This window comes from Talpa europaea, assembly GCF_964194135.1.
Source record: "Talpa europaea genome assembly, chromosome: 3".
NCBI lineage: Eukaryota > Metazoa > Chordata > Mammalia > Eulipotyphla > Talpidae > Talpa > Talpa europaea.
The window spans coordinates 26,238,781-26,310,869 of record NC_140069.1 but is presented as its reverse complement, the minus strand read 5'-3'; the positions used below and the strand labels follow the sequence as shown (position 1 = coordinate 26,310,869).

Genomic DNA, 72,089 nt, shown 5'->3' with positions numbered 1-72,089 from the left:
GTGAAGCTTTCCGCAGCCTCTGCAGCACAAGTTTGATCCTCAGCCGGCCAGGGAGCTACCCACATGGCGCAGCAGACCTCTCCTATCTTGCCTGCTGCTCCCCTCAGCAGTGTATTTCAGTCAGTCCACCTGTTCTCCCCACTCTGTCTCTGGTGAATTCTCTCACTCCCCGCACCTCTGGCCTGTACCCCAGTTCTTGTGTGCATAAATAAATAAATCTTTAAAAAAAAAAACAGGCATCATATTTTTTTTTAAAGACTCTTATTTCATTTTTACTGACCTGATAAAATAGGTGGAAACTCTTCACCTGTTCTCATCTGTGTCTTAAGCTGACCCCACCCAGACCCCTGAGCACAGAAAAACCAGATATCACATTGGTTTGACCTTAGGTTACTTAAGGTCAAGGTGTTGCTGGTTTAGCTTCTCTACTCATCACACCAGTACTTACTGAGTGTCTGGGCGAAGGGTTCAAAACTAAATAAGATAAAGGAGCATATGCACTAGAAGTTCAGGTTCTTATCAGTCCTTCCAACATGCCCATGAAATAGGTACTATTATTATCTCTATTGTACAGAGCAAGACACTGAGACTTTGAGTACAAGAGGACCTCACTTGTCTAGGCAAAGCTGGGATTCCATCCCGAATTTTTTTTGTCTCCAGCTGCAATTTCTAAACAATGAGGTATGGGGGCCCTCTGTGGAGCCGCAGGGCAGGCAGGGTCACAGCTTAAGGAGATTGGAGAAAAATGTCGAAAGGAAGTGATATTTGGGATGGGCCTAGCAGACTGTTTCATATTTTAATGGGAAATGATAGTGGGTAGAGTAGGAGATACACAAAGGAATGAGTGGGAAGAAACAGAATATGTTTGGGGGACGTGAATGCCAGAGTAGAAGCCACCGTGGGAATGGATTAGGACAGAAAGGAGGAAAACAAGGACAGGCAAGGGCATTTTAATCTAATTCAGGGGAGACCATGAGTCACTGGCAGCTTTTGAGCTGTGTAGTGATGTGATCGGAGATGGCAGCAATAAAGAAAAGGGGATTGTGAAAAAGAGCAGGGAAGCTGGGAAAATAGCTGGGAGGTGAGGGGGCACTGAAGTCTGGCTTATGCAACATCCATTCCAACCAAGGCTGTCCGGAAACTAACACACATGGTGCTGGGGTTTCTTGCTTCCTGCCTCAGGGAATTCTACCATGGCAGTGTGGCTTTCCAATTTTTGACAGAGGTAGGGTTGCAAGAGGGGTATTGTGGCTAGAAGCTCTGCTTCAAATGTCTTCCCCAGATCTTTCCACAGTGTGCTAACCACTAAGCAGAGTCCCGCTCCAACTAGCTTGAGTGGCTTTTATTTCTGAAAATGAACCCTCACTGGTGCAGCAATAGAAAGAGGAGAGACTCCAAACTTGGATGGTTTCATTTCGACTGAGCTGATGGGTAAGGGCTGGAAAGAAGGGGGAACGGGTGTGCACATTTCAGAAGTAGAAATGGGCAGGCTGAGGTAGATCTACAAGATGTGAGATGGAAAAAACTGTCAATATGGATACTGAGATCTTACACAGCTATGATGTGGGGAGGGATGGGGTCCTTCATGAACTAATAGCAGATTTGGAGAAGCTGACTTTAATCTATAATTTGGGGGAAGACCTAAATTTTGGGAGGCAGGAAGGAGTTTTTATGATGGAATGACCTATTTAGAAGCCTCTGTCCAAAGGAAGTTAGACCTCTAGGAGAGCAGGGGCCTTGAGAGCTCATTCACCGTCGCAATCTCTGGGCCTCGCTCAGTGACTAGCATTGATACTCAAGAAGGTATTTGTTGAGTAATGAAGTTAGGGGTCCAACGTGCAAGGCTTATGAAAGGAAAACATTTTTAGAGTAAGAGAGTAGGAAATAAAATAAGAGCAATAATACAGGTTGAGAAGTAATAAAAAGACCGGCAGATGTGACAACTGATGATGGATAAAATAAGTTTTTAAAATATTGAAGTACAGAATAAATGAAATATGTTATACATGCATAGCTTAATAAATTATCACAGATTATAACCACCTTCCAGATAAAAACCCAGAATATTTCCAGCATATTTTTTTTAATTTAAATTTTTTTCCCCAAAGCATTTCTTTATTTAGGTTATCTTTTTTTTTTTTTTTTACATTTTTACTTTTTTTTTTCATTTTATATATTTTTTACATCATTTTTCATTTTTGCACAATGTATGCATTTTCATCTTGGTTATAGTCCCTATACAATTCCCACCCCCCTTTTTTTGATCCTACTCCTTCCTCTCCCCACCCCTGTAGTGTGTCTTTGGTTTATAGTTGCTTGTTGATTTTGATTTTTACTTTATTATAATTAGTATTTTTCCTGGTCCCTTATTTAAGTTTTCTAGATTCCTGCTATGAGTGAGACCATCCGGTATTTTTCTTTTTCTTTCTGGCTTATTTCGCTGAGCATGATCCCTTCCAGTGCCATCCATGTTGCTGCAAATTGCATGTGTTTATCTTTTTTGAATGCTGAGTAATATTCCATGGTGTATATGTACCACATCTTCTTGATCCAGTCATCTATTTTTGGGCATTTGGGTTGTTTCCAAAGCTTAGCTATTGTAAACAGTGCTGCTATAAACATAGGGGTGCAGGTGCTCTTTAAAATTGATGTTTCTGTGTCCTTTGGGTAAATACCTAGGAGTGGAATTGCTGGATCATATGGAAGCTTATGTTTAGTAGGTCCAGAAATCTCCACACAGCTCTCCATAGTGGTTGGACCAGTTTGCACTCCCACCAACAGTGCAGGAGAGTTCCTTTTTCTCCACAACCTCGCCAACATTTGTTGTTGCTAGTTTTTTTAATATGTGCCATTCTCACTGGTGTAAGATGGTGTCTCATGGTAGTTTTGATTTGCATTTCCCTGATGACAAGTGATGTTGAACATTTTTCATATGCCTGTTGGCTATTTGCATTTCCTCTTTGGAGAAGTTTCTTTTTAGCTCTTCTGCCCATTTTTTGACTGGGTTATTTACTTTGTTTTTGTTGAGTCTAGTCAGCTCTTTGTAGATTTTTGTGATCAGTCCTTTATCATTAGTGTTGTGTGCAAAAATTTTCTCCTAGTCAGTGGGGTGTCTCTTTGTTTTGGTTACTGTCTCTTTGGCTGTACCGAAGCTCTTTAATTTGATGATTTCCAGCATATTTAAAGCCTGTTAATAAACCTCTGTCATTAACTGTCACATGGAAAGAAAACCACTATCCTGATTTCTAATATCATTAGTTTTTGCCCATTTTGAGGTTTATATATAATCATACACTGTATATTCAATCATGCCTGGCTTTGCTCAAAAGTATGTCTATGACGTTAATCAGTACTATTGCATGTAACAGCAATTCGTTCATTTTCACTACTGCATAGTATTCCATAGTATGAATGTACCAAATTTGTTTATTTGCTCTACCGTTGATGGACATGTAGCTTGCATTCTGTTTTTAACTATTAACAAAGCAGTCAAGAACCTTCTTATATAAGTCTTTTGGTATATCAACATACATTAATATTGGGTACATATTTAGAAGTGAAATGCTAGGATATAAGGTATGAATACATTCAACTTCTGTAAACCCTACCAGTTTTACAAAGAGGTTGACTTAATTTACACTCTAACCAAAAACTGTATTTTACAACTGTTCTGCATCTTCTCCAAGAAGATCAGTAATCCATGAAATCTTACCCAACTTCAAAGTCATAGACATAGTCTGCATTTTATCTGACTTGCCTATCAAATTTAGTTCTATAATGTGCTTGGGCTTGATGTTTATATATGCAGTGAGGCAGGTATATTACTTTTGGATATCCAGGTGGCTCAGCACCATCTATTTGAAAAGATTATCCTTTCCCCATTGTTCTGCAGAAGCTTCATCTATTATATATCCACATATGTATATGTCTCATTGTGGACTGTCTGTTCTAAAATTTTGACCCTGTAGTTTACCCATATCCTGTAACTTTTTCCTCCTAATATTTTTTTATTTTTTGTTCCAAGAAATAGATATTAGTGATCTGCTATTTATCCAATTTGAAAATACTGAGATTCATCATGAATGTTGTGCTGAATTGTTCTACTGGGAATTGTATTTCCTAGAATTCCTTTCTCTGTGTGATACTGGGTTGAATTAGCTAAAAGAGAGATTATGTGAAATTTCAGATACGGAAATGAAGCAGGCCTCATTATAGTCCAAAGTTTATCATTAGTGAGATGTGGCACGAGGTAGACTCAGAAGTGCCAGTAGGTTCCATTTTGCCCTCACTCTTCCCCACGCTGCGTCCGGCTGGCTCTCCTTCCTGTCTGCTTATTCTGCCAGTAGCAGCAACCCCAGGCCTGCCAGCAACGCTGCACTGTGAATAGCACACAGAACAGCCAACAGTTTCCCCTAGACTTTACTCTAGCCTCCCTCCCAATCCTACTCCAGCAATTGGACATGCCTGGGCTCCAGATTTCCCAGTTATCCAGTGCTGGTCAGCAATTTTCTCTGATTCTTCAACTCCTCTTTCCAGACTTTATCTTCCCCAGATCTTCCCAAAATTGTGTAGGTCCAGCTCCTTTAATAAGTCCTTATCCCATAAGCCACAGTGGCTCTGCTTCCCTGATCAAACCCAGACTGATAAACACATGTTGAAATAATCAACACAATATAGTGGTGGCCAGCCCGACAATTGCACTGTGGGAAAATCTGCAACAGATGAAAAATTGACTGGTATTTGGGCTGACAGTTCCCGCAACAGGATAGAATTTCTGCTTTTTAATTTAAAATCTTGGACCTGTCTAATTTACCTCTTTGTTCTTCCTTCCTAGCTCCTTCGGAGCATTCCCTCTCTATACACCCATGTCTAGCTTTACCTCCAGATTGTAAGCTCATTTAGGGTCTTGTTTTATTCATCTCTGCATTCCTCTTCGCCTGATGTTAAGTGCAAACCCAGTGCCACAAGAACTCCAGAGCAAAGATTGGAGGGAATGATTAGCTTTAGCTGGGAAAGCACAAAAGTCTCTATAGGGGTGCTGGCATCTAACTTGGGACAGAAAGTCTGAGCATGACCTCAGTGGACAGGAAGAAAGGGAACAAGGCAATATTTATCTGTGGATTATGTGCCAAGCACAGTGTTAAGTGCCTTACGCATTTACTTACACATAGGATCCAGGAAGCTAGTGCTTTCATATCCTCATTTTTTCGGATGGGAAAACTGAGATTCACAGTAACTGGAAAACTAATCCATCACCACAATCCTCTACAAATAGCCAGAAAAAAATTAGGGTTCATTTGTCTTAGAATTTAAGAACTTAAGAAGATACCTTCCTAGAGGGGTAATTTCAAAACTTTGGTGAGTCCCTTGAATATGTACGGGAGGCCTGAAAGATGGAAGGAATTTGTGTGTGTGTACGTGTTTGTGTGTGTGTATGTGTGTGTGTGTAGTGGTGGTGATGAGTTTTGTGTTTTGTTTTTTCCTAGGAGAAAGGAAAAGAAGCAAGAAAGAGGAATGAAGATGGAGAGCAGATTATATAACCTGGCAGAAGGCAGCAGAAATGGCTGAGGGATGTTTGTAATAACATAACCGAATAGGCAATAAAGGATGACTAATGTTTATTTGTTTAATTTTCTGTAATACAAGTCCTTCCGTCTTCCTGAATTTTTAGTAAAAATAAGTCTGCTATATACACAATGATGTGACAGAGTGGATTTACAGGAAATAAGGTAAGGGCTGAGTCTCACATTTGGGTTTAGCAGGATGAGTCCTAAGCTGAATTAATTCACAAATACAGGTCAGAAAAAGAACTCGGAACTTAAGTCCTCTGGGAATTTGCAGAAGTCTTAAAGAGGACACTGGGCTTTCCAAGGCCTGTGGAATGGGATACTGCAATAAGTTTCTCTAGATCTTACCCAGTAAACATGCTCCCCAGTAAACAGCTGACACCTCCAAGGAACTGGGCAAATGTACTAAGTCTGGAGGTAGGAGATATGAGCTGAATTTGGGGAAGGGTTAGCAGTGAGGTGTGGCAGGAGGGTCAGACCAAGCTGGACTGTTGCACCGGCTTGAGAAAGAAAATCTACAACTGCTCTCATGGAATTCAACACCTATGTGGGGACTCAAAATGTATAGAAAAGAGAAGGGGTTTAGAATACTATCTAATTCAGTGTCACAGGGAAGGATCCCTTTAAAAATACTAGCCTTGGGGCCTCCCTGGTGGCACAAGGGGTTGAGCACAGCTCCATGAAGCTATCAGCAGCCTCTGCAGCATGACTTTGATCCCCAGCCAGGAAGGTGGCCCACATGGCGCAGCAGACCTCTCCTGACTCACCCGCTGCTCCCCTCAGCAGTGTATTTCAGTCAGTCTGCTCACCTCGCTGTCTCTGGTGAATCCTCTCATCCTTCCTGCACCTCTGGCCTGTACCCCAGTTCTTTTTTTTTAAATTTATTTATTTATGCATACAAGAGCTGGGGTACAGGTCAGAGGTGTTGGGGATGAGAGGATTCACCAGAGACTGAGTGGGGAACAGAACAGGTAGATTGACCGGAAGTACACTGCTGAGGGGAGCAGCGGGTGAGACAGGAGAGGTCTGCTGTGTCATGTGAGTTGCTCCCTGGCCTGCTGGGGATCGAACTTGTGCTTCAGTGACTGCGGATATCTTCATAGGTTGTGTCTTAACCCCTTGCACCACCAGGGAGGCCCTTACCCCAGTTCTTGTGCGCATAAATAAATAAATGTTTTTAAAATATACTAGCCTTAATATGTGTATATGCATAAACAAAGTTATCACAAGACAAAGATTTTTTTCTAACTATATGGCAACAGATGTTAATTTGACTTATTGTGGTGATCATTTTGCAATGTATACAAATATTGACTCACTATGTATTATACTTGAAACTAATGTCATATGTGAACTATATCAAAATTTTAAAAAAATTTAAGAGGAGAAAGAAATCAAACAACACTACTTAAAACACAATCAAATTACAAAAGAAAACAGTGAGAGGAAAAAGGATTTATACAGCAAACTAGGAATAAAACATGAGCCTAAATGTGTGTACAGAGGTTGGAGAAATGCACCAGCCATCTGCCATCTTCCCCAAGTTTCCCCCAAATTCTATCCTGGGAACTGCCACCGCTCCCCTCTTGAACCCTGATCAAAATGAATAAGGTACCAGGAAATTCAAGACTTCCATATGTGTTCCTGCCTCACCATCCACCAAAACTCCAGGGTGCGTATACACTTCATTTCCTCCCTCTCGTCTTCTTTCTCTGGTGACCAGTATATTTTTCACAGTCTATACATTATTCTTATTCTTGTGCCTGTTTGTTTTCTTTATTTATATTCTGCAAATGTGTGAAACCACCTGGTAACTGTCTTTCATTTTCTGACTTATTTCACTTAGCATAATCACCTTAAGATGGGTTCATTTTATCCCAAAAGGCACAATCTCATCCTTTTAAAATAGCTGAGCAGGGCCTCCCCTGGTGGCACAGTGATTGAGCACTGGGCTGTGAAGCTGCCCACAGCCTCTACAGTGCCGGTTTGATCACCGGCCACTGGTGAGGGTCCCACATGGCGCCACAGACCTCTCCTGCCACGACCACTGCTCCCCTCAGCAGTGTATTTCATCAGTCTGCCTGTTCTGTTCCCCTCTCTGGCTCTGATGAATTCTCTCATCCTCCCGTGCTTCTGACTGTACCCAGTGCTTGTATAAATAAATAAATCTTTAAAAAAAGTAAATAAATAAAATATCATGGAAAGTCTTCCTTTGAAGAGATTTTTCTATAGGAAGCTATGTTTTTCAAAAGATGTACAAATCCAGTAGCACATGTAGCACAACAAAGCTGAGGGCAAGCCTGAAGTGGAGTGACATTAAATTTATTTTTTAGGCTTAATTAAGTCTGAAGTTCACAAATACTTCCATCCCCAAATTGCCATTTATTGTTGAAGAGGAAAGCAATGAAATACTGAAAATAACTGCAAAAAAATCTTGGGATTTTAATCAGAAAAACATCGAATTCTCCAAACACAGTTTAATAGCAAAATTAACCCCAAAATGCTAATACCTCTCCTCTATGTTGGCAGAGAAGATGATGAGGACTTCCTTTTTCCCGAAGGCTGCTTTTGGATATGAGGAGGGGCTCTGCCTCTCTAGGTGCAGCATCCTTACTCTCCTGTGCCTGGTGCATTAACAGCCCCATGGCTGGCACCCTGGCCTGGGCCACTCTGCTTTCTGAGATTGCACTCCTTTCCAGGCTCATCAAAATGACCCTTCCTTCCAAGATTTCTGAACTTTCTCTGGGGTCTCATGGCCCCCAGCATCTGAGTCTATAATTTAGGGTCAATTTGAGGATCAGCTTGCTGGCATCAAGTATAGTCTGCTAAGAAGCTATCACGTCAGACTTGAAATCCATCCCTTTCCACAATCACATGAAAAGCCTCTCACACAGGTGTGTGTGTGAGGAGAATACAGGGGGAGGGGTTGAGATTTGGTAAAATGGTGGTCTTATACTTGAGGCACACACAGCAAATATCATCCTAGTGAGACCTGTTCTCACTAGTAGAACGAGTACAAGCTGCCAGGCACATGCTCCCGCTCTCCCCTCCTCATGTCCCTTCTTTTGAGCTAAAATTCACATTCTTCCCAATTGTTTATGTGGAACAATTTAGCACTCCTGAGCCCCTTGCCCCCAAATCCCCCTTTATATAGCTAAAGACCTGACTTAATAGTCAGATTAAGTTCTTAGACAAAAGCCATCTGCCTCCCAGGGGGTAGTGTGGTAGTCTCTAAACAGGTCCTCAGGGTCTCTAATATATCATTTTCAAAAGGTGGTACCTAGTTTTCCTCCCCTTAGTGTGGCTAAAAGTAGCGACGCCTTCAATGAATCAAGTGTGGTGTAGGTGGAGGAAGTGGCATGGCTTCCCAGGTGCGCACATAAAAGGAATTATGACTTCCTCTCCTCAGGCCCTCCTGGGCAGCCAGCGGTCATGTCACAGGGACACTCAAGTAGGGGTGGAAACTCAGATTTGTCTCCTCTCTTTCTCCACTGCTAAATCTTCACACCAAACATAATTCTGGATCAAAGCACAAAGTGTGGTAGGGGTGAGGGGAGGTGCTGGGTCACAGCAGAGAAGAAAAAAAGAAACCCCATACTGAGGTAACCAAGTCCACTGGAAAATGGAAAGTCTCTGTAGGCACAAAAACCTGGGTTTGAGCCTCAACTCTGCTTCTACTACCAGTCCCTTTAAACTTCCAAAGCCTCTGTTTGTCTGTAAAACAGGGCATGACTGCCAACAGGGAGATTTCTACTGCTTGCTTCTACCAAGTTTGTGGGTGATGTGTTTCAGAGGCGCCAGAAACTAATAAATAATGCTTTTATCCCCACTTTACAGATGAGGAAATGACAGTGAACTAACTTGCTTAGGGTCTGCTTTTTATGCAGAGAACTGATTTGTACTAGATAAACATGATCTTCTAGGTGCCCCTAAGAGAAATGATCCAGAACTAAAACCAGAAAATTAGGACAAATGAGTAGCTTCCGGTCTCAACTGCAGAAAAAGAGAAAGTCCACATCATTTCACTAAATGTGCAACTTCACGCAAATACCAGAGTTCATTAAACTAGGTTAGGAGAAACGCTCTTGGAAGGAGAAAGCCAGCAAAAGAGGATTCAGGGTAACATGTAAAACAGCTCAGTGAAACACAGTGAAAGACACTAGAGCAGCCAGAACCAGCTAGAACCAGACCTGAAGACCAATGATTTACACTCTTGGGAGACTTTGCACAGATTAAATTAATAGAGCAATTAGGGGCAGGAAGTAGGCTAAACCTCTTAAAATCTAGGAATCAAAAGGGAAAATTTCAGAACCATTTGCTTTGTAGGAAAAATGGAGTCAGGCACTTTAATTTCTCTTGGTTTCTTTTCAAGATGCTGAAATGGCAAGTCTAAATAGCAATAAATAATCACAGATGAAATTCAAACAGCAGGGAATCATTAATTTTTAAGGTCCACCCATTTCCCAAGGAGCCCAGGTCTTGGGAGTTTAATCCACTCACCAAGCAGAGAAAAGCTTTTTTCCGAACCCATACCATTATTGTCCCACCAGGTTTAACTTGACTTTGGAAAAAAAAATGCATTTTTCCACAGTTGCAAAACTAACAAATGCTCAATATACAAAATTTGGAAAACTTGAAAATAACAGGAAAAATAAACACCATATCCCACCTCCAACACAGCGAAATATTTTCTTCTGGCATTTTAGACAGAACTACAAATAGGTAATTCAAAACCAAACTGACTTTTGCTGCTTCTACAAGTTATGGGAGGGCGGGTGAGGGCATAACTCCTGTTTGTGGAGAAAAATATGGGCCCAGCAGCTTCCTCTGTGCCACTCTGCTAAGTGGAGAAAAAAATGGCTAATGTTTAATGGCATTTATCATGTGCCAAATGTTATTCCCAGCACTTCATACATATTAACTCTAAGAAACTTGTGTCCACCACCAAGGCCGAAGATATTCTTCTGCATTTAACTCCTTTAAGCCTCAGCAACCCTATTAAATGTTAGTCCTATTAGGGAGATGAGGAAAGGGAGGCACGTGAAGAACCATGGCCCCCAACCACACAGCAGGTGAGTGCCGGGCACCTGGGCCAGCTAGGCAGGGCTATGCCAGCTTCCTCCGCTATTACATCCTCTCAGGGACTGGCTGGGGTGGGAGGGACTCACGGTTCAGTTTCCTCTGTGGGGAGTCCCTTCTGTCCCAGGCTGAAATCTGTCCAGAGTCATCAAAGAATCTCGATTTATATTCTCTGGGTGGAGCGCACACGATAAAAGAGTGAGCTCTGAAACTGAAGCGAGGAGAGCCTAGAAAAAGGGCGGAGCGCAGGGCCCACTCCAGTGCTTCCCACAGCCATGCAGTACCTCACAGGTGGATGCTCGGGGGCCTCACGCCCACACTTTCACCCTCGATAGTTAGAGCCAGAGACAGGAGGGTCGTGAGATGCTGACCACAAGCCACAGTCTTCTGGACCTTAAGGGGAAAGCCTGTGACATGCACATTTTCCTCATGCAAGTTATTTTGTAAAAATCCGGGAGTGTGGCTGAATCCCTGATTTGGGAGTGAAGGGGAAAAAGGCCTCCTACGCCCGCTAAAAGTGAGATTGCAAAGGCAACGGCGAGCCCCTGAGAATCTGGATAAATCCTGAGCAGGATATTGTATTCGCCACAAACGTGAACCAGAAGATACAACCGATTTTATTTGGACCCCAGGTAGCTAAATGATGCCTGGAAAAGGGAGATATATTCACAGACACATATGTTTGTTATCTGTAACGTATATATTATGTATTATATGTTTATATGACATATTCATGACATTAAACATGTTCAAGACTATTAGATTTTCTTCATTACTTGAAGAATTGAGGGATCTGGGAACATATCAATAGTCAGTTAAAGAAACAGCAGATTATTTCAGTGGTTTTCTTTAGCACTGATGAGTTGGTATTACTGGTACTGCTCACTTGTTTGAGAAGTCACTGCCAAGTTTGAAGAGGAGGGAGTATTAGCCTCTGTGGATGGTCTATGTGGAACAACAGCTGAGAATATTTTCAAAGAAGTTGGATGGTTATTAGGAACAAACCAAAGTGAAATGCGCTAAGATGTGTTGCAACCGATGGTGGTCAAAAACGTGTGTGGAGCAGAAAAAGAGTGTTAGTTGGAAAATTTTTTCAAGTTTGTAAAAATGTAGACTTAAAACCCATAATTATAAATTTTATTATTCATCAGCAGACACATCGCAGTAAACACTTGAATTTATCTCGTGTTATTGAACCAATGGTGTCGTTTGTTGCTGTGAACTTAACCAGTTCTGTGAATTTTGTCACAAATTGAAGTCAAATATCTTGACTTGCACTTCTACCCTGCAGTTGTGTGGCTTAACAGCAGTAAACTTTAATGCAGCTTTAAACTTAGGCCCGAGATTGAAAATTTCCTGAATGAGAAGAACTTTCCTTTTTTTTTTTAAATCTATTTATCAAGCAATCATTATTACTCAATACTGAATAGCTTTGAAAATTAACTTCTGCAGATTTGATAATGCTTCTTAATGATATCCTCAAGTTAAAATTAAAAGACAAAACTTTATATTCAAAACATATGCTACAATAAAGTCATGTTAATGATAACTAATGTTTGACTCACAAGTAAGCTGCTTTGTACACTTTCTGTGCTTTTAAAAATTAAAATGAGGAGTGAGACCTCCGTTCCCATGCAGATTTCTAGTTGATATATTTTCAGAGCTCAAACTATAATTCCAACAGCATTTTTTGAAGCTCCATGCAAGTAAAAGGGAATTTCCATATTTCAAAATCCATTTAACTGCAATTGAGGAACTTCTACATAATCATCAACTGGAAGTGATTAGCATGCGTTATAAGGACATGCCAAAAGGCAAATTAGAAGAGAATCTAGTAGAATTCTAAAAATGCCTTTCAAACAATGAATTTGCTCAATTAAAATTGTGTATTTGTGGACTTGTATCAGTACTTGCTAGCATCTAGCTGTGTGAAAAGACAAAGATGAAATACATAAAGTTTCATTATAGATGAATATTCACAGTTGAAATTTGCAATAGATTTTCATGAACACTAGTGTGAACCCATCTTTAAACCCCAATTAAGCAAAATGTTATTCTCTCCCCCAAAAAATTCCATTGTTTCCAAAAAATTGCACTCATTATTGTTATGTTGCATTAATATATTTTTAAATTTGTCAGTGAGAATTTTGTGATAATTCATATTCTTTCTTGTTGTATAAGTACCTACAGATAGCCTTAATTTTACTTCCTGGTTTACAAAGTCTATAATATGTACTGTCTAGCCCTTAACAGAAAAGGTTTGTTGACCTTGAATGTATACCAAAATGTTAACAGTGTTTTTTTTCCCTGGGTATTTAGAATATGAATATTTTTATTTACTTTTTATTCTTTCTATTTTCTCTATTTCTATTTTCTCATTTATCATCAATGAATATGTATCCACTGTGTAATAAAATATGCGACCTGTAAAATCAGTTCTACAAACAGAAGCTTTCTTCTATCAAGCTGACAAATGTGTCACTACCAAAAGTATTCTGCTCCCTTCTTCTGGGTAGGCAGACTTATTTCCATGGAATTCATTGCCTTCCTCATCATAGTGGCAAATGCATTAAAACGGGGGACTTCTGTGAAAACAAACCCTGTGTTTTGCTGAGAATTACATCAGAGGAGAGAATTTCCAGGACACTTTCATCTGCTACAAGGTTGAATGAGACTTTTCAGAAACCCAGCTCAGCCTCATGGAGAGAAGGAGAATGGGTGGTCTGTGGGGTGACCTCCAGTCACAGCCTCAGCATCCTGCCATTTGAAAGTGCTCCATAGCAGACTGCACCTTTAATTGGAGGTAACTAACCCAAGACACATCCATGATCCTGACTGAGGAGATGGAGCAGCTGACAGAGGATGAAAAATGAGCTCTGAACATTTTACCCAGTAATGGTCTGTGCCAATAGTCGTCTGGCATGGTGCTTGGCAAACCTTTTATCTGTTTTCAAATGAAACTTTACACTGAATTCCAGTATATGTAAATCCATTATTTTATCTGTGTACATTTATTTTATAATTTCTGATGGCAGTATTTACAACTTTATAATATCTAAATACAAGGGGAATGAAATTTCATTTATTAAGAAGTTAAAATTTTTAATTAGGCTTGCATTGGTCTCAGCAACTTTTTTCCTGCTGTATTTTGTTTCTGTTGCATGCCAAACATAAAATCCTAATCCCCACATGTATGTGATTGCAAATAGTAACATTTTTTAACCTCTTGCTTTGTAACCATTGGAAACCCTTCAATTAAACTGATCTAAAAGATTGAAAGAAGGGCCTCTCTGGTGGCCGCAGGGGTTAAGACACAACCTATGAAGCTGTCTGCAACCTCTATAGCACGAGTTCGATTCCTGGGCAGCCAGGGAGCAACCCACACGGTGCAGCAGACCTCTCCTGATTCGCCTGCTGCTCCCCTCAGCAGTGTATTTCAATCAATCTGCCTGTTCTGTTCCCTGCTCTGTCTCTAGTGAATCCTCTCATTCCCCCACTCCCCACACCTCTGGCCTGTACCCCAGATATATTTATGCATACAAGAGCTGAGGTACAGGCCAGAGGTGCAGGGGGTGAGAAGATGAGATGTTCTCTACAAAAGGATTAGTCTGAAAGACAAGCCTGTGCTGGGGTGATCTGATGTGGACTATAACTGTATGCACTTACATTTGTGTGTTTGTTATAGTTTTGGTAGACAATATAGGGACGTAGTTATAAAGGAAGTCTCTATGGTCACAACACATTTCCTGTGTTGGAATCCCAGCTCAACTATTTACTACCTACATGGTCTTAGAAGACTGTTAAACTTTCCTATGCCTTAGTTTTCTCTGTAAAATGTGAACACTAAAATCCCTACTTCATAGAGTAGTTATGAGGATTAAATGAGCTAGTTATGTTAAGAACTTGATAAAGGTTTGCTATTTAAAGTCAGTAAAATAATTAAAATGTCCATAAGAATTGTAAGCACATGTTACAGAATTCTCTGAGGAACCCTAGGTTTCAGGAAATGTAGTTTGAAAAACTGTGGTTCAAGAGAACATGAGTGTGTGTGTGTGTGTGTGTGTGTGTGTGTGTGTGTGTGTAAGGAAAACAACCTTCTCTTTTGCTTGGTCACTCTGTTTATCCCAGGGAACCTCTGGTGGATTTCCATATCTCTACTTTGACCTAATTCCCTGATCTTCATTTCCATCCTATTCATAACTAAGTTTCCTCTATAGAAAGGTCAACATAATAGTTGCAGAAGCCTGCCCTAAAAAATTAGCACAAACTGAATGACATCAAACAACCGAACTATGACTCTCCCACAGTTATAAAAAGCAGAAGTCCAAAATCAAGGTTTGAAAAGAGAACTCTCTCTCTGAAACGTGGAAGGGGATTCTTCTGTGACTCTTCTCAGCTTCTGGTGGTTTGCCAGCAAATCTCAGTCACTCTTTGGTTTGTAGATGCCTCGCTTCAGTCTTCTGTCTTCACATGGAGTTCCCCTGCATGTCTTCACATCATCTTTTGTGCCAAATTTCCTGCTATGAGTCCAGTCATACTCGACAAGGGCCCACCCTAATGACCTCATTTTAACTTGATTACTTCTGTAAAGACCCTCTAGCAATATAAAATCACAGTCTGAAGTACTGGGGTAGGATTTCAAGACATCTTTTCAGGGAGACATAATCTAAGCCATAATAGATATCAATGAAGGCTGTCCAAGCTGCTAGTCACCCCAGGTTGCTGGGCCTCTGGGTGATGGCAGGGTTTGAGCTGTTGAGTGCATGGAGCTCTTTTAAGCACAAGGCAAACACCCATTGTTTAACCCATGTTAACCTTTGTCATGCAGGTGTTATTTTGTCCATTTTACAGATGAGGAAGCTGAGGCGGGTAAGTTCAATGGACTAGAACTTGATTAATTTGGGATTCTATCTGGGGTCTGCTAGAGAACATGAACTTTGCTGTTTTTGTTGGTGTGTTTGTCACTTCCATTCCTGCTTTGTCTGTTCAATGATCTAGTCAATGATGAGGATGACGTTCAGTGTCCTCTCCTACATTCAGAAATGACTTGCTGAGTCACATCCTTTATCAGGATTTAACTATGAGCATCATATGAAAGCAGAAGTAAAATAGTTTGCCTTTCCTCCAAAGGTGGTCAAAAACTGTCAGTTATATGAGTAGGCATTGAATTAATGCACCAATTTCCAAGATTCCAAGATGTGCTGAAAAATGTTTTTAAGACTGCCCTAGAAACTCCATACCAGAGATGAATGTAAGAGATGGCACCAAGAATTATCCAGGGCTTACTCTGCGCCAAGTCCAGAGTTTAAGAGTGTATGTGCATTTTCTCATTGAACTACCAGAAAGTACCAATGAGATTGGTTATTTTAGCCCCATTTCCAAATGAAAAATCTAGGTCCATGGACTATTGGTTCTCTTGTAAGTGGGAGAGGTGAGATTTGTCTGATTTGAAAGTCTATGCTCTAAATCATGACTGTCTCCTGTTACACACACACACACACACACACACACACAGCAGCGACAAACACTCAGCAGAATTCAAATTTAGGAGAATGCAAAGAGTGTCTTCACCTTGAGAGTGTTCCCGCCTGCTCTCCAGATCTGAGAAGGGGCCTTACCCCCACCCACCTGGTGCTACAGAAATGGCTCATCACCCAGGGGCCTCTTCCCCTGCCAGACCAGGTGGCTATTTTGTATCGAATGTCAAAACACACAGACTGAGGTTTCTTGCTGCATTTCCTTTGTCTCCCCCACCCACACTCACCCTCTTGCCTGTACTTATTAACACCGCAGGCTTACCCAGCACCTTTTATTTTTAGGATCTTAAAATGTTCGAATAAGACATTTTTATTACTTTTGTGTGCTCAGAATTGGGGAAAGCAGAATCACAAAGACTCTTATGGTCATAATGACTGGGATGGTTTTGCAACAAAAAATTCAAGATAAAAGCCTTGGTGACGAAGGGGGACTGCATGGCGCCTGGGTGGGGTTGGGGGGTGAACTGGCTCAGAACCAGGAGCCAGGCAGCCGCAACTCTGCTGCTAAGCCCATTGACCTGTCCCGGGGACCCAGGGCTTGCTTGTCTGTGTGAAGACATTTCCCCCTTCCTGAGTCCTGAGGCCTCTGCTGCAAGGGGCGGTATTGACAGGCAGGGAGGCGGACAGCTGGGGCTCCCTCAAAGTGATGCTCACCAGCGTTAGCCATTTTAACAGTAATTTAAAATTCATTTCAAATACTAGGAATAGCAGTTTGTCACTTTCTCTGTTGTTGTTTTTTTCCACAGACATATTAATATGGATGTGGCTAGCAGGTTCCAAGCTTTGAATTGTGCTCATTAAGTCACAGCTGGCTGGGAATACGTGTCAATCTATGCTTTTATTTCTCAAGCCGGTTTTATAATGAAATTAAAATGGACTCCTCCAGACACCCCCTTCCCAGCACGCAAAGCAGCTTTACCCTCTGGGGAGTGGATGCTGTGTTCCAAAGATGATGCTCTTTTCTCAGAAGAGATGCATTTATAATTTCAGTAATTAAAATATTTAATTTGGTGATTACCCTCACAAAAAGAATCCACTTGAATTAACCCTGATGGGGGAACATGCCATCCAGATGTTTTAGAGGGGCTTTTTGTCCCCACCTCCCCTCCTTTGAGGGAACAGCTCACCTGCTGGGGGCTCCCTTGTCACTCACCATCTACCAGTTTTCTGAGTGGAAGTGCGGCTGCCCCCCCCAATTACTCACCTTCCTTTGCTGAAATGCATAGTCTGATTTTGAACCTCAGTATTTTTTTTTAAGAGCTAAAGAAACAGCTGATTCATTGTTACTCTAGAGGAATTCTTTAAGGGAAGAGAATATCCTCCAGACCAAACATTCATGAGCTTTTTAGTTTAAGTAAAATAAGCTACCCTAACTAAATTCCTAAATTCACCTGGGGACCCTGTCAAAAAGGATTCTTGAACCCACCCTGAACCTTCTGAAATAGGAAACTGGGCAGGGGCTCAGGAATAGGTTTTTTTTTAATGAGCGCCCGGATGATTCATTTGCATCCTAAAGTTTGGGAGCCACTGAAAGGGGGGACACCCACTCATCATCAGAGCAGGATTGGGGTGTAACCATGAGTCACTCCAGGAATGATGAGCCTGACCTTTGATTGGGCACAGCTGAGCTCACCTGGCTGCCTCTGTGCTTCATGTGAAGATGACAAATTAGAAAATGATGTGCAATTAAGCTTTTCATGAGGCACTTAATCAGTTCACCCCCTTTTGCACCTCAGAGACACTCTTTGTGTCCCTGGGTAATCAGGAAAGTCATCGAGACTCCCTGTGTCGTGTAGGCTGAAGGATGACAGAGTAGAGGGCCTCAGAGGTTGCCTGTCAACCTGGAAAACAGAACAGGCTGAGTGAGTCCTGCAGCTTCACCCGGCAGGCTGGCAACTCTCAGCAGCTGCTCAGGAGGGGCCCAGCATATATGCAGGTGTTTTTGTAGTGGTTTCCAAATGTCAGCCCAACCCAGGGGCTGGGCTTGTGCTGCTTATACTAGGGCCACCTGGGGAGCTTATTAAAAATAAAGATTCCTGGGCCCTGTCCAGAGGCACCGATGCAATGTCTTGGAGGCTGGGCCCTGAAACCTGTAATTGTTTGCCATCTTCTGAGGGGTTCTGGAACCACTGTGAACAGACAGTACTGCTTGTTGGATCAGGAGGTTATTAGAAATAAACCCACAGAGAAATCGATGTCAAGAAAAGAAAGGACACCTCAGATGGCAGGGGAACGAGGGATCCCGCCGCAGCCTTTCGATGCTACCAGCTGTCCTAATAAGGGGAAGAACTGGAAAGAAAGAAAGACATCCCTTCAAAAGAAATTGTGTAATTCACATTTGTTTTGCTCTCTAGCACTGGGAGCTTCCAGAAAATGGGAGGGTGGGATGGAAAAGATTCTAATTGCACAGGCTGCTGGCTCCTGCGAGGGATTTTTTTTTTTTTTTTTTTAAGGGCTATTTCCATTGGTGTGCTTCAGCTGGTGCTGGGAGAAGGAATGAAGGGCAGGGGGTGAGGGGGCAGGAGGGAGGGAGGGAGGGAGATACACTTTGATTTGTCATGCTTGCTGATTTCCCTGGAGTATTTATCCCTCTGTGGTGATTTCAAGCTACATGATAAGCGTGAATTTGGAAGAGATACAATCAGCTCTTTCCACTGGCTCCAATACTCCCCAAATTCAAAGGAGAGCTTTCTGGAAAAATCTAACAGGATCTGCAATAACATCACCAAAATGTGGCCATACTGGAACCCCAGGGGATGGGGACAGGCAGAATAGCTGTGCTGAGAGCGCACTGAGGTGTCAGTGGGGCTTCTTGCCAGGTTGGTGGAGACCAGAGGGCTGGTGCCAGGAGCTGATGCTCAGAGCCCAAGTGGACACTCCCAGAACAAAAAGCCAGCCGCCTGCCTAAGGCAGAGCCCAGTTTCCTAAGGAAGTGGAGACAGAGTAAGGAAATAAGAACAAAATTTCAGGTAGGGGATGAGGTGTTGTGATGATTGTTTTCAAAATTTTGCTAAAAATCAATGAAGACAGAGTTTACACTAAAGGAAATGGAGTGGTTACCTGTAGCCCTGGAGCTGGACAAGCAGATTCTTCCACATCAACTAGAGCCAAAGGCAGAGGGGGGAGGGCTTGGTGTAGCATTCTCTGCACAACCTGAATTGGAGTGGAATAGAAAATATGCAATTAATCATTCAAATTTCTGTCTAAGGAACCATGATGCTCAGTTATGAATTTCAAATGCTTTCAAAAACTGCTCTGGGGAGAGATATGAAGCCCATGATGGATATAAAATTAGCACATAGGGGCCTCTCTGGTGGTGCAGGGGGTTAAGCGCAGCGCTGCAAAGGCTCCTCAGCCTCTGCAGCGGGAGTTCGATACCCGACCATCCAGGAAGCAACCCAGATGGTGCAGCAGACCTCTCCTGTCTCACCCGCTGCTCCCCTCAGCAGTGTACTTCAGTCTATCTGGCTGTTCTGTTCCCCTCTCTTGTCTCTGGTGAATCCTCTCACCTCCTGCACCTCTGGCCATACCCCAGTTCTTGTATGAAAAAATAAATCTTTAAAAAAAAAAAAAGAAATGAAATTCTTCACCAAACTGTTAAAAAAAAAATCTGTTTAAAACAAAAATTAGCACATATTTTCCCAAGTAGTTTAAAAATGTGTTGAGTAAATAATGAGAAAGAAAGCAGAGGTTTGTGGGAATTAGTTCATTTGCAAGAGTGAAGAAACAATTAAGAAATGAAAATGCACACCTCAAGTTTGACAGGAAATACCTTTCCCCTCTTGTCTCATGGGGAGAGCTGGTTGGCTCTGAAACAAAAGCCAGCCAACTGTGTACAACTCTACTCTGTTCCTACATCCTGTGAATGCATAGAGTATCTTAGGCGCGAAAGGTAAAGAACAGAAGGACAGCAGAAGTCATCGACCACCTTATTTTCAAGTCATTTTCTGTTCTGAGAACCCAGAGTCTGTGGGTGCCCTTGTGTGTATGTGTGTATTTGGGATGGGAGCAAAGAAAAGCCAAGTAAAATACCATTTTATTAAAAAATGTGCAAGTGTGATCCTGCCATACAGTGAGCTACTATACATACACTAATACCTGGGAATGGCTGACAATGGTGTACTGGGACAAATTGGCTCTGGCTGGTGGAAACCAATGATGTACATCTCTTCTCAACTTGATATTCAGTAATATCACACTGCTAGTTTGAAATCAGCCGCTATAGGTGTCTTTACACCACAGTAATTGGCAAATCCTACAGATTGTTTGTCCTTGGAGAACTGGTTGTTACAGATCTACTATCATGCCACTGCTGGCTAGTCGTCCTATTGAGAGATTGGATCATAGCTTGTGTATTAGCCTGCTCTAGCTGTCATAACAAAATACCATAGATTACCATAGATTGGTGACTGAAACGGAAATGTATTTTCTTACATTTCTGGAAACTAGAAGTTCAATGTCAAGATGTTGGCAAGGTTGAATTCTCTATCCTTGACTTGCAGAAGGCTCTCTTCTGAGTCCTCATATGGCATTTTTTTCTGTGTGCACACATCTTTGGTTTCTCTTCCACTTCTTATAAGGACAACTGTCATTCTGAATTATGGCCCACTCATATAGCCTCGCTTTGCATTAATTACCTCTTTAAAGGTCCACTGTCTAAATACAGTCATGTCGGGGGCTAGGACTTCAATTTATGAGTTTTATGGGGATATAATTTAGTATATAACATGATGCGATAAGTACTTAAGGAGGACACATTTTATTTCCATGATAGTATAGGTGTAGATACTTCAACACACATGCTCCCTGCCCCCACCCCCCAAATCCAGCATGATGGAACATGGGAAGTTGTCATTATTCCATAGAACAAAGTGTTTTCTCTCAGAGAGCCCTGGAAAGCCTTGGTGCTAGATCCTGCATCATGCACAACTTTGTGAAAATAAGTGAGAATAAGAGAGACAGAAAACATCAACTTTGTTCTCAAAGATGGAACTATGGGGAAACACACTTTGAAATTTTCAATATATATATTTAGTCAGGACCTACTGAGCATAATAATAATAATAACCTTTCAGCAATTAGGAATTGGCATGTAATAACAGTTGATGTAATCAGAATGAAGCTGAAGACTCTTGCTGATAATTGCAGGTGCTACTCTTTCAGGTGTTACTCAAGAAACATATAACCTTGGTTATAACTTTTAGCCATCTGTGAGCATGAGGTTAAGCAAGCCTGAACATGAAGCCAATACTCCGAAAAGGACAGAAAGTGAATTGGTCAGGAATGGAGCTAGATCAAACCATGCCTGCAGCCTTAGGTGCACACATGCAGATTATGTATGTTAACTATGCATATTAATAAATTCATTTTAGGTAACAAGTAACAAAGATGGGCACTATATAAGGATCAAAGGGGACAATCCGTCAGGAAGATATAACTGTCATTAATATTTGCACACCCAACACAGATGCAGCTACATAGAAAGCAAGGCATTGACAGCAACACAATAACAGACATAGAGATGGCCCACAGGCACGTGAAAAAATGCTTGACATCAATTCTAAGTGAAATGCAAATCAAAGCCACATGAGATATCACCTCACAACTGTCAGAATGGCCCATGTCAAAAAGATGCAAACAAGTGTTGACAAGGGTGTGGAGAAAAGGCATTGGCGGGAATGCAATTTAGTACCAGCCTCTAAGATTCTTTAAAAAAAATAAAGTTGGAAATAACACGCGATCTAGGAATATCACTCCTAGGTATTTAAAAGAATATAGAAACACCAATATGAAAAGATTTATGAACCCCCTTGTCCATAGCAGCATTATTCACAAAAGCCAAGACATGGGATCAACTTAAATGCCCATCAGCACATAACTGGATAAAGAAATTATGGTCTGTGTGCTCACTGGAATACTATTTAGCTACTTTAAAAGATGAAATAGTGTCCTTTGGGACAATATGGGTGGACATTCATGTGAATGTGCTAAATGAAATAAGTCAGAAAATGAAAAGTAACTACTGGATGATTTAATCGTTTGTGGAATACAGATAACCAAAGCAAACCGACAAAATACAACAAAAGGAACTCTTAGATTGAAAACTACGGCATTACCTGAGGAGGGTGAGGAGGAGCTAGTGGGATAATGTGATGGGATAGTGGCACAGGAGCTTCAGTGGATGGTGAGTGGAGCATGTGCACGGGTTGAGGTATGAAGCTGTGCCCCTGAAATTAGTTTTGCAAACAAATGGTAAATCAATAAAATTTGATCAAAGTTAAAAAAAATTCCTTTTATTGTCTAATCCAGTTTTCACTTGGTTTTCTATTACTTAAAATAAAAATAGTCTTAGGGCTGATAAGAGTGTTCTGTGCGGGGTGGGATGGGGGGCTAGCCCATGTGACCTATACATGCATGAGATCAATGTTTCGCATCATTATCATACATTTTTCAAACAATTGACTGTCCCTATCTGGACCAAGTAGCAGCTGACATGTCAGCAGGAATAGAGAAGTGGAGTGGGTGGGGAGAGCAGGGAAGTCCTGCTGGGAGGGGCTGGGGCAACAGAATGGAGGAGGGTCTCCTGGAAGGCAGGGGCTTCACGAGAGCTCTTAGAAACTCCAAAGGGATATGTCTTCATATTGAGGCATGGGGGAGAAGCTGGTCTCATTCTGTGGCAGAGTTTTGACAGCTCTAGATTAGACACAGCAGCCAACAGCAAAAGGCCGAGGCGCTGGCCAGGAAGGGGCAGGAGCAGGTGCCTCTATCTCAGGCGACCCTTGCATTGCCTCTGGCCAGAGGGCTGGGAGAATGAGATACCTTTCTGAACGTGAAGGATCCCCCTACCTCCCCGGGCTCTGCCTCACCCTGTGGGGCTTCTTATCAGCTGCCTGTTATCCATCCACCCCATCATCTAATCCATCCTGGTGTCCATTTTGTGACATCCTGGTGTCCACTGTGTTAGGTGTTGTGGAAGTAGGCACGTGCGCAGCAGGTCCAGTCCCCGGCCGGAGGTAAGTCGTAAACAAACCATGGCAACCGTGAGCTCTAGGCAAAGCATGTCACAGGACAGAGTGGGCCAACCCCAGGGATGTGGTATTTGAGCTGAGATCTGGACATGATTAGGGTTCACTAAGATTAAGAGGGGGTGAGCTCAGGGGCTGCAAAGCAAGCAGCTTTGTAAAGGCACTGAGTTGGGGGGAGCCGGGTGTGTCCTACCACCTGCATTCAGTGGCAGGAACATGTCCTGCCAAACCCTGCTCCCAGTCTGGCTTGGGGGGTGGTGAGGAGAAGGAATCCCTCACAAGCTAGGAGAAGGAGGGGGAGCTGGGGAATGGTTGAGAGACTAACATCCTCCATAAATTTCTAAAAATTTTCAGTGTGTTATTAAGAGCATGAGGAAGCTGGAGAGTAGGAACCTGTGGTCAGAGAACAGTTTGCAAAGTGAAGATTTGAGAGGTGAAGCAGTTCCAGGAGATGGTGGATGTGGAAGGACCACCGGTGCGTGCAGAGGTGAAGGTCACTGAAGGTGAGTCATTAGACACTAAGAACCTAGAGAGAGGCCATCCTGGAAGTTGGCAGGAGAGGGGGGACGGATGGGGTGGTGGGGGTGGGAAGACATGTGACTGAAGAGCGGGTAGAAGGGCTGGATGAGAGACCATGTCTAACTGGAAAGGTGGCAGGGACAGGTAGCGGGGCTGGACTGGATGGTGGTGGACAGCAACTGGACCTTTGGGGGACAGGCATCTTGTGGTGTATACATTTATTGAACTGTCAAGCTGTGCTTCTGAAACAGAGTATTGGGAACCTATGGTACCTCAATTAAAAAAAAAAAAAAGAAAAGAAAAGACCTTGTCCAAGACCACAGGGGTCCTGCCATTGTACTTGAGGGTGTGGGAAGGTTCTATGGGAGACATTTAGGGTCTCTGGACCCCTTTCCTCAGCTTAGGCTCCCCATCCCCTACTTCCGTGTTCACTGGTGAGCTTTCCATGGACTAGGCTGGGGTTTGCAGATAGAACTCTGAGAAATGTCAGGAAAACACTACGGTTTTATTCATGTAAGATGTAAACATTTACTTGCAAAACTAGGAGTAAATGATATTAAAAGAGAAACACAAACTCAGTCATTAGTAATATTCTGACTGTACCCTAGTTTCCTAGTGGCCCAGAGGCACCCCAGGGGAGCCATAACAAACAGTAACAAACCGTATTGATTTGGGTGGCATCCACCCATGGCTGAGTATCCCCAACCTTCCACTGGGTCTTCCCCAGTTATTTCTGGAAGCTCAGAGAGAGTGACCCTAGAAGCTCACAGCAGCTCCCTCCAGTACCACTCTGCCTGTCTCCTGCCCCAGCCCACCCTGAAGGTCCCCTCCAGTCTAGAAGTCTCCTATGGCTTTCTGGTCTTTTTCTGTCTGGAGGACGCTGACATCCTTGCCAAGGCTGCCATCTTCTGGGGCTTCCAGCTCTGATGCTGCCTGTAGCAGCTTGTGGGGAACAGCACTGCACCAGGATGCCTCCGGCTGAACACAGGGGCCTCCTGCAGGTCAGCTCCAGGCACGACAGAAGCCACTAATGTGCTGAAGGGCAGGAGGTGACAGAGATTTGTTCTGTTGTCTGGAGGCTTCCATGTCCCAAAGCCATCCCCTGCTTTATGCAAAATGAGGAGACTGTTCCCCCCTTTTATTGTGGTATTCAAAAGTCAGCTGGGGTCCTTCTGGGCCTGGAGACTTAGAACTGTTGCCCTCTGTGCTGCCCAAAGCACTATGGCACTCTCCAAAGAGGCCTGGCTTTCCAGTCACCTCAGGGCCTGAGCTGGGGGCCTGAGGTTAGTTCAGCTTCGGGTTCCCTTGCTGTCTCCCAAGTGGTATTTTCTGTTCCACGCCCACTTGATCTTGCCATGAACTGCAGCTCATTCTTTGATTTTTGTCAAAGAAAACTCCTGTCATCTAAGTGATCTGAGAGATATGCCAGACATTATTGAAGATTTAGGAAGACATGGAAGATTGTATCCTAGCAGTACAGATTCAAAAAGAGATTGGACATTCCTTAGTCTTAAAAATAGCCCACTGCTGATTTTATATGGGTATACACACTTTGGGAAACTTTACAGGAGTCCCCCACTACCCAAAAGTAGAATGTTCCTATTTGGTATGACTTGGTAGATTAATTTTTAGGGAATAGGAATGCTATTGTTACAGGGCAGGGAGAGGGGCACCACAGACTCCCCCCAAACCTGTCTGCTCTAAATAGGTTCTGCCATCCGCCACATCAACACAAAAAATATGAGACTTTAATGGGAAGGAACTTTAATACAATTAGGAAACAATACAGGAAAGACAAAGAATATAGTTTTTAAATCAGGCACCCAAAGTTACCCGTCCCCTCGTGGGTTAAAAGTCCACCCAAGCAGGATTGGCCCAGAGCAAGGCCCCAAAGCCTGCCACAAGTCTAAAGCCTCTTCCAGTGGGGACCCACAGAAAAGGGTCAGAAACAACCAGACAAGTCTGGAAGGAAAAGAGCGAAATCAAAATCAAGACAAAAACCACCATGGTCACTTCCCCACGGGTCTCTCACCCACACCTGTGTCACCCAGTCCATGACCAAAAGGCAAGCGCAGTTTCTTCACGTGTCTCTCTGCTCCATGCGCCTCCTCCAGGTCTCCTTCTGGCTCCATCCTGCTTCCTTCCTTCCTCAGTCTCCTCTGCAGCAGCTTCTCTCCCTGCTCAGCTCTACCCTCCCTTGGGTGTGGCAGTGAACCTGGAAACTGCCCCTTTCCTGGGGACCACCCTGTTACACTATCACCATTAATTTATACGGAAATTTTTTTAGCATTCCCAAACCCCAAAAATAACCTATCAAATCATACCAAATAGGAACTTTCAACTTTCAAACAGTGGGGGAAACCTGTATCCATGTCTAGTAGAGTTGAATACATGCCCCCCTATGACCCAGCAATTCCATTCCAAGACATGGATGAGAATGATCACACAGCTCCAGTCCTAACAGCATCCAAATGGAAAATGCCAAAATGTCCATTCACAAAAGTTCATCCACACAGAGCGCATAGTGTGGAATATTTACATAATGGGATGCCATTCTGTGACAAAAAGGGACGAAATACAACTACAGGCAACCTCACAGATGGGACTCGAAACGATGTTGACCGAGAGAAATGGGACACGAGAGAGTAGATGTTTGTATATTTCCACATACATAAAGTTCAAAACCAGGCACAGCAAGATTTTGGCTCTAGAAGTAGGAGGGGAGGCTCCTGCCAGGAGGCAGGCATGATCCGGTGCTCCGAATATTGTTTTCCTTGACGTAGGTGCTGGTGACATGGGAATGATCACTATGTGAAAACTCACAAAGCTGTTTGCTTATGATCTGTCGCTTTCCTGTGGGTATGTTAGTTTTCCACTCAATGTACGTGAAATAAGAGAGCCTTCCCGCCACTGAGGAATTTTCCACAGGCTGGGTTTGCCTTTCTTCTCCTCCCCCTTCCCACTCACCTCCTGGAGCCTGAGGCTCCTTTGTTGGGTGTGGAGGCACAGGAAGTAGCTGTTTGATATCCCTGGCTCCTGTTCTTCCCCTCTCCTCCGTTTTTTGAAAAAAGAGAGTTCTCTTCCTAAGGGAAATTCTTGGGTCAGCTGCCGAGGATACAATTTCTCCCCTATAAGATGTGTTAGGAGGGCTCAGGCAGGGCACAGCCCTGGGCACACTATGGGGTTGCAGGGACCTTGCTCCTCTGCCTCTGGGCAGCCATGGAGAAGTGACTTTGCTGCTCTGGGCTGCAAATTCCTCTTGTGTAAACAGCGCCAGCACCATCGAGCAGCACCCACTCCCGGGCCTGGCTGTGAGGTTCAGGCGCAAACTCGTGACCACACCTGGAATGTTGGCGGGGATGTGTGACCAGCACAGCTGCTTTGAATCCCTCAGCACACAGCATACCTAACCAAAAGAACTCTGAGTTTGTTCCATGTTTGCTGACATACACCTGGCCATTTTGTTTTGTCCTTAAGACTGTAAAATGAATCTGTACAGAGGCGGATGGGCAGAGTAGAAGGCTGAGGATAAAATCAGGCATCATACCACACACTGCCCGCAGAGCCCAGCTCTCCAATCTGTGCTTTATACTCCCTCTTCCTTTAGGGGAGCACATTCTTGAGAAGCAAATGGACCCTAAGATAGGAGCTAGACCCAAATAAATCCCTAAAGGGGTCAAAACTTGGCTCAAGTCATGACCTTGTCGTATACATTTTAAAAATTTCACTTATCATGAATAAACTCCTTTCTTTCTTTTACATACTCACACACACACACACACACACACACATACAGTGTTCACAACGGCATTTTGAACTCTTCCTCTTCCTATTCTTTTGAGAGCCACAGTTGCCAGTGACATTTGGATGTCAGCTTACAGAACAAACGACTGGGATAATAAACTAGCAATGTGTTGGAAGACATCTTGTTTGAGAGACTCGAATCAGGTCCTAAAAAGTCATGAAGAACCAAGGCCTTGGCGCGCAGACTTCTCCTGCTGCCCGCTGCTCCCCTCAGCAGTGTACTTCGTCAGTCTGCCTGTTCTGCTCCCCGCTCTGACTCTGGTGAATTCTCTCACCCTCCTGTGCTTCTGACTGTACCCAGTGCTTGTATAAATAAAAATAAATAAATCTTAAAAAAAAAAAAAAAAGAACCAAGGCCTCCACAGCTAAGGGGTTGCCTCACACCAGCAGCTTCTATTTTTGAATTCAAATTCTCAGGTGACTCATGTCTTAGAAGGATTTCTGCCAGAGCCCCCCAAGTCTTCTCCCTGTTGGGTGGGAGTAGGGCTCATTTCTTAGTGCAGGGGAGCAGTGGGTAGGCAGATTCCCTAAAAGTTCTACAACAAAGATCTGTGGTGTGAGAGCTTTGTGGTGAATTTAGTGTTTTAGGACAATTTAGTTTTTAGTTATCGAGGTTTTGAGGTGTTCTCATACCATGTAACTGCCAGAACCAGGAGTTAAAGCGGTGATTCTCAACAAGAGATCCCCATCACCCTCAGGGGCGTAAGCCTCACATGTCTGTGAGGCTAGATTTCCTTTTATACTTAAAGCAAACATCACAAAAGAAGGTAGCATTGCACTGGAAGATAACATGAAAAACCAGCTGAAGGCAGAGAGTTCAGCTTTCCAGTCTGAGGTAACACATTAGAAAGATTTGCAAAAACGTAAAACATTGCCACTGTTTTCTTTTTTTGAAAGACATAACTCCCATAAAAAAGTTACTTAAGTTTGCATATAATGGGTTTGCTACTATTATTTTAAATAACATTTTGTAAATTTCTTAGCTTTAATTTCTAGTATAAATATTGAGAGATAAACCCATGTAACCAAGAGATCTTTGGGGTCCCCAACAATTAAGAGTGCACAATGGTCTTGAGACCAGAAGTTTGAGAGTAAGAAGACGATACCGCCTTCTTCCCCTTCTTCTTTCTGTTCTCTCTCTACCCCACAGTTCACAGGGACCCTTGGCCTGGGCTTCTCTCCAGCTCCTGGCATTGAGGGTCCTGCCTGACTCACCCTCTCTGCTGGACCTGCAGGGAGTTGAGAAGGAGTCAAGGATATAGATCTGTCTCAGCTCCTGGGGCTTTCCCTGGGAAGTTGAATCAGACAGAATTGGATTAGGTAAAAAGGTTTTCATATTTCACATTCTCTGACTAAATGCAAACCCAGCTGCAGCTAGAGAATCCTCTCTGTGCAGAGGACCTGGCAGAAGTGCTTGGCATCGCCCCTGTGGGAATGATTTGTTCTGAAGGCATCTTCTTTGGTGTGAATTAACAAAGACAGTTCTTGCTTCTCTAAGAAATAAACCAACCACGCTATATGAGGAAAATAATTCTTGGTAAGAAGTGTTCCTCTGGGAGAGAGGAAAACGTCCACTGCTGAGAGGAGAGATGGGGCTTCAACCACTGCAGAAGCTCTAGGCAGCCCCCCACCCATCATGAGTTGACTGCAGTGGGGGCCCTGGGGTTCTGCCCAGCAGAAAAGCCCGCTGCTCCTCCATTTGAACAGCAAATCATGCTCCAGTTGTGAGTATAATGAAAGAAGCAGGAAATCCCAAAGTCCTAATGTTCAAATCTAATTTTTCTTTCATCTTTAAGGTGAGTGTAAAGAGATTTTCTTTCAAGGGTCACTGATCTTATCTTTGAAGACAAGGATGCTGGAGGCTGACTAGTGGGGGATGAGGAGGGACCCCCAGCTCTGCCACCTGCTGGTGAACACTCCGTGCCTCAGTTTCCTTATTTTTAAATTGGGGCAGTTGTGAGGATTATCCTGGCACAGCACTCATTACACATGCAACTTTATAGAGGATGAACACAGAGGATGCATCACTGAAGTCAGCTCCATCATTTAAACCTGGCCGAGTCTGGATGGACCCCCTGCACTCTGTATGCCCACCTTCCTATCCAGCCCACATCTCCTGCCCCAGTTTCTGCGCTAAGTCCCATGTCCCGGGACAGCCTTCAGTTCCAGGCATACCAGACCTGAATGAGGAAATTTAACTCTCGTGTTTACTTGGATGTAACAGTCCCATAATTCCCTCCCAGTAACCCCTGAATGATTACATTTGCTGAAAGAAAGAGGAAAATACCTCCTGAGATTCTTTTTCAGACCTAGTCATCCAAGAGCAAATGCCCTAACTGCAGTGATGTGGACCCCAAGTTCACTCCTGTTGAATGAAGCTGCGAGAGCAATTTACCCTCCTCCTGCTGCTCCTTATCCCTCATATTATTTAGCAGGAAGATATTTGTTAAAGATTTTGTGGGACTGGGCAGAGGGGAGAGGGAGGGAGATAAAATTATATGAACCAATATCGTGGGTTGTAGGAGTGCCGGTCACCCTAAATGAATAAGGGGGCGCCCTGTCCCATGTACAAGCTCCTGGTGCTTCCAGTCTCATCTGCCCAAGGGTGCTTGAACAGAGATTCCATACTGAGTATTAAGCTGGTCGGGGTGCCCTGGTTTTCCAAAGCTGAACTTCTGAGATTCTGACCCCAGTGAAGCCTCTCTTTCTCCAGGTTCAGAGCTGCTTCCTCTGTATTTCCAGATACTTTCTCTAGCTGGAATCACTATGGTTGTTCAGTAGCCACAGGGCCTTCAGGAATGTGCCCTGATCAGCAAGTTCTGCAGTAAGAGGGAGGACTGGACTAGAGCAGGCCAATGTCTGCTGGAGCAACAGCTGACCCACAAACTCTGGAGGGCTTGGCCAGTGGCACAAACTGTCATATCAGTTGTGTTTTTTACTTACAAATAACTGAAACTGATTGGATAACTGAAAAGAAGCAAGAATGTATTGGAAATATATAGAGTGTTCAGACATGGAGGAAAGTTGAAAAACCAACTGGAAATGATTGAATAGGGCAGTAACGAAGGTATAGTCTCTTCAGGGTCCACTGTCAGCATAAGCCAGCTCCAACCATCCTCAGTCACTGTTGGAAGAGCGGATTCCCAGAAGAGAGTCTCATCAGGCAGCTTTGGTTATGTACCTGTCCCTTGACTGAGCAGCTAATTTTTGGTAACAATGGCAGAAGGAGGGTAGGACCCAATCGTTTTACCAAAAGAGGTGGGTAGGACCATGCGAAATGTGTATTACAGGAAGACTTCCCCGATGGCAAACTTGATCAGAGCGGGATGGTCCTTGAGCCCACCTGGATTTTTCAGGCAGAGGCTAAGGGTCGGCTTAGCCAATCCTGTAGAAAACTGATATTGTGACAGGTAGCACATACTCAAAAAGTTTTTTATTATAAAATTGGTGATAATCTCATTAAAGAAAGTTAGAAATCACAAGAAAATCTAGAGAAGGAATTTTAAACTTTAGAAAAGAGGGTTTTAAAAGTCATCTATAACACCATTATTTAGATAACTACCATTAATTTCTGAGTGTTGGATTCTTATTAACACAGTTGAGGACATGTTATATGTGCAATTTTGGATTTAATGCTGAAGGACCACTTAACAATCCAACAACTGCTGGGACAGTACCTTCATTAGCTAGTGCAGTGAATGGACTTGCCTTATAGCTGTCCTCTCTGATGGAAGAGGTAGAGGGGACCCTCTTCTGCCCACGGTTCCACCAACAGTGGGGACCAAACAAGCACTTTCCCCAGCCTGGAGAGTCACAAACACCTGCCCTTCCTCCCAGAGGAGGTTCTATCTGGACACCAGCCAAGGTGGATGGGAGACTCCACAGACAGAGTCCTGTGAAAGAGGGAGCCCCAGCTCATGGGAGAACCCACAGAAATGCCTTCTGTTTATATTTCAGTGAACAGTGACTGAGTATCATTCCTGTGGGTTTCCACAGATTCTGATGAATTTCTATATTGTCCTTCTAACAGAAATAGATCATGTGCCCACCTCATCTTTAAAGGAGACAGCACCTTTGTTAAGTCACTTGAAATGTCAAGAAGAGTGATATCACCAGGAGAGTGGAGAGTGGGAGAATCATATTTGAAATAAAGCTGTAAACATCTTAATAATGTGCCCTGTATAGACAGATGTGTGTGCTTCCATTTTAGAACCTGTATATTTAAGAATCTAAAACTGAGAGCTTGTTGTTTTAACCTTTGCTGACATTTGCTAAGGGATAGAATTCATGGTGATGAGTTCAGAAGTCTATCACTTGGACTAGAGAGACCTGTAAACTCCTGCAGTGAACTGTCAGGAAAGAGTAGGCTATGTTCCTATTAACAGACTCCTCTCCTCAGAACTGGGCAGAATCATTCTGTTAAGACTTCAGCATTTGTCCACAGAGGAGGGTGATTCATTTCTGTTTTTCCACACATTTCATGTGACTCAAGGGGCCGGTCTCCCACTTGAGTACCTCCAAGGAAATTTCTTTTCTTTACTAAGACACTTCATTTGCACAGGAAGGGGGCTGTAGTCAGTTGGGGTGCTAGTTTTGGCCAAGGGATCTACAAGGGACTTTAACATAGGGGGCTCATACTGCTTTCCTTGCTTACTATCAGGAATCATAAGTTTCTTTATTTCCCCACATTTCTTATTATTGTTCTTCAGGAGTCTGCCCCAGCCCTCCTTTTTTCTCAATCTATTGCTTCTCTGAAGGATCTTATCATTCCTAAGGTTCCAACTCCTTTATTTGGAGGGTGGTTGAAGGATGACAGAAATCTCCATCTATCATCTACCTACCTACCTACCTACTTACCTACCTATGGAAATAGCTCTGGCTATAATTAGAGAATGGATTAGATAGGCCCAGAGTAGATATAGGGAGAAGATGATCCCACTGGCTTCCCTCTTGCTATCCCATTAGCCATCACCCCCAGCCCAGACTTGGGTTGTCCCGCTTTCCTGCAGAAGACACCTCTACTGTTGTTCCCTTAAAATGTACCCTCAGGGTGGCTGTCAATCTTACCTTTGAACTTCTCTCAACAGAGAAGAAAATCAACGATTCTTCATTGTGCTCAAAATAAAGTTCAGACTCCTTAGCTGGCCTATGAGTCCCTTCAAACCTTGTCTCCTCCTGTATTACATCCAATCACTTGTCCTCAAGTGCCCTATGGTGGCTTAGTTCATAGGTTTGAGAGTTGGATAGCAGTTTGAGGGGAAGGGCTTAGAGGCGTAGGAAGCCCAGCCAAGGTTGAAGTGGAGCCAGAGACCCAGGATGTTGATCCAGCCGAGAGCGCAGGAGGCTGACATAAATGGGTATCTCAGGCAGCTGGTGTCCAGCGACTTTAAGATGCTGGCAATGAGAGTATCAAGGACCAACATTTTGGAAGCTCTTGGAAACAAAAGATAAATGACCAGACTTAGCTATAAGACCAGAGGTATAGTTTACTGTGAGGTGGTGCCTGAGGACAGGATCCTGAGCTTTGAGAGATGGGAGTTTAAGGATCCTGCCCCTAAAGAACTGAGGCTCCAAAATAGCCAGGACACCAACTAGTACAGAAATGGGTATAATTCAGATATTTGGGGGCTCAGAAGGTCAAGGACTAAGGCTGACTTGAGACTGACTTATTAAGAGGAACCATGGAAAAGTCCTTTATATTCTACCTATAAATAGGAGACAGAATGCATCCTAGATTATTAAAGGGCAAGGCTAAATGTCAAGCCAGAGCTAACAGTTGGAAAGGCATAGAGAAAGGAGCTGGATCGTTCCTTCCATCAGCCACATTAAGATCAACAAACATACACTCATGGGTGTGGTCAGACATCAGGGCATACACAAGTAAAAATCACTCAAAGTTAGCCTCATGAACTCCAAAAAACTGTGATTACTTGGGGGACACATCCACGTTTAAGGTGAATGAAAACTAAACAGCTGTGTGGTTTTCAGAGCAGCTCTGTAACCCTAAAGGAGGGTCTCCCGGAGACCATGACTGTGTACTGTTCGCATGGCAACTGAAAGACTATGACATACTTAAAGGGTGGTGAGGTCACAGAACTCAAGCTTTAAAGTAGGTGAAGCATGTGTGCCTCATTTATTTTTAAAAGAAACTTCTGAGAAGAGCTTAGAACAATTTTTTTCCCCTGAGTGCCATTTCCCAAGGGTACTCACAGAAACAATAAGGTGTGACTGTAATGGCTGCACTGAGTTGTCTTTTGGATAGTGTTAGACGGGACATTAAGAAGGTGGACAGAGAATTGAGGCAATTGAGATGCATCGACGAATTTAGCACACGATGCCTGTGCGACCTATACATGCACCCCTACTGCTGCTGTGACTTGCACCCCTACCCGTACTGCCTGTGCTATTCGAAGCGCTGTTCCCGCTCTTGTGGCCTGTGCGATCTCTACCCGTGTTGCCTGTGTGATGTCAAGCTTTACTGTCTTCGACCATCTCTCAGAAGTTTGGAGAGGAAAGCCATTAGAGCCATAGAGGATGAAAAGAGAGAGCTTGCCAAGTAAAAGAACTTTTTAAGATGTTTATAGTTGGTATATTAGCCTTCTAAGTTGGAGTAAGAGAGGGAGAGGTGACACTCGATATTTGAACAAAGATGAAAAGGGGCTGAGATAATGACTCTGGTGACTTAACAAAGATTTAAGAAAAGAAGAGCGAATGGGGCCATGATGGGAATTGTAAGATTCTCAAAAGACAATATAATGATGTCGATTGGCAAGGTTGTTGTTGGTTTATAGCAGGAATGCCAACATGATAAATAATGTGGCTTTAATGAGGGAAGGAAACAGGGGGTGTCATTAAAAAGCTATTGGAAGCGGCAAACTAAACATTTTTTCTGGTTATGAGTAAAGTGATTTGAGTATATTTGGGCTTACAGTAATGACTACAGGAGAAGTAATAATAATTGATCAAATCCTTAATGTTTGCCAGAGGCTTTAAGAGCAGGGGAGAAAATAACAGTAGAGCCATTTCCTTGGTTTTGTCGGGAAACCTTTCTCCCGTTCCCCAACTCCAGATAAAGACTTAAGATTCATCTGGAGTTTGGTCTCTTATGTGAGCTTTCCTGTTCAGCTCTAGTAAGAATTGTGCAAATAAACAGATCGGAGAATAACAGCTTCCAGAAGAGTTAAAAAGGTTTTAACCTGAACATTATTTTGTTTATATAGCTATTGATTTATAATGTTGTACACCTAAAGCTAATGTTACTTCAACATTTCAATGTTACTTCAATATTTCAAGTAATAAAAGCCAAAAAATAGGTTTTAATTGAATTTTGGGTAATTTTAAATGTTACTTAAGAACTTTAAATTTGATTACATTTTCTCTTTTGGAGAAAGCTTCTCTAACTTTTTACATATGCCATAGAGCCTGTTGCTACTGATGAAAAAAATGTTTGAAAGCATGGGTTATAACATAAAGAATATTGTTACAATATTATTACATTTATAAATATTATATGTAATCATTCAATTGTTTATGGTATATCCATACATTGGAATGATACGTTAAACATAAGAAAGATTATGAGTCATTTATATATTGACGTGTTAAGCACAAAAAGGAAGGTACAGAAAAACTAATATGCTGTTTCTTAAAAGATGGATACGTAGATGTTATAGCACAATAGATGATAGATTTTTTTAATTGAAATGTATTTGACATGTAACCCTGTAAGTCTAAGGTATATCACATGTTAATCTGATATATTTACAAGTTATAATATTACCATTGTGGTGATAATTAGCACATTTATCATTTACATAATTCTCATTTCCTTTTAGCAGTTAGAATAATTAAATTCTAGTCACTCAGCAAGTTTGATGATTATAATACAATACTTTGTGTTCACTATACTTAGATCTCTAGGACTTATTACTTGTATGTTTGAACCCTTAAACAACATCTGTCTAGCCCTAATGAGATTAATAGATAATATAGGTAGATATATGATAGATGGGTGGGTGGATAGATGGATGGATGGATGGATAGTGGGGAGGTGAGAGAATGAGAGAGACACTTGACAACTGTGACAGTGACGTTTCCCTGGAAAAGGCAATAGGTCATAAGCCACCAAAGGTCAGGGGAGGGACCTCCCTCAATGACCTGGGATAGGGCTATCTCCTATATACTTATCTACACTCTCTTTGAACAAATTTTAATTTTTACTCCCTAGGTTATTAAGTTACAAAAATTGAACACATTGTGAATCAATGATTTTTTTCCTAAAGATTGGACCTGAATCAAGAGTCACTTCTATGCAGGTCTGTGACCACTCTTGATCCAAGTCCTTTCAACTTCTGTCTCCTGGCTGTCCCTGCAGTCAGGAGAGAATGCGGCTGCTTTTTATCCCCTGAACACCCTCCACCTCCTCTGGGAGGCCCTATTTCTTCATGTACAGAACACACAACTTCAAGCTTAATTTTTGACAGTGTGGTTTACAAGAAGTAATACTTTCTTTGGTGTGTGATACTTTTGCTGTTGGTGTCCGGGCTTTGGCTGATTTTTTTTTGTGCTGGCAACACAGTCCATTTTAGAAAGGCCTCTGGTTTACCCTGTTGTTTCTCCTCCCACACCCGTCTTCCCTTCACACCAACTTGTGAAACCCTCTTATGCTATATTTCTGACAGTTTGACATTTTACAACCCAGAAAGGCCTAGTGTCATTTACAAACTAAAATATTCGATTTTGCAGAATGTGGATGAAATGTTAAGCCCTGATCAAGCCCCGATCCCAGAGGACTCCTACTGTCAACATTTTTCTTCCTGTGAAATGCCTTTTGTTCAACTGACTCCCAATCTATGACTAAATAGATGCAAAGAAATGTTGATTCAATTTTAAAAACAATCTTTGGTGTGGAACCCTACCCATGGCTTTTTGAGTTTAGAAATCACATTTGCATGATTCTTTTTACCTTGTAAAGAATGCGAGCTGCTTGGTAAGGTGGGACATGGCCTTTCAGATGCCAGACTGTGTTGTCCAAGAGTTTTTCTGCTCTGTGTCTTTAATTACTGGTAGGAAATCTTGGCTGACTATTTAATTCTGGGCACAGAATTATGGTCAGAACTTCCATTGCTTGGCATGGTAGTCCCACTTTGTTTCTGTGTTTTTTTTTCTCCTTAATAAACTTTTCCTTATATCTATTTCTCTTAAAAAAAAAAAAAAAAAAAAGAACTCCCATTCCCATTGTTCACTGAGTAGCTGCTTCAAAATATACCTGCTGTCTTCTTTAGTGGAGACCCAAGAAAACACTTGTGTTCTTTGCTACTTTGATATCCTCTTTTCCTTCCCAAATTACTTTGTGCACCCCAAGCATTAGCAGTTCCCCTGAGTCTTCCTCTTTGGAATTAGGGAGACCACATATTTGAATTTGTAAGAAGTCATACCACTAGTCTGTTAGGCTTGTAGCTGATTCACACACACTTCATGGGAAGTATGTCCTCTGTACTAAAGCGACAGACAGAAGCAAAAGCCAGCCCCTCCTCAGTCCCGCCCTCAGGAGTTTATTGCCTAACTAATGGTTCCCTGTTGTGCTCTGGTGCCTGGCACTGCTCCTGGATCTGCAGGGTATTCTGGGCTCGAGTTCTGCACCCTTAACTGGTACCTGGGAGTGAATCCTGACACTGGGCTTCTGTGCACTCACCTAAGTGTCTATGGTGGATGAAGCTCGACAAGAAATTCCCCACACCAGGGGCACCATCTCCTTAAAACTTAAGAAACCCGCTTTCTCTTTCTTTTTACCCCTTCATGTTCTGAGTACGAGGTCTTCATTGAATTATTCTTCCTCAGTGAGGCTGATGATGGTCAGCCCTCATGGTGAGTTCTTTTCTTTTTTTTTTTTTTTAAAGATTTGTTTATTTATGCATAGAAGAGCTGGGGTGCAGGCCAGAGATGGGGGTGTGTGTGAGAGGTTCACCAGAGACAGAGTGGGGAGCAGAACAGGCAGCTCTACTGAAATACACTGCAGAGGGGAGCAGTGGGTGAGACAGGAGAAGTCTGCTGCGCCATGTGGGTTGCTCCCTGGCTGGGGATTGAACTCGTCCTGCAGGTAGCTTTATGGTGCTGCATCTTAACCTCTTGTGCCAGCAGGGAGGCCTCCTCATGGTGAGTTCTTTGTGGGTTTAGCAGTGCCTGTTCAGATCTAAGGGTTATCTTGCCATTCCCCCATTCTCTGACCAAGAGTCAGGACATCCTTAATCCATGTGGAGCCCACAGAGAGGAAACTGGGTGCTTGATGACTGGTGAAAGTTTGGCTTTCCCACAGATAGGAGAGATATCCCTTACAGGGATATAGTTTCCTTACAGGGGTGGAAGTGAGCTGGGTCCCTTGGTGCCCTGTCATCATCATCTCTTAATATCCATAGGTCTGGGAGCCCAGTCACCGTGGGCCTGCTGGGTAGGAGTCACTGTCCATCTAGAGCAAATCCAAGTCTATATTTGGCTTGACCTTAATGTTAGTGATACAGAACTTGGCCTTTGGAGGTTTGAAGTCTCAAATTTAGGGGCCATCCGAGTAAGGTGGAGCCTGGAACAGCCTGATAAAGAGATTTACACTTTATTGAACAAAAACTATGTGCATTTAATGCTTGTAGCATCTTGGCCATTTTAGAGATGATGAAATGGATTCTCCCAACAATGCTTTTCATTGCTAGCTGGCAAGAGCGCAGGGCTTGAAGTCAGGATTACCTGAGTCTGCAGTCCATATGCTTAACTACCTGGTCAGTGGTTCTCAGGGTGGCCTCAGGGCCCCAGGGGTAGCATCACCTGGCACTTGTTAGAAATGCAGGTTCTGGACTCCTCCTCAGACTTGGTGAATCCCAGAAGCTCTGGGAGGTGACCCAGCTACCTATGTGTTACCAAGCTCCCTGTATTGTGTCACTCTGCTCCTGCTGAGTCACATTGTTCTCCAGTATCATTCAAAACCCTGGAGGAGAGAGACAAAGCAGGAAAAGAAGGAAAGAGGGAGAAGAAAGAAGAGAAAGGGAAAGATGGGCTGGGAAGCAAGATTCCATTTAATGGATCCTTGGAAGGGATCTAAATTAGGAAAAGAAATAAGGGGCTCCAGCGACCATTGGAGGAATGTCTGCCTCCCTTTGCTCCTGGGAAGAGATGAGCTTCGTAACATCTCCATTACTTGTTCATCACATGGTGAACTTGATTTATATCTCTGTGAAGACGGTTGAATAGTCCTCATCATCATAGCTATGGGCAATATGTTGCACACTCAGGAGTGTGGTTGTGTATTCAGGTGAAATTCAGCTTCAATAGCAAGAAAAGGTGGCAGCCCAAAGGGAAAGATACAGGCTCCACTGTCACTCACTCCCCCAGATATCCTAAGAGGCTCTTGTAACAAACCAAAGAAGCTGATCTCCCTGTGTTTACTGTGGCTGTTTTCCCCTCATGACAACAAGTAGAGGGCACAACCTCCCTTTGCCCAGAACCCCAGGGACGTTGGAAAATCCCATGTGGTGTGATGGGTACCTTGCCAGGCAGGAGTCAAGTTGCAATTTGATGTGTAAAATGTGGCTCCTGCAACTTCTAAACCCACACATCCCCACAGATAGCCTCTGACATAGAAGCAAAAGGAAGAAAAGTCAAGACTTTTAGGCAATTTGTTGAAGACCCACATGATGAGAGCCTTGAGCAGCTGCTGCAGGGGCAGAGTGACAGGCATAGAGGAAAAGAACCCATGCAATACAGTCCATAAAACTGTATGTGGGACTCGGGTTGCTTAGAGGAGGAGGTGGTCCTGGGACCCAGCTTTGGCCTACAGATCCAGCTCCCATACCCAACTCCTGTAGGGGGCAGGAGGGCTTTGGTGGAGTCAGCTGTGCAAATAGCCAGGCCCCTGGAAATCCTACTTGGAGTCCCTTCTTGGGGAGGCCCTCCCCTAACTTCAAGGCAGGATTTGATGTCTCTCATCTCTTGCTAGAAGGAAAAGCTTTGATTCTCAGCCCCCCACACACCCTGGGAGGTCCTTGAGAGTTCCACAGGGCACCCATTCTGCTCTGTGCTTCACTCTTGGCCTTGACTGTTCAAGCTTCAAGTCTTTGGCCCCTGCAGAGAGGCCGTGATGCATTTTTGTTCTCTACCTGTTCGGGGAGGCAGAGTGTTCCCCCCACCCCCAGAGATAAAGAATTTAAATAAATCCAGTTTTCTTCCTTTGGCCTGTGGACACTCTGGCACATGCAGGCATGAAAGACATCTATGCCCTATGCCACCCACACATCTCCATGGGCTGAGGTGGAGTTGAGTAATTGTCACAGTCCTCTGGGTGCCTTACTAGTTGTGTCTGTCAACCTTTGTGTCTTCAAGGTCTGCATTCCATTTGATTATTTGTAACTAATTACTATCAGTCTTGGTTTGCACCCTTTATTACAAGAGCTCATACTGTTGATTAATCAGCCATGCTAGGACTTATGAAGTGAAGAACAGAGATCCAAAGTGGTATGTATAGCATGACTTCATAAGAATACACACAAAACTCCACATAGGCATGTAAAAACACACACATGGAAGAAGATCTAACACCAACTGTTAAATGTTACATAGGATTATGGGTATTTCAAAAATATTCTGTCTTTTCACTTGTTTGCATTTTGAGTTTCCTACAAAACTTTTTTTTCTCCAAAAAGTAAATGCATAAGAAATTCAACATTAAAAAGAATAACATATCTCAAACTAATCTTCAGTCATGAAGGCCATACTCCTCAAACTGAAAAATGTTCTAGAACTCCCACATTCCCAGGCCTTCCTTTGGAGGCTAAGAGACTGAAGATGTACCAAGGGTGTGGTTTTGTTATTTTTTTTTAATGTCAAGGAATTTTTAAAAGACTATTTCAGAGCATTAGGTTATCTTTGGAATATCTGCCAACTAGAAAGAAAATGAAACTTGAGGAGGGCCAGTGCAAGTAGGGTTATTGTAAAGATTAAATGTGAAGTACCATAATAAATACTTTTCATTCATGAATTTAAGTCTCATATTAACCTTTGAGGTAGGTCCCTATAATGGTCCCTGTTTTACAGATGAGGAAACTGAGGCACAGAGGGGGTAAATAACTTGTTCACATGGCAGAACCACAATTTGAACCTAAATGTTCTGGCGTCAGAGTCTGTGCTCTTAGCATTTTGCTTACTACCTTTCAATATTAGAGGTGATCAATTGTTAATATTACTATTATTATCAACTGCTGTTACTAAATATTCACACAGCAGGACTGCTGAGCAGCACCAAGAGAGCGCTATAGGAACCAAGGAGACACTTATTTGCTTCTTTAGAAGCCATAGCCAGCCAGCTGGGGGTGCGTGTGTGTGTGTGTGTGTGTGTGCATGTGCTGATTTGTAGTACTTACCAACATTGATTGAAATATCCCTACTGTGATTGATTTCATGTTATCCAAATGAAGTCACTGGATGAAACGAAGGGAAGAAATGCACACAATCAGCCCTTGCAAGCTGGTAGGATTTGACCAGGACCCCACCAGGAGGGCCAGGCTGGGGCATCTACCCTGTCATTTGTTGATGCAGCTTTCAGACGAGTCTGGTGATGGCCTAGTGGCAGCACAGTCCTGTGCAAGGGCAGGGCTGGGTTCAGAGGCTGACAGCCAGCTTTAAAATGCAGATTTTAAATGGAATCTTACTAGTCTGATTCCTTTTTTAAAGAGAGTTCTGAGTAGACATCTAATAGTAGTAATAGTCATGGTAATAACCAGGGATTATAATGTACCCAGCACAGAGCAAAGTAAAATATATAATCTCATCTAATCCTCAATCGCCCTAGTCCAATTTTACAGATGAGGAAACTGAACCAGAGATTAAGGAACCTGCCTAGTTTCCACAGCTAATAAGAGGATCAGTTGAGACCTAAATACAAAGAGAGAGATCTGAAAGCCCATGTATCCATGTGCTGTAAATTGAGGTTTACCTGTGGGAAACGCATTTTTTACTTCATATACTTGTAATATTTGACTTTTCCCAGTGACTAGTATTTACTTTTGCTATTTGAAAAAAGAGAGGCCTCCCTGGTGGCGCAGCGGGTTGAGAGCAGTGCTGTGAAGCTGTCCGCAGTCTCTGCAGTGCAGGTTTGATCCCGGCTGGCCAGGGAGATACCCACATGGCGCGGCAGACCTCTCCTGCCTCTCCCGCTGCTCCCCTCAGCAGTGTATTTCAGTCAGTCTGCCTGTTCTGATTCCCACTCTGTCTCTGGTGACTCCTCTCACCTCTCACGCATCTGGTCTGTACCCCGGTTCTTATATGTATAAATAAATAAATCTTTAGGGAAAAAAAATAAAATAAAAAACCAGAGACCAGAATTTTGCCTCTTAAGTTGTGTCTGAGCTCTGATGTCCAAGCTTTCTCCCCTCATCCTTTCCTTTTTCTAAATTCCAGACTGAGAAGAACAACAAATAGAATCCTGGCCTCTTCTTGCTGTAGCAGTAACATTTTAGGATCAGTGAACGTGTGTGGCTTTGAACCTGATCAAGTCAAAGTTCGAGTGAAGGACGGAAAGGTGTGCGTGTCAGCTGAGCGGGAGAACAGGTACGATTGCCTGGGATCGAAAAAATACAGCTACATGAACATCTGTAAAGAGTTCAGCCTGCCTCCATGTGTGGACGAGAAAGACGTGACATACTCCTATGGGCTCGGCAGCTGTGTCAAGATAGAGTCTCCTTGCTACCCTTGCTCTTCTCCCTGCAACCCTTGCAACCCCTGCAACCCCTGCAACCCCTGCAGCCCCTGTAGCCCCTGCAGCCCCTGCAGCCCATTGTGTGACCCTTGCAACCCCTGCTACCCATGTGGGAGCCGATTCTCCTGTAGGAAGATGATTTTGTAAAGCATAGGAAACCATGATTTAGGATTGGCCAACTCCTCCAGCCAGGCAGCTCTTCCAGTGTTTCTTGTCCCCTGTCCACGTCCCGTGTAATTCAAGTACATAGCAGACTAAATACATAAGTGCAATCCACTGCAGGTGTGTGTCTCTTGGTTTGATGCGCTGCAGAACACTAGCCCAGTCAGGGGATGTCAGGGAATTACCGGATGGGAAGGAAAGAGGAGATGGTGAGAGCTGCTCTCATGTGGCTTCCTCTACCACCAAATTCCAGGAAAGATCCTTTTTCGGTGGGCGTCCATAGACCACCAAATGATGACCCAGGGAATGACCTAGGAAACCACATGGTCAAAGCAGAAATGGGGACTAGCGAGGGTTTGAAGATAAGTGCTTTTTCAAAGCTACTGCAGCAGGGAGCACTGAGTGACTCCCCAAGTGAAATGTGGTTGGGGTTTTTACTGAGGTGTGATCAGAATACAAAGACATGGGGTGGGGGGCGTGCATACAGCTTGTCCACCTGCAACATTCCTGTGGGTAGGAAGGGAAGAGGAGGCGGGACAGCTACTCTCCTGGCTTCCTCTACCACCAAATTCCAGGAAAGACCTTTTTTTGGTGGGCATCCCTAGACACAGGATATTTGGGGGGGAATGAACAGCTCTGGTTCAAGGTGGTTTGCAGCTTTCTCAGATTTACTTCAACTACCTGGTTTCTGAATTCCCAAAACTTCTTTTAGGCACAGCAGCTCAGTTCTGAGTTCATGTGCAGAGAAGTACAACTTTCACAAAATGATAGGTGAGTTCACCCGCACTGGTGTCCTCATGGACATGCCCATGAGCCATTCTTGACTGTGAAGACAGGAGAGAGTGGTAGGGAAGCAGATGATGGGGAGGGATCGGAATGAGGACATGGCTGTTTCAGACCTGACTTTTAGAGGAAGATAAAACCTTTAGGTTTACACAGTCAAGTCTTTTCATTCATCTCAGCTGTGGGTTAAAGCAGTTCTCTGTCTTGGCTTCACATGGGAATCACTTGGGGAACTTTATATGGATGACAAATTAAAAAAAATGAAATTTTAGGGCCTCCCCTGGTGGTGCAGTGGTTGAGAGCCGGGCTGAGAAGCTGCCTGCAGCCTCTGCAGCACCGGTTCGATCCCCGGCCCCTGGCAAGGGTCCCACATGGCACGCAGACCTCTCCTGCCGCCCGCTGCTCCCCTCAGCAGTGTATTTTGTCGGTCTGCCTGTTCTTTTCCCCCTCTGGCTCTGGTGAATTCTCTCACCCTCCCACGCTTCTGACTGTACCCAGTGCTTATATAAATAAACAATGCTTAAAAAAAAAAAAAAGATGAAATTTTAAAAAGAAAAAACCAAAAATTTTTCTTAAAAAAGAAAACAAAAAAATATTGATGCCTAGGTCCCATCTCCAGAGAGTCCAATATAACAGATTGAGGTAAAGCCTGGGCATCAAAACTTTAAAAGCTTTCCCAGATAATTCACACATTTAGCTAACTCTGTCCGGAGTCTTAAGACTCCCCCAGTCTTTTTTTTTCTTTAAAATCTTCAAGTTCAAGGTTAAAGAATATTGCTGATAGCAGACATTTTATTAACCACCAAGGGAAGCAATGCCCCCTCATGCAGGTGGTGAATAAAAAACATTGAATATTTCAAAAAAGGTATTACCTAGCAACAAGGTATAAATGATGTTTGTATGTACCAAATTGTAATTACTCTTATAAATATCTTGCCTGTGTTTTGGACACACGTCATAAATATCGTTTCTAAGTTACAAATTTTTTTAAATGATTTTTTTGAATAACAAGTTCTCCTGGAGCATTAATGGAATACTACGCGGGTATTGAAATGAGTAGGAATTTTGTCCTTTTTAGATTGCCATTCAGGCACTCCTGGCCAAATACTTCATTCTTTTATTCACCCACCTACCTACCTTCCTATCAGACTAGTAAGTCATTATCCAAACTGCCAGCCAGACTTTATCATTCTACATGCAAGTGCTATGCTCTGACACAGGTATGGAGAGAAAAAAAATGCCTCTTTTTCAAATGGCTTAGATTAAATTTAAGGGGGGGTGTCTTGTGGAGGGACTGGGGGAGCAAAGAGTGCCAAAGAAACTGAATTTACATGGGAAGGAGAAGCCAGAAAAGAGTTCTAGACAGGCCACAGACATTTCCATGGGATGCATTTATGACATCACTGCCTCACTGGAGGGCAGAGGCTGACCCTTGGGCTCAGATGCTAGCCTTAGGTGGGCTGCCAGGTCTGCTCACAATCCTCACAGGGAAAGACTTGATAGAAGGCAAGTGTTTATTGAGCATCTGATATGAGCAAAACCAGGTGCCAGGAGCTGTTATCAATGAGAAGTCACTTTCCAGGAGCTTCTCACAGAAGAAGCTAGACTGACACTGTATTATAATTGTTGAGACGCTAGTCAGTACAGTAGCAATCAAACTAAATAGTATGGTGGGGATGCTGAGAGCCCTCCAACATCAGAGAACACGTGTGGGAAGTGAAGCAAGCCAAAGAAGGAAGCAGAACCTGGGTGTGGGCCTCCTCCGAGGTCTTGAGGAAAGGCTCAGAGCAAGTCTTTTTCCATGAACCAGCTGGGTTTCCAAGAATGAGAAAGTTGATATAAAAGAAACATTCTTTCGGGCCTCCCCGGTGGCGCAGCGGTTGAGTGCTGGGTTGCGAAGCTGCCCGCAGCCTCTGCAGCGCTGGTTCGATCCCCGGCTGCTCCCCGGCCATCAGAGGAGGGTCCCACATGGCACGCAGACCTCTCCTGCCGCCCGCTGCTCCCCTCAGCAGTGTACTTCGGTCCTTCTGCCTGCTCTGCTCCCCGCTCTGGCTCTGGTGAATTCTCTCACCCTCCCACACTTCTGACTATACCCAGTGCTTGTATAAGTAAATAAAAATAAATCTTTAAAAAAAAAAAAGAAACATTCTTTCAACTAGTTGGATGGATCCCTGGGCTCGGACAGCTTCATGGTGGCCTTCAATACACTTGCAGATCAGTATTCAAGCAAAACAGTCTACTCCATCTACCTGGGTAGAGACAAAATGGGGCGGGGGGTTGGGGGGTAGGGTGGCCGGGGAGGGCTGGTGGGGGGTGGTGACTCCTGAATGGGCAGAGGCAAGAAACTGGCCCTGAGGGTAACTGAAAGATGAGAGGGGCTCTGAGCTACTTCACTGCCCAGTATATTTATAAAGAATATACCACCTTCGGGCCTCCCCGGTGGCGCAGCGGTTGAGCGCTGGGTTGCGAAGCTGCCCGCGGCCTCTGCGGCGCCGGTTCGATCCCCGGCTGCTCCCCGGCCACCAGAGGAGGGTCCCACATGGTGCGCAGACCTCTCCTGCCGCCCGCTTCTCTCCTCAGCAGTGTACTTCGGTCCTTCTGCCTGCTCTGCTCCCGGCTCTGGTTCTGGTGAATTCTCTCACCCTCCCGCGCTTCTGACTGTACCCAGTGCTTGTATAAACAAAACAAACAAATAAAATAAATAAATAAATAGAAACATGCCTCTATTTAAAAAAAAAAAGTTTAAAAAAAAAAAGAATATACCACCTTCTCATAAATGTGCTTGGTAAATATAGATTTAAGCCTGGAGATGAAGATAATTACAGTGCTTAGTGAACATGAAATGCATACTAGAGCTGTTAAATAGCATCATAAATAAGGTTTCTCAGGTACAGGAAAAAGGGGAACCCACCCAATGGTTATCATGTACTGTCTGAGTGATATCTTTCAAACCTCAGGGAGTGAATTATTTTATAAAATGATATTAAAGATCCTCAGTTAACTGTTCTTCAGTCATTGCAAGCTAGTTTTATTTAGTGAATTGTTCATGTCCCCAGAACTAGTGGAATACATTAAATTTTAAATGATTTCAAATTTTCTCCCCTACACGGAAATTCTTTGTTTCTATGTCTGCCTCATTGCCTCTCTCTGTTCCTCACACCCTCTGCCTTCCTCTCCCATACAAACTCTATGAGTGTCACAGACTGAAAAATTATGGGATTATTTGATTTAGCCTTTTGACTGGAGACATTATGTTGAAAGTTAAAGTAAAATTGATATTGAAACCTATAAGATAGGTTTATAAAAAAAAACAAAAAAAAAACAAAAAAAAGCAGTAAGGGGAGAAGGTTTTTCTACAAACAAAGTTTGTAGGGTTTTTGGCATTTATCATAAAGTTTCCAATAGACTCCAAGATGCACCACATGACTTGCAATCATGGATGGAAGATGGATTCAAAAGCTACCCTTGGGGAGCAACTACTTTTGATGCTGACTCAGAAGCATTTCTTTCCAGTCTGGAAATCCAGTAAGTTTTGTTTTCTATTTCTAAAGTTATAAAACAAGACCATAACTTAGGCCCTTGTATCCTGATGACTGTCTCCAATTTGACAATCGTACTCAAGCAGTCATTTCCCTAACTAGCCCGAAGCCTTGTACCAATATGGGTCACACAAAGGTCAGCAGACCTGGTGAATGTAGCACTGTGCCTTGAAAGTTCACAAACCTGACCTCTGACAGGTGATGACGCTCATGATTCCAGGTCCCAGAGTGCGCTTCAGAGAATGTCAGTAACAAGAAAAGTCCTGGAGCTAGGATGCCAGAAAGGGTGGTAGAAATCGAGCATTCGCTTTTCCTAAGGCAACTGGTCTGCCACTTAGAATCTCTTCTAGCAGCTCATCTTTCTCTGCACTATACGGAGCTCCCCCATGGCCTCTGCACAACCCCATGAAGTTGGAATAACTACTGCTCTTTGTAGGATAGAGGCTACTAACCGTCAGAATATCAGGAATTTCCAGCCTAGAAGGTTCTGGGAGATGATGTCCGCTCTTGTCAACTCAAACCTATAATAACTGCATTTTCACACACAATTAAGGAAAATGGTCTGAGAAATTTAGCCTGGCTCTCCTTTTCTTTACCCCGCCGAACCTTTCAAGTTTTACCGCAGTTTGAGATTTTTTTGGTAAAAAAACCATTTCTTTTTACACAGATGAATCTGAAGTTCAGAAATTCAGGCAGGACATGGTGGCTATGCTTGTCTTTTCACCATTTGGGGAGACACAAATGGATAGACTCATCTGGAGGCTTCTTCACTCACGATCTGGCACCTGGGCTGGGATGACTCCAGGGCTGGGCTGAGCTAACTTGGCCATCTGGTCTGATTTTAGATGAGAAGTTTGTGAGTGGTGTAGAAAAACGTCACAGTTTATTATTCATACAAAGAACTGCTATTACTGAACATAATAAAACATAAAAGAATCCCAGTATTCAGCATTAAAAATGTGTCCACGAATGGAACAAATGAAATTAATACTGCACTAGAAAATTACAGGAAATATGGTCACCAGGCCTGCAAAAACAACAGAGTCAGTCACACTTGGATAAGTTTGGCTCACTTTTTCCCCCACCCCCATATGTTTGAGTTATTGAAACCATTTTAATTGAAAATGGATCAAAGTTTAGTGTTGCTTCTGTAAATATGAGTATATTTCACAAATTTTTCTGGGACAGCCCAGGTTTCAAGCGACTATATCCTACTTTGGAAACAAGAGAATGGGGTCCCTGCATGTTGCCTGTGTGTAATCAGGGCCCCTTGGGGGAGGTGTTAAGGAACCAGTACAGATCATTCAGATAACACCTGAGACAGCAATAGAACAAAAAGGTACAAGAACAGACAAGGTGTTTGAGCCAAACTGGCAGCTCTTGAAGATTCGTGCAAAGGCAGCAGGAAAGCAGGAGGCAGGGATTTGTCTGGGCAAAACAACCTGATAATAGATTAAGCAACTATGTTGGAAGAGGAAGCTGGTCTCCTTGAGTCAGCAGCTTAGTCACTCTCTGTACATCAGTGTCAGATATTTTCAGCCTCAGGGCCTGACAGGGGCTGCTGAGGTGGGCTTCTGCCACCTCCTAGGAAGGGGGTGGACTTTTGAAGGGGGGAGGCCTGGTCAATAAGTTCATTTGCTGAACTCTGCCTCTTGTTCATGTGAACCTGCTTGAGGACCTACACAATGGTTAGCCACTTGCAAGAAGTGTGATGGGATGCAGAAATGTCCAAAACCAAAATCATTGAGTTGTCATCCCAGTGAAGGAGACAGACATCTAAAGTGATAAGGTGTAATTCCACCTTTCAACGATTCCTATCAAGACAGAACCAAGTGCTGGGAGGCACACAGGACAGAACCACAAGGCAAGGACGTGGTTAGTGGGGTGACTTGGTGGCATGGAGTCAGTCTCACACAAGTCTTCTAGTCCTTTTTCCCCTCAGTGGGTGAATGACAGGAATAATAAGAAAATCTTCCTCTGAGTGTGTGCAAGGTCTTCTGAGAGGCACCCTTATCCTTCAAGCTTCCTTTTGCTTCTTCCCCTATTTTCTATTCAGGGACCTTCAGTCTAGGCAGGAAACAGAGTACACTCAGCTGGGATTTTTTGCAAAGATTTTTAACAGAGGTGTGGGTGGATTTCCACTGGTAAGGGATGCTGATGCTCAGCTACAACTGACAGAGGGAAGTTACTCTTGCATTTGACCTGCAGAAGCAGGGGAAGAAATGGTGTTACTGGTGCCCAGCTGAAAGTTGGAACCCTGGAACTGGTGCTGCTTAACAGGACTGTGGTGGTAGAAGTTTGCAGCTGCTTCCAGAGGGATTGCCCAGCAAGTGAGAATGACAGGAATACTGCCATGCCTGGCTTGACAATTAACATACATTCTGAGAAATGTGTCATTGAGTAACTTAGTCGTTGTGTAAAGCACAGAGTGGACTTGCACAAACCTATGTGGCACCAGCTGCTACACAGCCAGGCCGTCTACACAGACCACTGCGTGTCTGTTGAACTGTTACAGGGCAGCCCCGATACAAAACGGGGTGCCTGACTGTGGGTCCTCACCCGCCCGCTTAAAAGGACTTATCAATACTCAACTGCAGGCACACACAAAAGGTTAATAAAGGGTTTTATTTACAAGGGAAGAGCAAATGAGGAAATGTACAGCTCAGGGAGAAAAGTGGGAGGCAAAGTTTTAAATGAGTCCTACCTGATCCGCCGATCTGGAATCCCAAATGGCACTCTGAGAGCTGGCCGCGAGCCAGGAGCCGTGAAGCCAGGAGGCAAGTGAGAGAGCGAGACCCCCAAGGCCCACGTGTTTGGTTTTTATACCCAACCTGGCTGCTTAACTCCACCCTCAGTTTCCAGCCACTTTCCCTTTGGTGGTGACGGGATTTGTCTTTCCCAATGTCTTGCTGGCTTTGGTCTGGAGTGGGGGTGGAGTCCACAAAGCCTGCATGGGATTAGTTTAGGACATCCTCTCCCCCTAACAGTCCCTCTTGACTGCAAGGTCACTTTGCAATGCACGACTGTCATAAATACTCCTTCTTCTCTCTCCTCCCTGCCTCCAATTCTTCAACAGCGCACCCTGTTGCTCCCCACAGGGCGACCATAGCAGGAGACTGGAAGGCAAGGGAATCCCACATCCCTGGTTCAATGAGGTTAGCCAAGGAGGCCCAGCAGCAGAGATGAGAACTTAATATGGAAATTTTGAGCCAATGAAAAGTAATCACTTCCCCTCTCTCTTGAAACTTGACAAAGTGTATATCCTGAATAAACTTTTTGAAAAGCAAAGAGCAATTATAAAATGGGCAAAAAGAATGTTAATAGCAGCTTTATTCAAAATCTCCAAAACCTGGGGCCTCCCTGGTGGTGCAAGGGATTAAGCACCACACTATGAAGCAATCCGCAGCCTCTGCAGCATGAGTTCAATCCCCGGCTGGCTAGGGAGCAACCCACATGGTGAAGCAGACCTCTCCTGTCTTGCCTGCTGCTCCCCTCAGCAGCGTATTTCAGACAATCTGCCTGTTGTACTCCCCACTCTGTCTCTGGTGAATCCTCTCATCCTCCCGCATCTCTGGCTTGTACTCAGCTCTTGTATGAATAAATAAATAAAATTAAAAAAAAAAAACCCACAAAATCTCTGAAACCTGGAAGCAGCCAAGATGTCGAATTGGGCACTGAATAAACTATACTATAGACAACTGAATGTTATTCAGTGATTAAAGAAAACACCATTGAGTCACAAAAAGAAATGGGTGAAGCTTAAATGCATATTGCTATGCACCCATATTGCTAAATGAATAGCCAATCCGAAAGGCTACACACTACAAGATTATGATGACAAATGAGAGTCTGGAAAAGATAAAACTATAGAGACAGCAAGAAGGTAAGTGACTGGGGGAGTTGGAAGGAAGGGAGTGGAGGGTTGAATCACTGAACCATGGGATTTTTTTTTAGGGTGGTAAAACTTTTGTATAATATTGTGATCCTATAGCCATAGGACACTGAACATTTGTCCAAACTCATAGATCTTTACAGCACAAATAGTAAAGCACACAAATTAAAAAAAATAATTTAGAACACTGAGAATAGAATGCAGACTGTCACAAAAAAGTCTACATTACAAATGTATTAAAGCATCTCACTGAACAGAGTGAGGGGAAAAGGTGCTGACTCAAGCAGCTTTAGAAATGAGTAGAGCTAATCTTTGCAGGTCAAATAGTGCTTCAGGGACATGCTCAGAAATGGGTGCTGGTACAGACAAAAGATTACATTTTGAAGGTTGGTTTGAAGAAATGGAAATCTGAAAACCACCCAAATATTTTTCAGTGGGGAATAGCTGAACCCATTAGTTACCCATCCTGTGGAACACTTGGCTAGCTAATAATAATGATGGGTGGAACTCACCAGGAACTCACCAGGAACTCCCTTGAGCTGGGGGGAGCCCACAGTACATTAAGAGAAAAAAATTGCCGATGAATGTGTACTATCCTGATCCTGTAAATCAACACAATAACAGATTTCCATGTGTGAGGATGGGCATGATGAAAATTCCAAGTTAAATTTTAATATTGTTTATAGACAGGCATTAGTAGGGCAGGGTGGGCTGACTCATCATCTTTTCCCTTATACTCTGTATTGTTGGTAACACACAAAAAAGGGTGTGTTGCTTTTTTAATTTTTAGAAACTCAGTAAAGTTTAAATGCGAAAGCTCCATGATCCTGCGATAGGCAGAATAATTCCTCACCCAAAATAATCCCCAGAGCCCATGGGTAGGTTATTTTACATGGCAAAATGTAGCAAGCCTTGATAGCAAGAGTGACTAAGTGAAGGATTTTAAAATGAGGAGATTATCCTGGATTATCCAAGTGAACTCAATGTAATCACAAAGGTCCTTAGGCCTGTCCCATCCCGAGAAGACTTCTGGCTTCTGACAGAAACAGAGGTCAGGTGGTGTGAGTCACCCGGTAATGAGCCAAGGAATGCAGGCAGCCTCTTGGAGCTGGAAAAGGCAAGAAAATGGATTCTCCCCTAGCAACCACAACAGGAACCAGGCCTGCTGACACCTTCATTGTAGGGTTTCTGATCTCCACCATTGTAAGAAAATTAATCTGTGTTGTGTTAAGCCACTGAGATTGTGAGACCTTGTTACAGCAAAATTAGGGTATGAATACAGGGTCCGGGAATCACTTCTACTTCAGTATTTCTGAGTTCCTGCAGGGAGAATTTTATGGGATAAAAGTAGCCTGAGTATCTAATAGTTAAGCGGAGGCATCTGTCCCAAGGGATAAAAGTGCGCCAGTTATACTATAACATTAAAGATCACAAAACCTTTTGAGGGAGAGCTATGGTCCTCAGCACTGGCTGTGCATCAGAATCAGCTAAGGATGTTAGGAAGAATCAGGAAAAACTTAATAGCTCATGGAAATGGCTTAAGTCACCTTCTTAAATAACTCCTTCAGCTAAAAACAAATGACACTGGCATATTTGGGGGGGGGGGTGGAGATGGGGGTTATCAGTTATGGGAGGTTACCAGGGAATGCACAGAAAATAAGGGCAGAGCTGTTATATAGATTTAAGTTGCTGTCTTCTCCACTGATAAGAGTTACAAAGAGTTGGTTTTCTGGTGCAAGAAGACACTCTTACAAATGGAGACTTTCCTTTGCAAATGTGACTCCATCTTATGAAAGGACAACATCTATCCATATTTCAGAGCCCCTCCTCTGAAATCATCCATACAACAAAGAGATATATTTCGAGGTGGCAAATTTTGCTCCCCTGGGCTATCATCTTGTTACAGAATGACCCTAGTGTGAAATGGGTTGGCCTGACTGTGGGTCCTCACCCACATGCTTAAAAGGGACTTATGAGATTCAACTGCAGGCACACACAAACAGGTTAATAAAGGGGTGCTGGAGACCAGCTCCAGCTAGAAGTCATGTCAGGGATCTCAGAAAGGAGAGGATGGAGTCGGTGAAGTTTTTTCGGAGGGCTGAGGGGAAGTGGAGCGAGGTAGAAGTGAGGTAGACCCAGACACTCTCTCTGGTGCAAGTATCTCCTGCTGAGGGTCTCAGCGGGTCTTTATTTATACCTTAAGGCAAGCGTGAGATTACATCAGCATAAGCATCACAGCAGAACAGAGACAATCATTACATATTTTCTCATGAATATATAAAGACCCTCTTGATCTCATACTACAACAGGACACTTCTTTAATCTGATTAAGAAAATCAACAGGGACAATTACTCTCCTAGGTACAACTCATTTTCTAGCTATAATCAATTGTCTAAGACAGTACAATGTTCAGTAACAATCAATCATCCTGTCAAACCTTCCTAATTTCGGAGTGGACATGAAAGTCCATTGTTATGCTATATATATATATATTTTTTAGATTTATTTATTTATTTATACAAGCACTGGGTGCAGTCAGAAGTGCAGGAGGGTGAGAGAATTCACCAGAGCCAGAGCAGGGAGCAGAACAGGCAGAAGTACACTGCTGAGGGGAGCAGCAGGTGGCAGGAGAGGTCTGCGCGCCATGTGGGACCCTCGCAGGCAGCCGGGGATCGAACCGGCGCTGCAGAGGCTGTGGGCAGCTTTGCAACCCAGCGCTCAACCACTGCGCCACCGGGAAGGCCCTGTTATGCTATATTACTAAAATCAACCCATTCCCTAGCACTAGATTAATCTAGCCTATTATCAATTACTTCAAAGTGATCTAAAGTAACTCATCAATATCGTTTAGTTCTACAGGAATCTAACTTTCAACTAAAAATATCTAACCTCCACACAACCTGCGAACTGTTAACTTTTCTCATACACCAGGAGATGTACTGTTGCCGCAAACAGGTACCCCCCAGGTTAGACTATGGTTTCCAAGCACAGCTGGTTCAGGGCAGCTTGTTCTCCATAGTTCTCAGGGCCGAAACATTTCTTTCCTAACTATACCTTTCACAATTTTTACTTCTTTTGTGATAGTTCATGCGTAAGAACAATGAGCCAATTGTCACCTGGGTCCGAATTAGGTTTTCACATGCCAATTTATAACTAACTTACTTCAGCATTAACCAAGAACAAAGAGGAGAGCATTAGCAGGCATTGCCATGGAGACTCCCTAGTTCAGATCTTCTTTGGGAAGTACACGAACTCCCCTCTTCTGGGAAGTACAACTTTCCCTCTTCGGGGAGCACAGGAACTCCCCTCTTCTCGGGAGTCTCCCCCAATGCCGGGACCATGTCAAGAGACAGCATGGGAGGAACAGCCTGCCACAAAGGGGTTATTAACAAAAAGGGGAAATGAAGAAAGGAATAACTCAGGGAGAAGATAAATTGGTGAACGAGAAAAGAGAGAAGATAAATTGGAGAAAAGAGAGAGATAAATTGGTGAATGTGTCCTACCAGTTCTGCTGAGCTGGAACCCCAATAGCATGCTGAAAGTCAGCGAAAAACCAAGGACCCCCAAAGCTCACATGTCTGGTTATATACCAAACCTGGCTGCTTAACTCCACCCTCAGCTCCCAGCAATCCCCCCTTGGGTGGTAATGATGTTATAGGATTTGTGGTCCTTTGTGTATTAGATCCCTGGTCTGGGGTGGGGGTGGGGTCCATACAACTTATTTGTGGGGTTTGTTCAAGACATCCTTTCCCTCAAACAATCTTTCTACATGACTGCCCACTCATCAAACTGAGTGTAAAAGTAGGCAGGTCTTCATTTCCTTATGAAGCCTCCTGTGCAACATAGACATTTGTACGCCCTTCCTCCTGTTTTGTCAGTTTAATTTTCAGACCCAGCTAGGGATCCTCAGGGGGCTGAGAAAAACTTTTTCTCCCTTCCAGAAGCTTCAAGAGAACACTTGAAAAATCTGAAATGTGTCCCCTGGAGTTTGAAGGAACAGTGGCTGGTCCCTGATTCCACCCGGGGAACTAAGGAGACCAGTGTGACTTGAAAGTGACTCCATCAGGCAGCTGAACTGAAAGAGGGCGAGGGCAAGCACTGAAGAGCAGTGGGGACCCCACCCCAAATATGCCACTTTGGCATAAGAACTATTTTGAGCTGACAGCAATTGAAAAGGAACAAATACAAGCAACAGAGCCGTTATTTGCTAAAAGGCAGGGCATTCTTTTGTAAAGGTGCCCTCTCACTCTCCTGCAAGAGGAGCAGAATTTAATCACTGGAGGAAACATATCCGGGACACCCTCACGGGCACCAGAGGACTCCACAAACAAACCTTGCTAAAACTAGCCCTTATCTACTATTAGCTCCCCCATATATTTGCCTCCCACAGTTTGCCATGCCTAGAAGGACAAGATTATTATCCTTTGTCACGCCTCTAAAAATATATAGTTAAGATGTTCTATAGGCCCACGTTGTAACCACCACTTTGAATGACTCAAGACAGAACTCCTGTGCATATGCTTGTGTTTATAAATGTGTTTGTTTCTCCTGTTAATTTGTCTGTTATCAGTTTAATTTTCAGGGCCAGGAGAACCTGATGGGGAGAGGAAAAAGATCTTTTTCCCTCTCCTACACAGGTTTCCCAGGGACCAGGTGTAGATGGGTAGAAGAGGGGCTGGTTTTGGAGATACTGGCAAAGGAGCAGTCTGGAGGGACACTGCTGGAAATCAGGGAACTGGAGAAGCTGTAAGTAAGAGCTCCTTAAACTTGACCTCACCTGGGACTCTTATTAACAGTTTGTCGATTTTAATGGAAGAGGCATGGGTGAGCCTAGCGCTCCATTTCTTCAGATGCCAGAGAGGCTGGCCCATGGCCCACACTGACACGCCAGATGATAAACAGAAAGCTGGAGGAGGCATCCCCTGAGTGGGTCAAACACCCCCAACCTTGGTTAGAGAGAGCACAAGCAGGCCCCTTGTAAAAACCCGAATAACCAGGCACCAGGGAACCCGAGCTAAGCAGAATGAGCGATAAAGCTAACAACAATTCCAGCAGACCTGCCCCTGGCGTAAACAACTCCAGCAGACCGCCTCCAGCAGAAAAGATCCCAACACGAACAGCAAAAATTCCAGCTGCAGCCTGAGCCTATAAAGACCCATGATCCCATTGGGGGGCACAACACTCAGCTTGTATGTAGGAAGTCGGTCCTCATGACTTTAGATAAAGCCCGCTTTTGTCTGATACTCTTGGCCTCCTCTCTTTTCTAACGTGCTGGCGACAGAACCCGGGACTGGCTTCCTCTCTTTTCTATCAACGGTGGGCTCTGAAGCACAGGCCTAAGTTCCTCTCCAAGGAAGGCTCCGTGGTGTGTACCTGCACAGTCGTGGTCAGGGTCACATGAGGGCCACAGCACTCACAGAAAACCTTTCCTGCCCATTAGTCATCTCGCCATCCCCAGGACCCCCAAGCAGCAGTTGGTGGCGGCCAGGGAAAGAAAGGAACAGCAACACATTTCCTCTCTCACCCTGTGTAGCAAGCAGGCCAAAGTGGAGGAGGAAAGAACTTTTCGGCTGGACCTGGGTTCAGTTTCCATCTTGGTCAGGCCTGAGCCAATAAGCTGTGGGTCTGTTTGAGACCTTACTCTGGGGCTGGAAGGCATGGTCCACAGATGGGGGATGGGGAAAGGCAGTTGGGAGAATAAATAAGTGGCTTCCTGCCTGCAGCCTACTGAGCTTTTCTGGTGCCATAAACTAGGTGCACATTGGAGGACGTGGTCCTGCTGCCAGTAAACCCTTCCTGGTAGGCTCCTGGGCTGATGCCCCTACTGAGCTCCTTTCATAAGTCCAGGTTCCTCTCTCTTGGTCAGATCCTCCCAGCACACAAGCTCACTGGCTCTCCCCTCTGGAGTGAGGCCCCACCCACACACACACAGCCTCCCTCTGCCCCCTGCCTCAGTCACAGCTCCTAATGGAACTTCTCGATGAAACCTCCACGTTCCCCCCACTTGCTTGCCTCTCATTCCCTTTTTTCTTTTTACACATTTATTTTTTTTAAGGATTTATTTATTTATGCATACAAGAACTGGGGTACAGGCCAGAGAAGTGGATGGTGAGAGGATTCACCAGGGATAGAGCGGGGAACAGAAGAGGAAGACTGACTGAAAATACACTGCTGAGGGGAGCAGCAGGCGAGACAGGAGGGGTCTGCTGTGCCATGTGGGTAGCTCCCTGGCCAGGGATCGAACTCGTGCTGCAGTGGCTGTGGATTGCTTCACAGGTTGTGTCTTAACCCTTTGCCACCAGGGAGGCCCTCTTTTAACACATTTAAGTTGGGAAGGATGGGTACAAAAGTGAGTTAAAAAGGTTTCCTTGGGCCTCCCAGGTGGCGCAGTGGTTGAGCGCTGGGTTGCGAAGCTGCCCGCAGCCTCTGCAGCGCCGGTTCGATCCCCAGCTGCTCCCCGGCCACCGGAGGAGGGTCCCACATGGCGCGCAGACCTCTCCTGCCGCCCGCTGCTCCCCTCAGCAATGTACTTCAGTCCTTCTGCCTGTTCTGCTCCCTGCTCTGGTGAATTCTCTCACCCTCCCCCGCTTCTGACTGTACCCAATGCTTGTATAAATAAATAAATAAATAAATCTTTAAAAAAAAAAAAAAAAAAAAAAGGTTTCCTTGCTCCTCACACAATCTAGCTTCTCTGAGGCTTCCTTTTCTTGCTGTAACAGGGATGCAGTCTCAGTGTGTTTTAAGAACAATAAATAAAGTAACTCTGTGATCATCATAGACACCGAATGGGCCCTCAATGAAGGTTGGTTCTAGATGAGGAGAACCCCAGTTTCATCAGGGCTGGCACTGACTGGATGTTCCCCAGGCAAGTCCCTGTGAGCCCCTGTATTTCCTCCCCACTGTCCCTCACCAAACCCCCCCAGCCCCCCATCTCACATTCCTCATACTCTGTGGCCTGGGTACACCAGAGAACAGCAAACGCGATAGGCAAAGGAAAGGGTAGCAGGGTGGGGCCCTGCATTCCACCCACCAGCACCTGGTGCTGTCTCTGAGGCACTCACCATCCCCTCAGGCCCTAGGGTGCTGGTGATTTCTGGAGCTCTCTCTAATGCACAGCGATCACACCCTCATCTTGCTCTGTGTTCTGAGGCCTATAATTGCAGTTACAGGCCAGGTGCCCTGGGGTTTCTGAGACTTAGCACTTGTCCTCCAGAAGTTAACCTGAGGGAAGAGTGATCAGGTTTCAAATCCCTACTTCGCCGGGGAATAGCTGCGGGGCCTTGGCTAAGATGCTGCCAGACACTGGTAGATCAGACACTTGTTGATCTACCAAACAGGAAGAGTAATAAGCACCTTGTAGGGCTGTTTTGAAAATTACACGGCACGATCCAGCTCTTTGGATTTACACACCAGGAATTCTTTTGTTTTGCCTGTGAAAAAATTGGAACAGCCTCATAAGGAATAGAATTTACTTCTCTTTAAAGAAATGCAAACACATTGGAAATGAAATATAATACATAGAATTGTTCAAATGTGCTTAAATAAATTTAGAGATCGAATTGACTTGATTCCTAAAAAGATTCATAATGGGGCAGCATCCCATCCAACACGTAGAAAGGCGTTGCAAAGCTTTGTAGGTAAAGGGGAGGTTTTACAGTCAGAGAGAGGGCGGGACAAGTCATTAGCAAAAGAAAAGGAAGATTATTTCAGACAAAGCCACCCTGGTTAGGGGAAGGCAGGGGGCCTTCATGTGCAGATTCCCTCACTGGTGCTGACCTGTTAACTCCAGGTTGATTAGTTTAAATTCTTGCTTTTGAGAGAGGGTGAAACTGCAATTAATTAGATGAGGCATTCAGTCCTGGTGGGACTACGAACCAAGGCTCCATTCTGGATCTGTTTCTTTTTCTAAACAGAACACACAGTATCATCCAACAGATGATGAAAGCTGTTTGGGGAATTTTTCAGCTTTAATGATAAACCTCAGGGAAAGTGAAAGTTTATGTCCACCAGGCTTGGGGGTGGGTGCTGGTGGTGGTGGCTACCACTAGGAGGCATCAGTTTGTACACACTGAAAAGACTGCAAAGTACTTGGGTTTCCCCTGCAGAAGGTGGAGACAGAACAAAGCTAACTGTCAAGGTGTTGAATTTTCACTAAATTTCGTTAAGCCATGTGACAAATATAATAAAAGAGACTGCCAAATGCCAAGGGAATGCTAGAAACCTGCCTGTTTGTCTTTCCCCTGAAAATTATCTCCTTCAGAACAAAGGGCATTACACTGTGATATTAGATTACCAGGGCTTTGGAGAACACATTATTATAGTAATTTATTAATACAGATTCCACAATAATAAGTGGATACGGAACATCTTGCTTTGGGAGTTTTCTTATTTGATTGCCAAAAGGATTTATTTTTAGTCACATCTACCTGAAAATTCATGTGAAACATGAAAATATGGTTTGCATTAATTTCTCTCAAGTGTTTTCTGTTTTGTTTTTTGCTTCTATGGGGCTGGGAAGCTGTCCTGACGCCCTCCATTCAGAACTAAAAAAGGTTTGGGCTGCCCCCTAGTGGCTGGGCTGCCACTGGTCTTTTTGCCAGGTGGAAACCACCGGGGAGCCAGCCCAACTGAGCAGAGCAAGCACCCCCTGGCAAGGACAGCCTGAGCAGGTCTTCAGGCTGGGCAGGAGTGGGGGGAAGGAAACTACTCCCCCAGGGGTGCCAGCCTCTTCTGCTCCCCTCCCACTCTCCTGGCAGGAAACCAGGCTCTGTACATGGCAGCTGCAGCTGTTCTCCTAGACACCAGGCCCCTGGCCCCTTGGGATGAAAGGAGGGCTGGGACCAGTGTGGAAGCCACTCTTGCATCGTGGTTCTGCACTGTGGTGGAAGGAAAGTGGGGCAATATTACCTCACAGGTCTTTTCACCTTGCTGCACCCACATGATCAGGCCAGGAGAGTTGAAAGTCGTCTGTGGCCCAAGTTCATAGTGTTACCCCGCTGGGTGGCTGGCAGGCTCTCCCTTTATAAATAAATATGTATCTGCTGGCCCTCTTGATGGGAATAGGAAGGCTTGGGGAGACTCCAGGTAGAGGAGCAGCTTTCCTGTTTTAGACCTTCCCCGTATGTGAATCCTGACACAGACCACCACTACCTTGACCCCTTCTCCAGGGAATGACTACAGTTATCTGTGACCATAGGAGGGATACTGGAATGCAGAGGAAGGCAATGCTAGAGGTAGCCTCAACTCCATGCTTACCCACCGCTTTGACATTGTAATTGATTTAAATTTTAGTAGCCACACGTGGCTCCTGGCTGTCGTATTGGACACTGCGGTTCTAGAGGGACAATATAAGAGGAAGGACATCATCACCCCAGCACTGAGCATGAAGAGGCAGTCCCAGGACTAGAGTCATGATGATTTAGGCAGGTTTAGGCTTCAGACAGGATGCAATGAGTTGGATCCATCCATCCAAAAAGCTTCTTCCTGCCCACCTTTTTAATAATGTTCAAATATGGTTTCTTGGCTCATACCATTAGCTCCCCTACTAAACAGAGAGCTGGAGGGTTGAGACTCTGCCCTATTCATCCTATTCATCTTAGCATCCCCAGTACCAAACACAGTACCTGATGTGCAATAGAATGAGCAATGGAACTGTGCTAGTTCTTCGAGATGTTCAGATCCATCAGATACGCTGTCAACCGCCAATAAACCAATCATAAATGCTTAAAATATTAGAAAGACTCATGGGAAATCATGGCATTGTACCTGAACACAAAGTGACCCACAACAAATATTAATTTCTTTCCTCTCTTTTGCTCCCTATAGAATCCACTGTCTAAAGATCTCCATGAAAGTCATGAAATGCTTCAGAGTTTAGAAGAGACAGATTAATTTTGCCTGGGAAAAAAAATAAAGGCTTCCTGGAGGATGTAGCATTTGATCTGACTTGTCTGAACTCTAAGCAACATGAATGAAGATGGAGAGGTGTGCAGGAGAGTGGGAATGTGAGTGGAGAAATAGGATAAGTTTAGTTTAGTCTGTGAAAGATATATGAATGGAAGAAATAGAAACTAGGGTAGGAAGTACCTTAATTACTAGGTTAATAGAGGTTCTAAAGCAGCATGTTAAAGATTTCGTGACCAGTGCCTCCCTGGTGGTGCAGGGGTTAAAGTCTCAGTGCTATCAAGCTAACACCAGCCACTGAGGCATGCTTTTGATCCCCTGTCAGAGGGCTAACCCACGTGGCACAGCAGACCTCTCAGTCCTGAAGGCTGCTCCCCTCAGCAGTGTATTCAGTAGATCCACTTGTTTTACTCCCTACTGTCTCAGGTAAATCCTCACAGCTCCTCCCCCACCTCCCTACCTCTGGCCTGTACCCTAGTTCTTGTATGCATAAACAAATAAAATAAATCTTTAAAAAAATAAAAGATTTTGTGACCAGAGAGATCAGACAGATCTGGGCCTGCCCAGACTGTTATCTCATTCTGGACTGGGATGCCCATGGGCGAGCCACCTAACTCTTCTGGGCTCTACTTTCTTTGTAGTAAAATAGGAAGGACATTACTTACTCTTTAAAACAAGTGAGAGCTCACTATAAATACTGTTCTGATATTTTCACTTTGGAAAATTTTCCATATTAGCACATTCAAGGTTGACCCTGTATTTACTTATATGCCATAATCATAATTTCATGAACCACTCTTTATTTATGGATATTTAGGTTGCTTCTAATCCTAAAATAACTTGTAAATATATCTACAGGATAAATGCACAAGTGGCACTGCTAAATCAATAGACATATGAATTTTTAATTTTTTTTTATAAATTTTATTGTTATATTCCCCATACAATTGCAGCCCCCCCATTCTGACCCCAATCCCTCCCCTCCCGCCCCCGCCCCCCTAAAAGTGTCTCTGGTTCATAGTTTTTTGTTGATTTTGATTTTCACTTTCTTATAGTTATTCATTTTCCTGGTCCCTTATTTAAGTTTTCTAGATTCCTGCTATGAGTGAGACCATCCGGTATTTTTCTTTTTCTTTCTGGCTTATTTCGCTGAGCATGATCCCTTCCAGCGCCATCCATGTTGCTGCAAATTGCATGTGTTTATCTTTTTTGAATGCTGAGTAATATTCCATGGTATATATGTACCACATCTTCTTGATCCAGTCATCTATTTTTGGGCATTTGGGTTGTTTCCAAAGCTTAGCTATTGTAAACAGTGCTGCTATAAACATAGGGGTGCAGGTGTTCTTTGGAATTGATGTTTCTGTGTCCTTTGGGTAAATACCTAGGAGTGGAATTGCTGGATCATATGGAAGCTCTATGTTTAGTAGGTCCAGAAATCTCCACACAGCTCTCCATAGTGGTTGGACCAGTTTGCACTCCCACCAACAGTGCAGAAGAGTTCCTTTTTCTCCACACCCTCGCCAGCATTTGTTGTTGCTAGTTTTTTTAATATGTGCCATTCTCACTGGTGTAAGATGGTATCTCATGGTAGTTTTGATTTGCATTTCCCTGATGGCAAGTGATGTTGAACATTTTTTCATATGCCTGTTGGCCATTTGCATTTCCTCTTCAGAGAAGTTTCTTTTTAGCTCTTCTGCCCATTTTTTGACTGGATTATTTTCTTTGTTGTTGTTGAGTCTCATCAGCTCTTTGCAGATTTTTGTGATCAGTCCTTTATCATTAGTGTTGGGTGCAAAAATGTTCTCCCAGTTGGTGGGGTTTCTCTTTGTTTTTGTTATTGTCTCTTTTGCTGTGCAGAAGCTCTTTAATTTGATGTAGTCCCAGCTGTTTATCTTTGCCTTCACTATCACTGCTTTGGGTGATGTGTCTGTAAAGATGTCTTTGATGTGCAGATCACGTAGTGTTTCGCCTATATTTCCTTCTATATATTTTATGGTTTCAGGTCTTATGTCTAGTTCTTTAATCCATTTTGAGTTGATTTTTGTGTATGGTGTGAGGTAGTGGTCAAGCCTCATTCTTTTGCATGTAGCGACCCAGTTTTCCCAGCACCATTTATTGAACAAACTTTCTTTGCTCCAATGCATAGTCTTTGCTCCTTTGTCAAAGATTAGTTGACCATAAATCTGTGGGTTTATTTCTGGATTTTCTATTCGATTCCATTGGTCTGTATGTCTGTTCTTGTTCCAATACCATGCAGTTTTGATGATTATGGCTTTGTAGTATAGTTTGAAGTCTGGGAGTCTGATGCCTCCATTCCCTTCTTTTTTTTTCAGGAGAGCTTTGGCTATTCGGGGTTTTTTGTGATTCCATATGAATTTCATCAATAATTGTTCTATTTCTTTGAAGAATGACATTGAAATTTTGATTGAATCTGTATATTGCTTTTGGAAGGATGGCCATTTTAATAATGTTTATTCTTCCAATCCATGAGCAGGGGATGTCTCTCCATTTCTTTGTGTCTTCTTCTATTTCTTTTAACAGTGTTTTATAGTTTTCTTTGTATAGGTCCTTTACCTCTTTTGTTAGATTTATTCCCAAATATTTGATTTTTTTTGTTTCAATAACAAAAGGGATGGTTTTTTTGATTTCTTCTTCTTCAGATTTATTGTTTGTGTATAGGAAGGCTACTGACTTTTGCGTGTTGATTTTGTATCCTGCCACTTTACTGAACTGATTGATGAGTTGAATTAGCTTTTCTGTGGAGTTTTTGGGGTTCTCTATGTATAATATCATATCGTCTGCAAATAGTGATAGTTTGACTTCTTCTTTTCCTATTTGGATTCCTTGGATGTCTTTCTCTTGTCTTATTGCCCTGGCTAGGACTTCCAGTATTATATTGAAAAGCAGTGGTGAGAGTGGACATCCTTGTCTTGTTCCAGATCTTAATGGAATTGCTTTCAGCTTTTCACCATTGAGAATGATACTGGCTGTTGGCTTGTCATAGATGGCCTTTATGATGTTGAGGTATGTTCCTTGTATCCCAAGAATTTCAAGGGCTTTTATCATGAATGGGTGTTGCACTTTGTCGAAAGCTTTCTCAGCATCTATTGATATTATCATATGGTTTTTATATTTCTTTTTGTTGATGTGTTGGATAACGTTGATTGATTTTCGGATGTTAAACCATCCTTGTGCCCCTGGAATGAATCCTACTTGGTCGTGGTGAATTATCTTATGGATACATTGTTGGATTCTGATGGCTAAAATTTTATTGAGGATTTTTGCATCAGTGTTCATTAGGGAGATTGGCCTGTAGTTTTCCTTTTTTGTGTTGTCCTTGTTCGGTTTTGGTATTAGTGTAATGTTGGCTTCATAGAATGTGTTTGGTATTGTCCCTTCCTTCTCAAGTTTTTGGAAGAGTTTGTGAAGGATAGGCACTAATTCGTCTCTGAATGTTTGGTAGAATTCATCTGTAAATCCATCAGGTCCTGGGCTTTTGTTTTTGGGGAGGGTTTTGATTACCATTTCAATTTCGCTAATTGTAATTGGTCTGTTTAGGTGTTCTATTTCTTCTTTATCTAGCTTTGGGTGATTGTAGAGTTGTAGGAATTTGTCCATCTCCTCTAGATTGTTAAACTTGTTTCCATATAACTGTTCATAGTAGTTACTGATTATTCTTTTGATTTCTGCTGTGTCCGTTGTGATTTCTCCTCTTTCATTGATGATCCTGTTTATTTGTGCTTTCTCCCTTTTTTCCTTTGTGAGCCTGGCTAGGGGTTTGTCTATTTTATTGATTTTTTTCAAAGAACCAGCTCTTGGTTTCATTGATCTTTTGGATTGTTTTTTTAGTTTCAATTTCATTTATTTCTGCTTTGGTTTTTATTATTTCTTTTCTTCTACTGGTTTTGGGGTTTTTTTGTTGTTCTTTTTCTAGATCCTTGAGCTTCGAGATTAGGTTGTTTCTTTGCGTTCTTTCTTGTTTCTTGATGTGAGCTTCTATTGCTATATATTTTCCTCTTATTACTGCTTTTGCTGCATCCCATACATTTAGGATATTGGTGTCCTCCTTGTCGTTCAATTCAAAAAATTTTTTAATTTCTTTGATCTTCCAGTAGTGTGGTTTTTAATCTCCATGAGGTAGGAAAGTTCCTTGCCTTCTTTTTATGGTTTATTTCTAGTTTGATGCTTTCATGGTCAGAAAAGATGGTTGATATGATTTCAATCTTGGTGTATCTGTTGATGTTTGTCTTGTGCCCCAGTATGTGATCGATCCTGGAGAATGATCTGTGTGCGCTTGAGAAAAATGTGTACTCCGTTTTTTTGGGGTTTAGTGTTCTATAGATGTCTGTTAAGCCCAATTGCTCTAGGTCCTTATTTAGAGCTTTGGTTTCTTTACTTATTTTTTGTCTTGTTGATCTATCCATTGTTGATAGTGGTGTGTTGAAGTCTTCCACTACGTATGTGTTTTCTCTGATGTCTGTTTTCAGAGAGGACAACAGTTGTCTGATATATTTTGGTGCTCCTTCGTTTGGTGAGTATATGTTAATGAGTGTTATTTCTTCTTGAAGTATTGTCCCCTTGATCATAATGTAGTGACCATTGGGGTCTCTTTTTATCTTTTTGAGTTTGAAATCTGTTTTATCTGATATAAGTATAGCTGTTCCTGCTTTCTTTTTTGGTCCATTTGCTTGTAGGATTGTTTTCCATCCTTTAACTTTGAGCCTATTTTTATCTTTTGTAGCTAAATGTGTTTCCTGGAGACAGCAAAAGGTTGGGTTTTGTTTCTTAATCCAGGCTGCAACTCTGTGTCTTTTTATTGAAGAGTTTAGTCCATTTACATTTAGAGTTAATATTGATATGTTAACATCTGTATTTGCCATTGTGTTTGTCTTTCCTTTGATTTTATTTATTTATTCTTTTAATAACTTTTTTTTTTTTTTGGCCTTCTTTCATTGTTATTCGTCCCTCTGAGGTTCTGGCTTTAGGACTCCTTGTAGTATTTTTTGGAGTGGGGGTTTAGTTGCAATGAAATTCCGGAGTTTCTGTTTGTCTGGGAAGGTCCATATTCTTTCTTCAAAGAGGAAGGAGAGCTTTGCGGGATAGAGTATTCTTGGTTGGCATCTGTTTTCTTGGAGTCTGTTGACTATGTCCCTCCACTCTCTCCTTGCCCGTAGTGTTTCTTCGGAGAAGTCTGATGTCAGCCTGATTGGCTTTCCTTTGAATGTTATCTGTTTCTTCCCTCTTGCCAGCTTCATTATTTTTTCCTTGTCCTGGATTCTTGGGAGCTTTACTATTATGTGTCTTGCTGTATTTTTTCTTTCGTCGTGGAAGTTTGGTGTTCTTCTTGCTTCTTGTATACAATTTTCAGCTCCTTCTTCACATTTGGGAAGTTCTCTTCAATTATCTCTTTGAATATTTTCTCTGTTCCTACTTCTCTCTCCTCTCCTTCTGGTATTCCTATAACTCTTATATTTCCTTTCCTCATGGAGTCAGATAGTTCCCGAAGTCTTTCTTCATTCTTTTTCCTTCGTACTTCTCTTTCCTTTTCTGTTTTGGTTCTTTTTATTTCTGTGTCTTCAAGAGCACTTATTCGTTCTTCCATTTCATCAATTCTGCTTTCATTGCTTTTCCCAGAATTCTTTAGTTCTTCCACTAATTCTTTGATCTCCTGCATTATACTTCCCTCTTTAAGGACTCAATTTCATTCTTCTGATCGTTGATTATTTTTCCCTTATCATTGTTTTCCTTTATGACTTCTGTCAGTTTTTTAATCACGGCAATTTTAAATTCTCTTTCTGAAAGGGTCAGAAGTTCTTCCAAGTTACTGTCGTTGCAATCTGGGGGCTGGTTTTCTTTTTGTGGTGTGCTTTTTCTCTGGAGAGTTGCTAGGTTGCGTGTGGTTCTTCTCCTCCCTACTGTCTGTTTTCTAATTTGCCGTATGCGTTGGGACACTGTGTTGTTGGGACTGGCCGGCATCTTGGGTGGGCTTCTCTGCTCCCCTCTGGTTCCTCCAGGAGTCATCTGTCAGTTTCAAGCAGTCTTTATTGGAGAAAGGTCCCTGTCCTAAAATGTCGATGTGGGGACACACTCCCCTGTGCACCTGGTCTGCCCCGGCGGTGGGTTCCTGCTCCCCCTCTGGGCTTGGACTGCAGGCCAGAGGGGGTCTGGCGTGGGCGAACTTCCCCCGCTCACCTCTGGCTCCTGAGGAAGCCTTCTGCAGGTAGTCTTTACTGAAGAAATGTCCCTGTTCTAAAATGGTGATGTGGGACACACTCCCTGCGCGTCCGGTGTCAGGCACACTCTTCTGCGTGCCTGGTCTGCCCTGGTTGTGGGTGCTCGCTCTCCCTGTGGGCTCAGACTACTTGTTTGGAAGGGGCCCAGTGTGGGCTAACTCCCCAGCTGGCCACTAGCTCCTTCAGGAGCCTGTGCTGGCTTCAAGTCGCTAGGTGGCGCCAGAGATCTCTCCTAGAGGCCTTGGGGAGCTGATTTTCCACCCCGTGGGACAGGGAGCAGAGCGGGGATGGTAGGGTACACCTCAACGGCTTTGGGGTGCTGTGTCTGCCTTGTGCCCCACCATCGTGGGGAACCCACGCCCCTAATTTCGTGCCCCGGGTCTCAGTTCAAAGCCCTCAGGTCCAGGACGCGGGCTGTAGCCCAGTTCAGTGGCGCGGGAATGGCGCCTTTTGCACCCGCTCCCGTGCCTGGGCGCCTGGTTCCTGCTCACTCAGGGAGGGACCTTCACCTCAGTGAGGACCTCAGCGCGTCTCCCCGCAAGCCTAGGTCGTCTCCCAAGCCTAGGTCGCAGGCGCGGGGACCTGAGCAGCTGCGATCCTGGTCCGCACTTGCTTTTCAAGCGCGCCGAGCGCGCCGCTTTCCGCGCAAGCTTACCAGCAGCCCGGGTTGTGTGCGCGTCTCCCGGGGTCTTTGTTCTTCTCTAATGGCGCCCGGAGCCATTCGCTCACCGCCGAGGCGAATCCTGCAGGGTTCGCCTCAGCTCCTGTTCAAGGGGTGTGGTGGCTGCAATAGTTCCTTTCCACTCACAGTCCCGCTTGCTGCCTCGTTTGTTCTTGTTGGGCGTTTTGGTTTGTTGTTTTCCTCCTCTCTGCCGGTCGGAGAGTGCCGCCTCTGTGGGCGGGGGAGGGGAGCAGGGTTCTGCGCTTCCCTCCCTTCTAGTCCTCTTTTATGGCCACTTTCTTCTTCGGGTAGTTTGCTGGAGTCACCCGTTTATCTTCCGTGTCCCAGTTCTCACTGGGACCTGCCGCTTTTCCTCCCTATTAACTTTTTTTAATGGGAGATCTTACTCGCAGCGTCTCCTCGCTGCCATGTTGCTCCGCCCCCCTCCTGAATTTTTAATTTTGACAGAATGACCAAATCACTCCTCATAATGAATCTGTTTCCACTCCCATCGGCAGTATATACAAAGTTCTGACTCCCTGTGCTTTCATTAACAGTGTTATCTAATGTTTCAGTTTTTGCCCATCTGAAAGGTTTTTAACTGGTATCTAATTGTAATTTTAATTTGCATTTTATTATGAGTGAAGTTGGGATCTCTTCAATGTTTAAAAGGCATTTGGATTTCCTTCTTTGGAAACTTTCTGTAGGCTTTGTCCATTTCAATTTGGTTGTTAGTCTTTTTCTTATTGACTTATAGGAATTCTTTATTAAGGAAATTGGCTCTTTGGGATATAGTTGCGAATGTTTTTGACAATTTGTCATTTTTTCCCCATGCAGATTTTTATGTAGTCAGATTGTTCTTTTTTTTAAAATTGAGGTCACATAAATTTACAACACTGTATAGGTCCCAAAGTTATAAATTTCTCACCACACCCACCACCAAATGTCCAGTCACATCTACCAACAACCAATCAGCTCCTTCTACCCATTTCCTCCCCTCTTCTACCCTCCTGGGAACCACTATTCCGTTGTCATAGTCTGAAGTTTGGTTCTGTTTTCTTTATATTCTACAAATGAGTGAAATCATAGGGTATTTGTGTTTCTCCTTCTGACATTTCACTCAGCAGAATCCCCTTAAGGTCGATCCTTGTCATAAATGTTCAGATTTCATCTTTTTTATGGCTGAGTAGTATCACACTGTGTATATATACTACGTCGTCTTTACCATTCACCCACAGATTGATCATTCTTTTCCTTTATGGTTTCTGGGTTTTGAATCATGCTCAGAAAGACCTTCCCTACTCTAAGGTAATAAGAGAAATCTTTCACTTATCTAGATTCATTTGGGGCTGAGGGAGGCAGGGAATTCAGCTTTACTTTTATCCTGTCACCTAATAATAGCATTTCTCAGGATTCCTATATTCAGCCAGAGTCAGTCAAGAACCAATTGAGGGGCCTGCTGAGAAGAACATGTTTTGAACTAGCTGCTTGATGTGCCCTGAATGCCATTTTGTTCCATCCTTACAACAACGTGAGGGATGAGTATTCCTGCTTCTCAAAGGGAGGAGCAGAGTTTCAAGAGATTGAGTAAAGGGGCCATGATCCCACAGCCACGAAGTGCTAGACCTGAGCTGTGGACACAGAGCTCTCTGAGGGAGTGTGTGCTCATTTCACCCACGAGAACTATAATTCTGAAGGGGAAGCCGAGTAAATATATATGCACACACACATGCTGGGTTTACAGAGTACTGAAGGCTGAATTTTCAGTCTTATTCTCCACGTTCCTTCCCTCCAAAGGTCTCTTAGAACACATGGCCAAAGCACTTGGCAGCCAGCAGACAGGCCTCTGGCCCAGCCACGCTGCCCACTCTTCAGAAGCACTGGTGATGAACTGTTACACAAGCAAGGAATGAACTTTCATTGTGTTCACTAAAATTTTGTAATCGATTCATAACAGCAGAGAGCATTAACCTATTACACAATTGTTTGCCAAGGCAGGGCCTCTGAGGGGACCACAGTCCCTGGTAACTCACCCCTGAGAACCATTCCTTCCGTCCACTGGCCACGGAGGCCGCGGGTCCTTCTCACCAACCCCCATCTCAAAAGCACCAACCCCTCCATCTCTTCTTCTCTGAGTCCCTTCTCTCCTCTCCACAGCCCTCGCCAGGACCAGGACCGGGACCACCCTCTGGAGCCAAGCAGCTCACTTGACAAGCACGCATCTGAATATATTCTGTCTCACACGTGGTGAGAGGCTGTTCAAAGTCTGTTTCTATTTCGGAGTGAGCGAGGCAGCAGTGAGGGGTGGGGACCCACAGAAGCTTCCCTAACACCTGTGTAGTCCTGGCCGGGCCTGCCCTGGCTCTACATGACTGGGCCCCCACGAGTAGCACACAGCAGCGGGTGGAGTCCTGGCTCCTTATGACATCCAGCTTTTGTTACTGTTCCTTCCCTATCTTATCACGGGGGGAAGGGGCACAGTCTCACGGCATGTGTCCAAAGATAAGAGGCAGCCGCTGAGCAACTCCCTTTGGCTCACTGCATGTAAGTTATGCACTGAGAGGTCAAGTTTTGCCAGACAAAGGTAAGGTAGCACGTGGTGGTGGCAGAAGCCAGAGCAATGGAGAAAGAGGACAGGAGGGTATCAGCAAGGCAGAGACTAAAGGCCTTGGTGAGGTGGTCCTGGTAGCATTTTTAACATGCCTCTCTGGGAAAAATAAAGAACTCGGATTCTCCCGTCTCTCCAGATGTTGAGGGGTATCTTGGGTGACATGTGACTTGGTGCTGACTACTCACTGGCCTTCTTCTTAACCCACTAGAAAGTCTTTTTGCCCTGAATTCCTTACATTTTAAAATCGATGACTCGCAGATGAAGACTAATACCATATGAGAAACTAAAAAATGAATGATCTAAATAAAACAAAAATGAATGTTTAGACCAAATGAGTGGGTAACAGAAGGGAAGGGAGAAGGGGAGGGGGTGGGTAAATTCAGGTTAAAAGGTCAATTGTATGGGAAAGGATAAAAATGATAGAAGAAAATTTAACGTGGTATATACAGATTCTGAATAATAATGATGAATATCTGACACTTACATTCTGTTTATAATGCAGTATTATGTCACTAAAATTATTTTTAAAGGGGGGAAATGAAATCAAAATTAAAAAATAAAACTGGTGGGCCTCCCTGGTGGCGCAGTGGTTGAGCGCTGGGTTGCAAAGCTGCTCACAGCCTCTGCAGCACTGGTTCGATCCCCGGCTGCTCCCAGGCAGCTCCCCGGCCACCAGAGGAGGGTCCCACATGGCGCGCAGACCTCTCCTGCGGCCCGCTGCTCCCCTCAGCAGTGTACTTCGGTCCTTCTGCCTGCTCTGCTCCCCGCTCTGGCTCTGGCGAATTCTCTCGCCCTCCCGTGCTTCTGACTGTACCCAGTGCTTGCATAAATAAATTAATAAATCTTTAAAATAAATAAATAAATCTAAAAAAATAAAAATAAAAAAAAAATAAAACTGGTTACTCTCACTCCCTAAGCATAGCCCGCATGCTGCAGGGATAGAAGTCCCCATGCACAGCCCTAGGTCTGCCACTTTATTTTTTTTCTCTAACTCAGCTTGGCTTCCTCTCTTCCAGAAGAATGTCTCAGAATCTCCTGACTCTCCAAGCCCAAGACTGGTCTCAATATCAGGTCTGTGCTCTTCACCTGTTCCTCCCCCATGCCTCATCAGACAGTAACTGTCTTGAAAGCAGGAATGTTCCTTACCTGACTGTCCATCCACGTCATCTCAGTGCCTGGCAGATAGCAAGAATATTTCATTCAATTCAACCTTGTTCGCCAAGGCAGAACATTTTCCAACAGATGGTGTTAGAAAAACAAACATTAAATTATACAAAGTTGACTCTCAGAACTGTATGAACCTCACCTTTCAGAAGGGGAAACTGAGGCTTAGAGCTGAAAAAGCTCTTCCAGAGCAGTGCAGGCTGTGAGTACCCAGGTGGAGATGTGAGCTCCTTACTGGTGGAGCAACCCTGGGGAGTGACAGCAGATACTTTGTGTTTGTTCACATAAAATGGATTGGAACAGGCTCAGTGGCTGGTGTGGTCTTTGCTCCCCCACCCCTAAGTCTAAAAATTTCTTCGCTTCCTATGTTTCCTGGGATTTTTTTCCACTTCCATTACATATTTTTCTTTTTAAAAATTTACCTTTTATTAGCGTTGATTGTAAATACATACATGCTTATTACAGGGATCCTGGACTATACTAAAAAGTAAAAGAGAGAAAAACATTGAAATGATGTTTTAAACATTTAAACATTTAAATGAAGTCCCCCAGCCAGGTGCTGCCTTTGCTAGGATGGATTGTACAAATAAACAGGTGTGACTGAGGTCAAGCTGTATGTTGAATGTTATGTTTTTCCTTTTTCAGTTACCATTGGATGGTGAGCATGTCTCAAAGTCTTTTAAAAAGGGGTGTTTTCTTTGTAAGTTTTGTGTTGGGAAGCTTTTCAATCAGCACACATTGTGCTGTTAATGTATGTGAAAAGGAGCTTCTAATGAAAGTAAGAAGGAAAAATGCTACATTTGTGATAGCTACACTTTGATCTCTGTAGATATAGCGTATTTTACCTAACATCCAGGTCTGCAATCTCT

The 72,089-nt window shown here is 43.6% G+C and overlaps 1 protein-coding gene across 1 annotated transcript; it reads left to right on the top strand.

Moving 5' to 3' along the window:
• Positions 1 to 33,764: 33,764 nt before the first annotated feature.
• Positions 33,765 to 42,566, top strand: ODF1 (outer dense fiber of sperm tails 1; the record flags this gene model as incomplete). Its single annotated transcript, XM_084229359.1, has 2 exons — positions 33,765 to 34,087; positions 41,971 to 42,566. The coding sequence occupies 2 exons, from the start codon at positions 33,765 to 33,767 to the stop codon at positions 42,413 to 42,415; spliced, it is 768 nt and encodes a 255-aa protein (XP_084085485.1). The 3' UTR covers positions 42,416 to 42,566.
• Positions 42,567 to 72,089: the final 29,523 nt, after the last annotated feature.